The 72,089-nt window shown below is 31.9% G+C and overlaps 4 protein-coding genes and 1 long non-coding RNA gene across 6 annotated transcripts in view; 2 read left to right on the top strand and 3 right to left on the bottom strand.

The window, feature by feature from the left end:
* LOC134275616 (uncharacterized) overlaps positions 1 to 22,642 on the top strand; it is a 33,193-nt gene extending 10,551 nt beyond the window's left edge. The window contains exons 4-13 of the mRNA XM_062757885.1: positions 437 to 523; positions 863 to 1,074; positions 1,487 to 1,736; positions 2,573 to 2,731; positions 6,950 to 7,111; positions 7,391 to 7,549; positions 10,692 to 10,853; positions 12,193 to 12,351; positions 20,734 to 20,895; positions 22,243 to 22,642. Of these exons, the coding sequence (XP_062613869.1) occupies positions 437 to 523; positions 863 to 1,074; positions 1,487 to 1,736; positions 2,573 to 2,731; positions 6,950 to 7,111; positions 7,391 to 7,549; positions 10,692 to 10,853; positions 12,193 to 12,351; positions 20,734 to 20,895; positions 22,243 to 22,538 (1,808 nt within the window). The 3' untranslated portion in view covers positions 22,539 to 22,642. The remainder of the gene's footprint in view (positions 1 to 436; positions 524 to 862; positions 1,075 to 1,486; positions 1,737 to 2,572; positions 2,732 to 6,949; positions 7,112 to 7,390; positions 7,550 to 10,691; positions 10,854 to 12,192; positions 12,352 to 20,733; positions 20,896 to 22,242) is intronic.
* Positions 22,643 to 25,543: 2,901 nt separating this feature from the next.
* Positions 25,544 to 52,299, top strand: LOC134275615 (uncharacterized). The gene is made up of 10 exons (XM_062757884.1): positions 25,544 to 25,550; positions 25,633 to 25,932; positions 37,333 to 37,431; positions 37,787 to 37,885; positions 38,825 to 39,030; positions 39,421 to 39,670; positions 40,033 to 40,098; positions 45,075 to 45,242; positions 50,306 to 50,601; positions 52,174 to 52,299. The coding sequence occupies exons 1-10, from the start codon at positions 25,544 to 25,546 to the stop codon at positions 52,297 to 52,299; spliced, it is 1,617 nt and encodes a 538-aa protein (XP_062613868.1).
* On the bottom strand, positions 47,454 to 48,713 carry LOC134275623 (uncharacterized). Its single transcript, XR_009993861.1, has 3 exons — positions 48,587 to 48,713; positions 47,941 to 48,064; positions 47,454 to 47,636 (listed from the first exon to the last, which is right to left on the bottom strand). It is a non-coding gene; the product is annotated as an uncharacterized LOC134275623 (long non-coding RNA).
* A 4,183-nt stretch (positions 52,300 to 56,482) lies between the features above and the next one.
* On the bottom strand, positions 56,483 to 60,836 carry LOC134275614 (uncharacterized). The gene is made up of 6 exons (XM_062757882.1): positions 60,632 to 60,836; positions 60,034 to 60,165; positions 59,490 to 59,549; positions 58,488 to 58,763; positions 57,583 to 57,759; positions 56,483 to 57,079 (listed from the first exon to the last, which is right to left on the bottom strand). Exons 1-6 carry the CDS (start codon positions 60,834 to 60,836, stop codon positions 56,502 to 56,504), a joined length of 1,428 nt encoding a protein of 475 aa, XP_062613866.1. The 3' UTR covers positions 56,483 to 56,501.
* Positions 60,837 to 63,408: 2,572 nt separating this feature from the next.
* On the bottom strand, positions 63,409 to 68,894 carry LOC134275608 (uncharacterized). Of its 2 annotated transcripts, XM_062757874.1 has the most exons (6): positions 68,789 to 68,894; positions 67,776 to 67,910; positions 67,342 to 67,401; positions 65,962 to 66,246; positions 65,524 to 65,694; positions 63,409 to 64,003 (listed from the first exon to the last, which is right to left on the bottom strand). In XM_062757874.1, exons 1-6 carry the CDS (start codon positions 68,853 to 68,855, stop codon positions 63,420 to 63,422), a joined length of 1,302 nt encoding a protein of 433 aa, XP_062613858.1. In that variant the 5' UTR covers positions 68,856 to 68,894; the 3' UTR covers positions 63,409 to 63,419. The 2 variants fall into 2 exon arrangements, with proteins under 2 accessions (XP_062613858.1, XP_062613860.1); XM_062757876.1 differs by lacking the exon at positions 67,342 to 67,401.
* Positions 68,895 to 72,089: the final 3,195 nt, after the last annotated feature.

The raw sequence follows: 72,089 nt of genomic DNA, 5'->3' as shown, positions 1-72,089 counted from the left end.
ATCTAAAATTGTTCAGGCAAGGTGCCACTCCCCTTCTCTAGAAGAAAAGAAAAATCTGTAATAGCTGAGAAAAAATGTTACACTTCACTGTTTTTTCTGTGACATTAATGAAGCCAAAGAGATGACATTTCAGGATTTCTGGAAAGCCATACTTCTTTATTTTTAAGAATGATATTTTTTGCGAATGCAATGCACGCTCAAATTTGCTAAAAAATTATCTACAGTAAAAATTCCCAGATTTACAGTAGTGCCAATGCAAATTTTCAGTACATGATTTTACATTAAATAATTAAATACTAGGCTACATGTAGATATTTTTTTTGTCATATAGTTATTTATTACATGTATTATTCTTTAAATAAACTAAACCACATTTGTGTAAATATTAAGTCACTGAAAATATTAATTTACCATAATAATCTCTTCTTATTAACAGATTGCTTTCTAGAGCAGTCCCATATAGATCCAAGAGCGATCCCGACTGCTTTCTGGGATTGCTTGGGTGTCAGGTTTGGTCTGGACGGTACTGTAGATTCTTCAGTTGTTCAAATCATAACCCTGGGGGTATATATAGGGCGGGGGTTACAATAAGGAATCCAAGTTTAACATTGAAATGTACAGGAAAAATCTTTGAAAGAGCTACTTGACCAGAAATGCTGAAACTTATGTTTCTAGGGTAGTCTAGATTCTACATACTGTAGTTCAAAGAATTACCTTCGGGATAGCAAGGGGTCACAATAGAGAATCAAAGTTAACATTTAAAAATATAAGAAAAATCTCATATCCTCAAGAACCACTGGCCTTGAAAAGCTGAAACTTATATGGAATTATTCTAGAGCTGTGTAGATTTTACAATTTCCAGATCATGTGGCTTGTGCACACGATGGATGGGGAGCTCAAGCAGAGAACTTTAGAGGTGAAATTGCTAGTCTGTACATCCAGGCCTGGATACTGGACTCCTGTAATAAACATTTCTCAACACAATTCATACTGGATAAGAGGGATACAAACACTGTCGAGCGAGTGAGCCTGGATTCGGTGTATAATCTAGATTCAGTATTAGTTTCTGTTCTGGTAAGTCTAAAGTTTCAGACATTTAAAAATAGTCCAACATTAAACAGGTCATATTAGATTCTATTGAGTACGCTAGTTTTAACATTTTACTTTGGTCATGAGTGGCGTTGTAAAATTCTTTCCTTAATATGTTGAGTTTTTTTTTCTATAGATATGGTACACTGTATTTGTTTATCAAAATGAAAGAAATTTTGGAGTTTTTAATAGAATGCTAGTAACTCATTAATTGTCAAGGAAATGATCAAATAATTTTGTTTCTAAAATCGCAACTGAGAATGTTTCTAATCTAAAAAAAAATTAATGAGTGAAAATATGGTCAGTGTACGTAAATATGAAAACAATCAAAATTACATCTCATATAGCTTGTTTCCATGTTTTCTATACACTTGTTTCATGCTTAATTTTTTATCAGATAAAAGTTTTTTGTCCAAACAACGAGGGATTCATGTTTCACGCTGGCGGTAGCGCCATGATTGATACCTCTAATGACCCATATGGAGCTATAATTTACGGATACAATGAGACAGAAGTTATGCTCTGGAGACCATCCCAGACCAATACAAATGGACATTTGGTTTACGTGGGTGGAGAATGGGGTGACGGGCAAAGTAATCAAGAAAGTGACGTTGTAGAAGTCATCGTTAAAGTTATTGACATCACAGGTAGGTATATGATAAGTTTCAGCACATACGGATGTCGAATAAGTGCCGTGACGTCAAAGCTCCCTTGCTACATGTAGCTGCTACTAATGTCCCCAAACTATGAATGAAACTCGTAAAAATTGCCAAGTGAACCCGATACATTTTCGGCCACACTAGAAAACAAATATTCATTTCACTTTGATAAATAGCTTTAACCTTTATTGGTTAAATCCCACTAAACATGCATTAAACATAAAATTTATTTTCCTGATCAGTGAAAAATCTCTGATAATGGATAATGAGACTACAAAAAGATGTAAAAGAACATTATAAGAAGAAGAATTACCTCTGTATGTCAAATAATACAGGTTCTTTCTATGTAGGCACGCCTTGCAACGGTACAGAATTATGCTCGCCTGATTGGTCAAAGACTAGATGCATTTCTACTGGTATATATTCATCTACATGATATTGTAAGGTTTCTTTGCAAAATTTGTTAAAAGTGTAACAACTTTTTTTTTTTTTCATTTTATAAACTTCATTCGAAACTTAACTTAGGATATGAATTAATAACACAGAAAATGTTAGCATTATTCATATTCAAGATTTTTATACATGTTCTACAAGTAATAAGTGTCTTGAATTGCAGTTCATAAATATAAATATTTCATGCTCTCCTTTCTTTAGTCTTTAAAAAGTCATAAATATATCAATATCAAAAGGTTGTGTTAATGGCATGTACCAAATCATATTCTTATAATATTAAATCATAATGATACACATAATCTGTAAATCATGTTTTTCAATTAATATATTGTAGTGATTTTAAAAATATCAATGTATGTTTGTCTTTACAGAATCTTGTCCTAGTCCACCAACCATTGCTAACGCTGACGTCATGGTCTCCAATAATGTTGCTCTATACTCCTGTCGTCAGGGATTTCTTCCGAAATCTGGAACCAACACAATAAACTGTTTTCAATCTGAATGGCAGAAAACAAACCTCACCTGCTTTGGTACGAGAATGTCACTATTTTTTTTTGTGGGGGGGGGGGGGGGGGATTCAGAACCATGTTTTTTGAAATCAATATAATTTTGCTTAAACAGATTATATATTTTGTCCCTTATTAATTACACACTTGTAGTTTCATTGACATGAAAAAAAAACAGAAAGGTCATAGTGGTTTGATGGAGTGAAAAGGAAAACTTATTTGCATTAGGAACTAACTTGAACATACATAATTAAATACTTCATTAAGACGTCAATAAGTAATATCGTATAACGGGTATTTATACTTGCTGCTAATTTTTACTAATTTTTACAAGTTTTATAAATCCGTAAAATTTAAACTCGTAAAATTTCATATGATTTATAATTTGGCTCGTGTAAAATTCCAACATCTTATGTGTAAAAGTAATGCTAATTTTCATTATGCTCACTCCCTGGAGGCTATATAATGAGTTAACTGTCGTATTTTGAACACTTTAAAGTCACTCATCAATGGGGATCATATAGGTAAATCTAAATTAACTTGTATGAGTTATACAAAAATCGTCAATTAATTAATCAGTTAGACCTTCGCTATTTTTAGTCTTCTCACGAAACGCATAACTTATGATAATGACTTAATAATTACCGGACTTTGAATTATACCCATGTTTTCAATCTTGGACACTTTCTTCTTTTTCATGTGCTTTGAATTAAAACTTCGACTTCTTAATAACAATGTACATGTATAACTTTCCCGAACGTTTACTACCTGTGCAAACAGTATCATTATCACACTCAATTAAGAGGCCCTCTGAGGGGCACAGATAGCGTTTACCTGTGTTATCTTTATTTGACAGTCTAAATCAGAAAAATTTTTCTGATAAAGAATATGTACCAAACCACAATTTTTTTAAATTAAATAATTATATTTCAAGATACTAAAAAAGCAGTTTTTTTCATATAAATATTTTTATTTTTATTTCATTACAAGCACTATGGCACAATATATGTAAAGTGAAGACAAGTTTAATATTTACAAAAAATAAATTTTAAATACATGAAACACTTTTAACACTCAATTATCATCACATTGTAAGACCTAATAGTATATACATGTAATATGTTTTTCATATTTTACATTAAAATGGAAAACAGAGCTTATATCTCTTCGGTTCTTTACTTTAATTAGCACTTATTTTTTTCACATTTATTGAGTGTAATCTTTCATCTCTTAAGCACAGTTTTTTCTTCATAATCACTATCCCAGCTCTGATGAGGAGTCTGCGTAGATCATGAGATCAATTGTTCCGTCTTTGAGGCGGTCTCGCAGCAGTTGAAGTCTTCTCCTGATAATTGCATATTTATTGGCTTGTGGTCTGATGGTTCCGCCGACTTGTCTCTGTATCTGTAAGATTTCGTTGGCATTCTGAATGTCTTTGAACAGCTTGATCACTGTAAATATGTTGGGATTAGCATGTTGAACCATTCTCTTTATCTTGCTGTGCCATCCTCCCAGACTGTTGTTTGTTCTTGGTCCGTCCGTGCCGAAGTGGTTCCACAAAAATCGGTCACCATTTACCCACTGCTCTATTACATGTACATAGTTTGTAAAGGTCTGTGTTAGCTCTGTAAGGTCAGCTTCATCTTGGTCTTCCAGGGCTGTAAATCATACATCCTCTATGCAGTCGAGCTTTGATGAATTCAGAGCATCCTTGAAAAAATTTTCCTTTCATCTTACCTTCAAGGTCAACTGATCTAACCAGCCTCATTACCAATTATTCACAGTTTATGTTGTTAGCTCAAATTATATTCAAAATTCACAGTAAAGTAATTTGTTTTCACATTATTAATTGATTAACTTCTTTGTACATTTTCAAAAATGCATAAAATCAATTATCGTAAGATTAAGGTTTTATCATGGAGACTTAAATTGATTTTGCAAGTGATAAATAATAATTTTATTGCATTAAATACATTCAGAGTAGATACTTAAAACTTTAGGTAAAAACGAACATAAAAATTATTAAGCACCATAAAATACAATAACTGGATTCAACGGAGATATTGATAATCAAATAATCTAGAAGAAAAATAAACTGTAAACCAACTTTTATTCGCGACGACTTTATTTCGCGATTTACCGGGGATAAACTAGTTCGCGACGCTTAATTTTCGCGATTAAGGCTATTTTAGATCTGTAGTTAATAGGTATAAAGACTATAAGGACCGGTGCGCGGCGAAAAGTATTCGCGATGACGGGGATCTCGGGAACATCGCGAAATTTTCTTGCACGCGAATAAAAGTTGATTTACAGTATAAGAAAAATCAAAGACTTTTTTGTCTGTTTAAATATGTAAAATGCATTTAAATTGGTATTTTTTTACTACAAAATTAAAATAAATGCTTTATAAAATTTGAATTAAAAAATATTTAAAAATGTGAATACTTTTAATTCATTTTATACGAATAATTGGTTGAATTTTTGAAACATAGGTTAATATAAATTGACTACATAGCATATGCTTAAAATTTTTGAGTAAATAACATTTAATTCATTTTATTAGACTTATTGCTAAGATTTCTTCTAACTAAGTCTTTGACACAGTCTTAAAAATGCAATAGTTTATTCATACAGTTATAACACAGGTAAACTCTACCTGTGTCCCTTAGAGGGCCTCTTAATTGAGTGTGATAATTATACTGTTGATTATAGGGAGTAGATGTTCAGAGAACACACCTTTTCAGGCCATACTTTCACTTCAATTGTGATAGTTTGAGTTGTCTCTAAGAGTTTTCGGTAAATACCAGTTGGACGAGCATGTGGTTTACCTAATTATGTGGTTTATAAAACATTAATAAATGAAGGGCACTTGGCTCGTGTGTATAAAGGTAAATGATATAAAAAAATATATTATGTAATTTGTTGTATTGTTTTTTATAGGATTAAACGTTCCTTTTTCAGAATTTATCTATGTGTAAACTCTGCCTTTTTACTCACAAACTGAATAAAGGTGCGAAGTTTCTTGTAATCATAATTTAGCTAAAACGGACTAGAAGTATCTGTTTTTATTGTTTTTACAATAGTCAAGAAAGTAGTTCTGGTTGAAAAATTCATCGATGTGTAAACTTTTTCTTGAATTTGTTCTCGTCCAATCAAAACACAAGGAATCAATAAATAAAATTAAGATTGGAATTACATGTGTATAATGTTATAGTTTTAATAATCTCTCTCTCTCTCTATTGCATCGGGTTTTCGGGCACATAATTTGTACGTAAACGCATTCAAAATGCTACATGTAACAATCAGTGATCTGGAATTTTACATATTAATTTACATATATGATTAATTAATTTCATTATCAAAATTAAAAGGTCTTGTTGCAATGAATTATTTTGTGAAATATCAAAGGCCTAACATCGATTGTTCAAAATTTATGGCTCCGGTTAAAGTTTGGCTTTTTTGTCAAAGTTGACCAAACTCCAAGGTTAAGGATAAGTAGTTAAATTTGGTGGAACATTCACCGTATTGCAGCTCTTGACGAAGTTTAAAGTTACTCAAAAGAAATACAATCTCTAGCGCAAAAGGTAAAAAATATCTAAGCCGATTGAAAGCTATTGTCATTATAAAAATACATGCCAGGTTTCTCCTTGCACTATTTCTCTGTACCGGTTCCACGACAGTAAACGACTCAAATTTAACCCATGCGAGAAATTAAACATTTTGCGACAAAGTGAAACTTGTGATATTCAAATTTTAAAAAAAATTAAACTGTCTCTGATATGGAATCCGAATAAGGTTGTGTAATTTATATCGTATCATCGCACAATCGAGGTTTAGGTCGATAGTGCGGTGACCAATTGGTGCAATAACGATGACAGGATGGTGTTATTGCAATGAAGCAATGGTGCAGTGGCGCAATGTCGATAATTTGAAGGAGCGACAATGTGATGCCGATAGCGCAACAACGCAATAGAAGGAAAGAATGTTGGCACGATTTCATGATAGCGATGATACAATAGAACGAGTACGATGACGCAATATTTACTATTGTATCATTGTGCTACTGCACCATCGTTATTGCATTAGAGCGCTATCGCTTTTCCGCTATCGCATATTCTGTAAAGGTATATCATTGATTTATTATACAAAAAATGTATTGATGCAAACACATTTCATTTGATGATAAATATTTTTCAAGGAAAAAAAATATTCTGATTTTTTTGTGTTTTTTTTTAAATGAAGTTGTTTGCTCAGCACCTCCCGCTGTTGAAAATGCAGCAGTTTTTGTCCAGGACAACAGAGCAAAATATTTCTGCTTAACGGGATACTTCACAACGAAAAATACAGTTGATGTCATCGAATGCAGAAACAGTACCTGGCCATCTATTGACTTAAAATGTATAAGTAAGTATCAAGATCTTCATACATGTTGTTCAAGGAATAAATGTCTTAAATTGTATTTCATGAATATTATAATTGTATGCTCCTATTTGTTTAATCATAAAGATATCTCTTACAAAAGCTGTATTAATAATATGCACCAAATTATATTCTTGAAGTAATGTAAGCCAGAGAGATATACATATTCTGTAAATTATGTTAATAAATTTAGTACATTGTATTAATTTTTAAGATTATCAACTAATTATAGTAATTTTATTACAAGTATTTATATCTTTACAGAATCTTGTCCTGATCCACCCACCATTGCTAACGCTGACGTCATGGTCTCCAATAATGTTGCTCTATACTCCTGTCGCCAGGGATTTCTTCCGAAATCTGGAAGCAACACAATAAATTGTTTACAATCTGAGTGGCAGAAAACAAACCTCACTTGCTATGGTAGGAGATTTTCACTGTTTTTCATTGTTTTGGAAATTCAGACCTAATTAATTAATTAAACATAATTTGTATACAATCTGAGTGGCAAAAAACAAACCTCACTTGCTATGGTAGGAGATTTTCACTATTTTTCATTGTTTTGGAAATTCAGACCTAATTAATTAATTAAACATATTTTTTTTTTACTTTTATTGACCTAAAGTAACCAGATAGGTTATAGTGGTTTGATGGAGTGATAAGGAAAACGTATTTCCAAGAAGAACCAACTTAAACATACATAATTATTTGCTTCATTATAACGCCAATAAGTGACATATCTACACAGAAAGTAGGGATGCTCATGTTCTTATAATTAACAATTCTTGTAGTTTTATTTCTTTCTTGATAATTTTAAATACAATATACAAACAACAAAACCACAATGTGAAACACCGATGCGAAGGTTAAAGTTTCTCAAATGTAAGTCAAACTACAAGGTTAAAAGGTCAAAATATTTGGTATCAAGAAAAGGTCTATTCAAAACAAATATTCCTGCGAAATCTGAAATCCCTTGTTACAGTGCAATTTGCTTAAATGTGATTGCCAATGTTAAAACTCTTTGAAAAAGTTTTAAAGTTAAGCTAAAAGTCAAAGGGTCTTACGGAATGATGACTTTAAACGAGACTGTAGATATTCTTGTTTCATCAACATGCCTATCAATAATTTACCTCGTTTTAGAAAAAGGTTCATACGTAGAGCATGCTCTTACGTATCGAATCAACTGAGATATATATATATATATATATATATATATATATATATATATATATATATATATATATATATATATATATATATATATATATATACTCCATATGCAGGTGATAAAGGTACACTGCTGCATAAGTTTGGGAAGCTGAGGATTGAAAAGTTTAATTCATCACGTTTATCATAAAGCTATTTTGTTAGATTACCATTTACGTCTTTTTCAAGTAAAATATCCAAGTTTGAAACAGAAGTGTCGGACTCTGCGATTTTCTTTAATCTCAAGCTCACCAGGATATATCGTATCGACGTAGGAATGGAAATTACCATTATATATTGACAATATGTCGTCGATATAATTAAATGTCGAGTTGAAGGCCACAGGAAGTGTTTCGTCTTTTCACGCATAAGATTTTGCATAAATTCTTCTTCATATGAATATAAAAATAAGTCTGCTAATAATGGAGCGCAAGTTGTACCCATGGAAATTCCAATAGATTGTTGGAATATCTGGTCTCCAAAAACCACATAGATATTGTCAATCAGAAACTCAAGCATCTTCTTGATGTCAACTTCAGAGTACTTATGTATGCCATCATAATCTGTTTTAGCAAAATAATGTTGCAAATGAGCAATGACAAGGTAGGTAAATTTAGGAGTTCCATTTTTTTTGAAAAAGCAGCTGTCAATGATATGAAGTGAAATGTAAAAGCTATAGCCCAACCCTGTTAAAATTTAATGAGAAAAGGTTAAAGCTTTTGTTTGAAAACAAATAAACAGACAGACGGAACAGTTGGATACGGCAAAAACTATACATCCTCGAATATCACATTAAAGGGACATAATGAGATTTGTGCATGAAAGAGCGATGCCCCGTATTGCAGATCATGGCGAAGTTAAAAGTTTTTCAAATGCAAGTAAAACTCCAATGTCCAGATCAACAGGTCAAACATAATTTAAACCGATTGAGAGATATTGTCATGAAAATAAACATGCCAGGTGCGAAAAATTAAGCATTTTGCGACAAAGTACTAGTAAAACTTGTGATAATCAAATTAAAAAAAAATTAAATTGTCTTTGATATGGAATCCGGATAGGGTCATGTAATTTATATCGTATCATGGCACCATCAAGGTTTAGGTTGATAGTGCGGTGCAGTAACACGATGGTGTTATTGCGATAAAACGATGGTGCGATGGCATGATGTCGATTATGACATGGAGCGAGAATGCGATGACGATGGCGCAACAACGCAATAGAAGGAAAGAATAATGGCGCGATTTCGTGATAGCGATGACACAATAGTACGAAAACGATGAAGAGATGTTCACTATCGTATAATTGTGTTATTGCACCATCGTTATCGCATTATAGCGCTACCGCTTTTTCGCTATCGCATGTTCTGCAAAGGTATATCACTGATTTATTATACAAAAAAATTAGGGATGTCAAAATTGTCAATAATTGATATTCGAATATTCGATAGGAGTATTCGAATATATTCGAATATTCGATAAAATAAATATATCTTGCATTATAAAATGAATATTATTACTCTCCTGTCAAGCAGTATAGGTTTTATGCCATTATTTTGGAAGGAAAACTCATGCAGAGTTTGGTAAATTTACCACCGCAAATATGTTTTTAAATTATCTAATATATGCAGCGTATACATCCAAAATGTAATGATTTTTTTTATTTTTTTTTTAAAAATTCAAAAGATTTATTTTAGTATGTTTCAGATTAATTGATCCTATTACTAAAGTCAACGCTGATAACTCCTATACAATGTGACATTGTCATTTTTTCCCCAATGTTTTTCCCCTTTTTCTTTGTCTCACGCATGCTTAATTAATTAATTGTAAATATTTTATGTAATATCCTCTCTATACTGTTTTGTAAAGTTTATGAGAATAAAGTCTTGTCTTGTCTTATTAATTTATACAAAGCAGAACAATTATCTAATGCAGAAAAATTAAGAGCAATTACCTTTTGCTAATTAATTCCCTGATAATTTATTTTAATGATATTTATATAAACAAGTGATCCATGTGCTTACTGTAAAAATGTATCCTTACAACAACACAAACTGATTGTAAGTACTGGACACTATTATACCACTAATTAATGATCAAATGAATAAATTACTTTGATAGATACACTCTTCACACCTTTAAGGTAATCCAAGAGGAGTGTATTTTAATTTTGTGCAAACTTGATTCAATTTGTAATAAAATTTGCCCAGGTTTTCTCTCTTTTTAATGCTTAATATATTCGAATATTCGTTGACATCCCTAAAAAACATGTAATGATTCAAACACATTTCGTTTGATAAAAAATATTTTTCAGGGATAAAATAATTCTAATATGTTTGTGTTTTTTTTTTCTCAAAATGAAGTTGTTTGCTCATCACCTCCCGCTGTTGAAAATGCAGCAGTTCTTGTCCAGGACAACAGAGCAAAATATTTCTGCATAACGGGATATTTTGCTATGAAAAATACAAGTGACGTCATCGAATGCAGAAACAGTACCTGGCCATCTATTGATTTAAAATGTATAAGTAAGGATCAAGATCTTTATACATGTTGTTCAAGTATTAAATGTCTTAAATTGTATTTTTTGAATATGTTATGTTCCTATTTGTTTAATCGTAATTATATCTTTTACAAAAGGTTGTATTAATAGTATGCACCAAATCATATTCTTAAAGTAATGTAAGAGGGTTGTCCGTAAAGTTCGTGGACAACATTGATAATTACTGACAAACATTGAACAAATTTATGAAACTATTATTTTCATTAAAATAATGTATGTTTCATTTTATTACCATGCAAGTTTTCAAGAAAAACAAAGCACAAATGATTATATTTTTGTCAGATTAAAAAAAGACACTCACTCATACCCAGAGCACTAAAATGAAAATTCTGGACCTTACCCGACGTCAAAAGCATTTGATTACATGTAACTTTTCTTAAAATAATAGCTGTTTAACTCAATTCATTTCTTATGTTGCTTTAACCAGTCATAAATATGTGCACAAAATCTTCAGATTTCATACGTGAAATAATATCTAACAATGTCTGTCTCATATCCTGCAATCAACCAACATCTGTCCACGTTAAGACGATTTCGTTTACGGAAATTAGTAAAGTCGCGTTAAGAAATTATGTTTTACAGCATCGCAATCTAGGAATGATAGGTTTCCTTCACGCATGTCATCCTGTAAACCTTTCCTTCCCTCCAAAAATATTATATGTCACTTAAATACTAATGGACGGCTTCTTTTACTATGTTTTCCCAATTGTTTACAGAATGTATTGGTCTCTGTAGGTGTTTATCCAATGTCTTCTCAGAATTTTATCACTGCTAACTGTTCCACTTATTCCGAAAACGTTCCTTATTTTTCCGATCCGTCTTGATATTTTCTAACTGTGATTGCTCAGCCATTTTCCAACTTTGAACATTCAAATTTTGCAGGTGTGACATGTTAACTTCTGTCAACCTCATGATGTAAAAAGGTTTCCGCAGATTTTCATAAAATACGAATGAAATTTATAAAGTGATAAATAATTTTTTAATTAAAATTTTGCGGTGCTTCAGGTCTCCATTCCAAGTCTAATTATGAAGCCATAATTGTAATTAAACATTTGTAATGGAATAAGAATTTACATTTTTCAATTCACATTAAGTGAAGGATTGAAAATATGCTTATAATAAATATCAATGACGCAACTTTTATTTAATTCTTAGCTTGTCCAGGAACTTTACAGACTACCCTCTTAAGTCAGAAATCTAAACATATCATGTAAATCATATTAATAAATTTAGTATATGGTATAAATTTTAAAGAATATCAACTAATTATAGTAATTTCACTACATTTATGTATATTTTTACAGAATCCTGTCCTCATCCACCAACCATCGCTAACGCTGACGTCATGGTCTCCAATAATGTTGCTCTGTACTCCTGTCGTCAGGGGTTTCTTCCGAAATCTGGAACCAACTCAATAAACTGTTTACAATCTGAATGGCAGAAAACAAACCTCACGTGCTATGGTATGAGATTTTTACTACTTTAAGCTCACCTGAGCCAAAGGCCGAAAGCTCAAGTGAGCTTTTCTGATCAAAATTTGTCCGTTGTGTCTGTCGTCGTTGTAGTCGTTGTCGTCGTCGTAAATTTTTCACATTTTCATTTTCTTCTCAAGAACCAGTGGGCCAATCTCAACCAAACTTGCTTCAAAGAATTCTTAGGTAAAGGGGATTTAAGGGGTTTTTTTTTAAATGAAGGGCCACACCCTTTTCCAAGGGGAATTAATTATGAAATAGATAAAAATTAATGCCGGTTTTTTTTAATCTTCTTCTCAAGAACCAATGGGCCAGGAAAGATGAAACTAATGTGGAATCATCCTCAGGTACTGTAAATTTAAGTTTGTTCAAATCATGACCCCCGGGGGGAGGGTGGGGCCAAATTGGCCGATCAAAGTTTTACATAGGAATATATGAATATCTAGAAAAAATCTGTAAAAATGTTCTTCTCAAGAACCACTTGACCAGGAAAGATGAAAGTCATGTGGAATCATCTTCAGGTAGTGTATATTCAAGCTTGTTCAAATAATGACCCCCAGGGGTAGGGAGGGTCCAAAATGGCTAATTAAAGTTTTACAAAGTATTATATAGAAAAAATCTTTTTAAAAAATTCTTCTCAAGGGCCACACGGCCAGGAAAGATGAAACTCAAGTGGAATCATTCTCAGGTAGTGTAAATTCAAGTTTGTTCCAATCATGACCCCCGAGGGTAGGGTGGGGCCAAGATGGCCGATCAAAGTTTTACATACAGTACTGTAGGAATATATAGGGAAACCTTTTAAAATGTTCTTTTCAAGTACTTCAAAGCCATGATTAGTAATATTTATGTAGAATCATCCTCAGAAAATGTAGATTCTATAGTTCGTTTAAATCTTGATCCCCTGGGGGGTTAAAATTTAACACCCCCCAACCATAGTTAACTTTTAGGTCCGATCTGATATGTGCATTTTCCTAGCCGATGTGCTCGGTGAGCTCTGTGGTCCCCGGGCCTCTTGTTTTTTTTCACTTTGTGGAAATTCAGACCAAAGTTATTTGAATATAACTCTGTTTTAACAGTATATTTATTATTTTCATGCTTTTAAATTAAACATAAATTATGTAGTTTCACTGACATAAAATAACCAAATAGGTTATAGTGGTTTGATGGAGTAAAAAAAAATACTTATTTGCAATAAGATCCAACTTGAACATACTTAACCATATACTTCATATACATATGCTTATGACGTCAATTAGTAAAAAATCTGCCCAGAAAATCAGGATGCCCATGTTCTTATAATTAACAATGCTTGTAGTTTTTCTTAAATGTGAAACGCCGATGCGAAAGTTGACGTTTCTCAAAAGTAAGTCAAACTACAAGGTAAAAAGGTTAAAATATTTGGTATCAAGAGGAAGGTCTATTCAAAACAAATATTCCTGTGAATCCGAGAGCCCTTGTTACAAATTGCTCAAATTTTATGGGCAATGTTAAAATTCTTAGAAAATGTTTTAAAGTCTAAGCTAAAAGTCAAAGGGTCATTATTAACATCAAAAGCTTTTGTCGCAATGAAATACCATGTGAAGATAAAAGCCCTTGTACCAATTGTTCAAAAGTTATAGCAAAGGTTGAAGTTTGTTTTTTTTCCAACGTTGACCAAACTCCAAGGTCAAGGCCAAGTAGTTAAATTTGGTGGTACATGTATCCAAATAAAGATTTTGCAACAAAGCTAAAGAAGTGAAATATAAAAGCTATAGCCCCACCCTGTTTTATTTTATGAGAAAAGTTTAATGCTTTTGTTTGACAATTAAACAGACAGAAGGACAGGTGGAAAAGGCAAAAACTGCATATCCTCGAATATTACAAGTACATTAAAGGGGAATAACGATATTTGTGCATGAAACAGCGATGCGCAGTACAGTTATGGCAACACATGAAAAAAATATGGTAATGAGGTCATAATTAGGTCTGACGTCATGACAGTCGCTCCGCCCTGATTGATCCATATAAGGAAAAATCTCAAAATAACTATTTACCGATATTTGCAAGACTTTGAAATAAACAGCAATATTTTCATGTCTAAATGGAAAATAGTCAGTGATTTTCTCGTATATAAAATAGCATGTCTTTGAAAAAATTCTCTTTTTAATGTGTCGTTTGTCTTTTACCATACAGTAAATGTGTACAATGTATCGAGAACGAATACACAAAATAGAAAGAAATGTCAAGGATTTTATATGCATACCGTTTTGATTTCGTTAAAAAAAAGTCCAGCCCTGTCCGTATGTATAATTATTAAAATTTACGAGGCAAACAAACTATATCAAGTACTCAAGAGTTATCTCCCATGCTGGGTCAATGATGCGTTTGAAAACTGTAATTAGATTGACTCTTCCAAGATTTCAATTTTTAATCAAAAAGTGCAAGGGCAAGGCGACAATTTAAAAAGTAGGTTTTTATTTTAAATTCTTTATTTTATTGTATAGTTTTCTAAAAGTGATGCTCATTTCTTTGTAATCATTTAGTAAATTTATAATTTACAGTGAAACTAGGAAAACATCCTATTTTTCAGATAATACTGTCTGTTTTAGCTGAATAACTTAATTATATCGGAAAATTAACTGAATGAGCATCACTTTTAAGAAAGTATAGATACATAGGGACAACATAAAACATTTTGCAGTTAATTTTTTGTTTGCATTGCCCTTGCACTTTTTGGTTAAATTTGACATCTCATTTTTTGACCTAAAGTCGGAACCCACGTGACTTCAGGGGGTCACATGATGTCAAAAAATACCGAAGTGAAAAGCGATGGACATACTCTTCAAGATAACAAATAGCTATTTTTTCTAGAGTGTCTTGCTAAAAAATAAAACTGTTAAGCATAAAATGAGTTTTTATAGAAAATGTTGCCTTAACTGTACTGCGTGCCTCGTATTGCAGCTCTTGGCGTAGTTTAAAGTTTCTCAAATGCAAGTCAAACTCCAATGTCCAGGTCAAAATACTTAAAAATATTTAAACTGTTTGAAAAATATTGTCATGATGAGAATGCATGCATGTCGTATATCATCGCACCATCGAGGTTTAGGTCGATATAGCGGTGACCCAGTGGTGCAATAACGATGACATGATGGTGTTATTGCGATGAAACGATGGTGCGATAGCGCAATGTCGATGATGACATGGAGCGACAATGAGATGACGATGGCGCATCAAACCAATAGAAGGAAAGAATGATGGCGCGATTTCGTGATAGCGATGACACAATGGTACGAAGACGATGAGGCGATATTTACTATCGTATCATTGTGCTATTGCACCATCGTTATTGCATTATAGCGCTATCGCATTTTTGCTGTTGCACCATGTTTTAATAGTCATTGCAACATTGCTTCTTCGTTATCGCGTCATCGCGTTATCTCGCCATAGATCTTTGATTCGATTCATGATGGTGCGATATTGAATAGCATGGCCCTATCCAGATTACATATTCTAAGTAAGGCGGAACATTTAATTAACTCTTAAGTAGGATTTCTCCTTGCATAATCAATAATCTCGTAGACAAAATCAGACTTGTGATAATCAGAAAAAAGAAACATTTAAAATTTCTCTTACTTCGGCAGAACACTTATGACACATGTATTTTACATCATTTCTTAAGGAGTACCGACAAAAGAGATAACATCACTATATTGATAATGAATGGTTTTTGTGAAGAAAAAAAGGTTTTGGCATTTTATCTTCATTTCCAAAAAGGATCAGGGAATCCTATATATTGTTCAATTGGGACCTAACATTTTAGAATGTGTTTATGCTGTCTAAATCAACTATGTAGAGTTCGTTATTAATTAAATGCAGTATAACTTATATTCCATTAATTGTAGTTGGCTGTGTTAAAGATTGAAGGGTTATATGTTAACAATCTATCTTCTTGTGTTTGATAATCCAGAAGTGAAAAAAGAATTAGATAGATTATTTCATGAGTACGTATTATTATACTTCTGTTTCCTATAAAAAGTTCAGAAGATAAAAAAAACTTTGTTTAATAGTCAACACATAAGACAGCTATACCCCGGGATATAGTTTTTACTATCCACCCTCGGAAAATTTTCATGCAATTTTTGCCGCCAAGTTTGATTTCCAGCGATAAATTTATTGACTGATGATGTCATAATGACTTCAGAAGCATTGGACGTCATCCGGATTTCTGATTTTTTTTTTTTTTTGCAGTATAATCTTACTGCAAAAAAATTCAAACCTCAAAAATTATATTATACATCAGAATAATAAAACGTTTATCCACTGTTTGTTAGTGGGAAGGCTCTTTCATCAAACCCTTGACAGGGACTATTCCCCTCTCGGGCAAGCCCTCGGGGAATAGTTCCATGTGTTTGATAAAAGAGCTATCCCACTCACAACCAGTAGATAAGTGTATAGTGGTCACTTCCGACAAAGCAGGTAAAATCATCGTCTTCGTTGTAATGCTCATTTATTTTAGAAGAACTTGGATCTAATTCTACAAGTGGTAATCCTACTTATACTCATACTTCCATTTCTAAGGAAGAAATTGTTCAAAATCATATGTCTGTTCTAAATATTTTTAATGTTCCACAGAGCTAAAATAAATTTGAAATATCCTATATATATTGCATTCTAAAACTCCATAAAAATCGTAAAAAACAGAGATACATTGTAGGTTCCAGTAAATGTTCAACTACATGTAAGCTTCTTTCGTTATTCCTCACTAAGATATAGACATTAGTGAAGGAAAAACTTCAGGAGTATTTATGTTACAGTAAATATGTGAAATCAGGAATTTCATGTATTACCTAAACCATTCAGTTAATACATGTATTTACTGGCCATTTTAGGAAATACCTGTAATTACTGAATTACTAGGAAATTCATGTATTTACTGAAAATTTTAGCAAAATTTACACTTTTTTACTGAACTAAGCTGGTTGAATATACATGTCCTTTAAAACATTTGGTAAGTATACAAATACTAATTGTTTTTATCAAAACAGCATTTAATTGATAAGAACTGTTTCTACAAATCTGACGTTATGCATTAAGTTCGAATACCTTTTTGTACTGCTAATGTTAAATGGATTCCCTGATATTCACATATATTTGTAAAGAAGTAATTAATTTGGAGCTTTTACATTAAAATGATGTATTTGTACTAGTTTTTAAATAATTTTTATTTTGTACTAGTTTTTACATAATTTCTATTTTAAAATTTATCAAAAATATACGATTTTTAAATGTTGACATACTCGGTACATCTGTTTATTTGAGTCTTACATCTTTAAAATATGGTAAAATAGATATGTTTTGAAAATACAAGTTAATTCAAACTTATTATGCAAAAATAAATGGTTTTTTTCTATTTTGAACTATTAAAATATGAGGGTGGAAAATCCCTTTTAGAGTTTTAAAGTTTCATCTTGAATTCCCTTTTAAAGTTTCATCTTGAATACTGACTTCAATATTGTCAAATAATGTGAATTTTACAAGATTTTTTTGGGTATTTTTTAAAGCGACCACGTAAGTATTGTTTTACATGTACGCAGCACAGTTAAGGTTACAAAAAGGAGGCGGAGCCTAATTTGTACGGGAAAACTTGTCTATGACATCATACACAATATACGTCATACAACATTTCTTTAAAATACGACAAAATGAGTTTATCTGCTAATTTAACCAGTATAAAATCATCAAACTACATAAAAACTTACTACAGCATGTTGTTTTGTCGTTAGTTAAATCCCACATAACAAGTTATAAACAAGTCACTGATCGCAATACACTTGTCAATATGACGTCATTTCTTACAACGTGACGTAGGTTGTATGCAGTGAGAGACAGATCAAGTAATATTTTCTCAACAAAATATGTATTCTCTAATTAAATAAAATACTATTTACAGATATTCTATGGGACAATATCTTGAATTTAATGTCTTCTTCGCTATTTTAATAATATATTTTCTGTACATTACGTATTTAATTGACACTGCCGTATATTTGTATGCAAGTACATCGGAGGGTAATGTTGGGGGTCTTAATAAATCGATCTAGTGCAAGGGCATACACTCTATGGATCAAAGTAAGCTTTTACATTTCAACTATAGAACTAATAAGGTATCTGAAAAGTGCTGCGATCCTGATGAAATCTTAAAAACAATTTAACTATATCAATATTTCATGCCGCTGACCAGCAAAAAATATAGCATTCGGTCATACAAGTATAATTTTAACAATGAAATTGTAGAATTTAGACAGGATCACAGCACTATTTAGAAACGACAATGCTTTTTGAAAATATTTATATACTAAACTTGGAAATTTAACTTGGTTATGCCCTTGCACTAGTGATATCTATATGTAACATCAATACTTCAAGTCAATGTGCTAAAATTGCGTGACTGCCGCATCACGTGACTAGTCTAAATATAAAATATAATCGTCCTCGATATGTAGTTATTAATCAAAATTACAATTATCCAATGTAAATAATGTACTAAAAAAAATCGCCATCCCGATTACGAATACATTTTTAAACACAAAATTTAGCCGGTATTTCCATTGCGCACCTTAACTGTACTGCGTATTTGCAAATAAGATGCTTTAGGGTTTTTAATTTACTGTCAGTACATGTAACATTGTATGAATATCTAATTTAAAAAAAAGAAATGCCAGTAAGCGATTTTAGTTTTTTAGATAAAATAACTGAAAGTTAGTGAAAGTATGTTGTGATATAGAAAACCCATCCAGAAACTGAAAGCAGAATATCATTAAGTTTTTGGCTAATATTTACAAATAATGCAATTCTTAAAATTCATAAGTAATTAAAAGTTTATTTCAAATATTATTTATTCACGTACGATAATTATGCTAACTGATATCAACATTGAATGCACTGTGTATCTGTTTATATTTTATGATTCATATTTTAAATTATCCAACCAAAATGCAGTCAGTAAATATGTGTAAAAAGTACTGAAAAGTTCAGTAAATACGTCTATTTCCTAACTGAAATTAGAAAATACGTGTATTCCCTAAGCAGAATAGGAATTTCATGTATTTCCTAAAATTCGGGAAATACATGAAATTCCTGATTACACATATTTACTGTAACATATATATTTCCAGAAGAGGTGTGAATCAGATGTTGATACTCAAAAATTCCAAAGAACATTTGAACAACTTGAAATGACAAGATTTTACCAAAATCAAAAGCTTAAGAACTTGGGATTTTTCAACCTTATACACAACCATTTCCCACGAAAAATTAAAGTCCAAGCTTTTTGATAATATTGATAGCAGCTTTTCCAATAAAATGGAACTTGTAAATTTTACCACTATTGAAATACGACTACCTTTGAAATAATTTTTTAGTGGTTGAGAGTACATTTCAAACTGCGAAATGGTCGTATTTCAATAGTGGTTGCAAACTATGTTTATTATTGAAATACTCTCTCAACTACTATTGAAATCATTATTACAATAGCGGTCGTTATTTAAATAGTGGTGCAACAAGGCCGATATTTGGAAAAGAAATAAAATCATAGAAATATATATTTCCCATAAAAAAAATTAAGTGAATTGTTGAGGCATGCCATATGGTTGGATTAATTTTGATGTGAATGTGATGTCAACTTCCTGTTTGTCTGTGCATCTGTCTGTAATGGAACTTGTGTATATTAACATGATAGTGTTTATTATACCCCCGTTCCGAAGGAGAGGGGGGTATACTGTTTTACCCTTGTGTTTCTGTCTGTCTGTCTGTCCGTCTGTCTGTTGTTAAAAAAATTTTCGTCTTTAAGTAAGAAAACAGTATCACACTACCTTACAATACGTCCATTGATTATTCCCATGTCGAGTGTCTGATTTCAATTTGTAAGCCATATTTCAGACTATATGGACAAAAATGTGCAGTAAATTTTCTTTCATTTAACATATAAGGGGAGATTGTGTATCATAGAACAAAATATCAAAGCTTCAGAAAAATGGAATTTGAGGAAAATTTGGAAATTTATGTTCTGCCTAAATTATTTCTTAATGAGAATTTCACTTGCAAACTTAATCATCAATCTAGAACCTCACCAGACTTATACATGCAGTAACAAAGACAAATAAAATATTTTGATTTCACATTTCCATCTAATGGTATAAATGCCAGTTGCATTTTAAAATATATTTTATTATTTTATGTTCAATATACATCTTGTCTTTGAAACAACGAATTGTTGTTGGCACTTCAATTCAGTCAACTCACAAAAATATGCAAATTTACTCTTCATAACAACGACTGATAACTCTTGATAAGGAGTAGCATTATTTTTTTCTCTACCACATTGTATGATTTCAGCGTCATCTTGTGGCCCAGTTCCTAACATAACAAACGCTGATTTTCTTGTTGACAATGACGTGGCAATGTATGCATGTCTCTATGGATACAGACCAACAAATGCCAACAATAAAATAACATGTATTTCTGGAAAGTGGACTCATACCAGTTTGCAGTGCCAAGGTACTATTATCACTTACATCAAGAAGATGCTTGAGTTTCTGATTGACAATATCTATGTGGTTTTAGGAGACCAGGTATTCCAACAAATGATTGGAATACCCATGGGTACAAACTGCGCTCTGTTATTAGCAGACTTATTTTCATATTCATATGAAGCAGAATTTATGCAAAATCTTATGCGTAAAAAAAGAAAAACACTTGCTGTGGCCTTCAACTCGACATTTCGATATATTGACGACGTATTGTCAATTAATAATGGTAATTTCCATTCCTAAATCGATTCGATATATCCTGGTGAGCTTGAGAAAAAAGATACAACAGAGTCCGACACTTCTGTTTCATACTTGGATATTTTACTTGGAAAAGACATTAATGGTAATCTATCAACTATGCTATATGATAAACGTGATGGCTTTAACTTTTCTATCGTCAACTTCCCTTACTTATGCAGCAATATACCTTCATCACCTGCATACGGAGTATATATACCTAAGTTGATTCGATACGCAAGAGCATGCTGTACGTATGAACACTTTCTAAAACGAGGTAAATTATTGACAAGCAAGTTGATGAAACAAGAATGTCAACAGTCTCCTTTAAATTCATCATTTCGTAAGTTCTATGGTCGATACAATGACCTAGTCAGCAGATACAATTTGTCATTGAGTCAAATGCTGACTGACGTTTTTCATACCAATTGTTAGTCCATTATTTATACCCTAAATTGAATTGACGACGGATTTTTTTTCCCGTTATCATTTTTTTCCTGATCATGACTAGGAGCACACGGCAGGTGTGACCGGTGGGAAGGGATAATCACTCCTCCATGGCACCTGATCCAACCTCTGATATTTCGGGGGTTCGTGTTTGCTCTGCTCTTATTTTGTATTGTTTTATGGACTTTGAGATTGAATACTGTTCGTTATCTCCATATCCTTCTTACAAGTAAATAAAAATATGTTTCCTGGATTTATATTTCTTTGTTTTTTCTGGTTTTGTTAGCAACATACTTAAATATACGCGTACGTACTAAAGAGTAACACTGAACACTGAAGAAATCATCAATCTTTCTTGGAGACGAATGTAAATTTTATATATGGGTTATCATTCTTCATAAAGTTTCTCACCCATGCACGATTTCTGTTAATGTACAGGTAAATGAAATTTTCGATATTTCCAAACCGACAGAATTTTGTTTACAATAATTGAATCGATCTCATATAGATAATTGTTTGCTTTTCATAAGTTTTCAAAATGTAAAAAACATAATTTTTTTTATTCTCTAATCATTTGAATTACAATCTTTTTAAAAGCCACTTAAATAAAGGCCGTTCTCGTTTTTTTAAGATACAACTAAGGGACTCAGAGGCTATATCACCAATGAAACGCTTGCAGAATGGATAAAGGAGATGAAGAAGAATCTATCCGTACATAAATCAAACACCAGCGCCTATAACAGAAGTTTGATCAGTGTTTACGAATCCCGTCCCAGTGCCGTACAGATAGGAAGTGTTGGGGTCTTTCTGATAAGTTTTACTATAATAGTTTTAATTTTTCCGGATATAGTTGCTGTTGTCAAGAACTTGTGTAAAAAAATAAATAAGAAATTTTGTCAACGTCGGAGGGGAAGAGATGCAAAATGATGAATACTGTGAAATTATGTATTTGTAGGGGTTTAATTTTCATGATTTTCAATATATGAATTCATTTTATCCACAAAATTTCATTATTCACATGCATTACCATTGAGCAGTTCTTCAAACTCGAAATTAAATCCCCATAATGCATGCACCAATTTGTTTTCGTCAACCCACGACAATTTGACCCCTCGAAAATATGTGTTTTAACAGTATACATGTATTATGTGTTTTGTTATAAATGTCTCTAGACAACACATGATGCACTTTGCTAATCAGATGGCAATCCAGAACATTTCAAAATGAGAAAATTACCTGAAAAATATTGATTGTTATGAAACATGTACTGTTTTTCCATGTACAATGTTGAAAGTATTTCATGTTAATGACCTCTTTATTGTAATTGAGAGCGATGATTAACTTCTTGGTCATAACTTTCCAAATAAATATTTTCATATGAATTTCAAAAATAGGCCATAAGAACAACAGAAATTTATGTCTGAGTAGACAGTTTTGAAGATTTATGAAATACTTAAATGTGTTATGTCGTACTTAGTTTTAGAATTTCGGATTGGCCGATGCTTTTTGAAGCATATATTGTATGATAAGAAGTTGACGTCCGAAAGATATAATATAGATCTGCTGTGCTTTTCTTGTTTGATTGTTTGTGTGTTGCTTTATGTTCCTCTTGAAAATTTTTGCGACACCGGAGAGCTGAAAATGGTGTCATTTGCTAGGCACTTTGAGCTTTTGAGCAGCGAGGGATCGTTTTCATGCCAACATCTACTGGGACTTCAGTTTATACGGTGTTATATACATGCGTAAAAATGTATATTTTTGATAAAGACAATTTGTTAGTTTCTTATATGTTCTTATGATTTAGGCATTGTTACAATATTTTAATTGATATGCTGGGGATTTATCATTGAAAATTAAATGTTTTATTTGATCTTCGGAAAGAGCACTGTAGCAAGTGTTTGTAATTTCTCAAACTTGACATTCCTCTCTCTCACTCCCACGGTATCGATGCTTTTAGCTCATAATTGTTATCAGGTTCATGGTCAGATCTTGGACTGGTGTTTCTTTGAATTTGTTATGCTTACTCAAATTGTTTCCTGTGTTCTAAATTAAATGTCACTGAGCTTTCCCCTAATTTTACTACTGAGTGGAGTTGTAAAAGATGAGACGTGCGTGAGTTTGTTTGTACTTCACTCTCACTTTAGGAATTTTTGTGTAAAAATGTAATTTTTGATTTTGTACTTTTGGACTTGAATAAAATCTTAATTTTAACCAGGAATTATTATTTCACCAACGGAATCATCATTTAAAAACAATATTATTATTACAACAGTATCATCCAAAGGACTGGTCTCCGCGTCGCACAAAGAATTTTAAGCCGGTGACCATCGGCTTTCATAGCATATCGATTTATTTGTCCTGAATACTGTATACAGGTTATTTTTTGCCCCGTGTTATTTTCGCATTTTCACATTCGGAGAAAAGTTTGGTCCGTTTTAAATTCGCCCATAAAGATATTTGTTTAAGATTTTATACTGTTAATATTGAATTCGCCCCGTTTTAAATTCGCCTACTTCCGACGAGGGCGAAAGGGGCTAAAATTAAACGGGGGCGAAAATTTCTATGTATACAGTAATCTAATGTCGGGGCAGACCGTGATGATCTCTCGATGACCTTAGAAAATAAATACAAGCTCCCTTTTTCCATAGCTTTAAAAACTGAAATATTTACTTATTTATATTAATAGATGAATTCATTCTCTAAATAGGGATATGGTTCTATATACCAAAACTTTTGAGAAAGTCTCAATGAAATATTACTCATTGATATAATAGGAGATGCGGATAACAGACGGACAGTAAACCTAATAAATGGATGCTAAATTTAACTACCGTTTTGCATCGACAAACCAAAAAAAAATTATAGTTTCTTAGAAATATAGAATATCTTTTCCATCCTTCGGTTGTCATGATCATATTCTACATATGTAGATTATCAGACATCAATGGATTATTTTGGGAAGAAAAAAATGAACGTAATAATAGGATTATTCTTTTTGCTAACCAGTAAGTTATATTTTTATTGCTATCATGTTCATATGATTAAAATTTTCAAACCATTAAATGCATAAAAAATTCCAAAGCTTTTACTATAACTGGTATCAGCTATTCATACCGATTTTTAGTAGAAGAGTGTAAAGTTGTATCTGTGTTGATAAACGGTCAATGCATGTAACTTTAATTTACAAGTAACTTTAAGTAATGAAAATGTACGATGTACGACATGAAACCTGAATGTTATTTTCATTTTTGTATAAGAATATGTAGAATTAAATAAAAAATCTATAAACGAGTTTTACCAAACATCTATATTTTTTTTCAAATAAAAGAAAACAAATTCTCATTAGTAATTATTGGGAGAGAGAGGAAAATGTGATAAGAACAATTGACGTACTATTGATAATGAAAAATCTGGTGATTTTATTTTTGCATTTCCGCGAGACAGCTATTTTGTATTGGCAAAAAATGACAGAAATTGTTTTAATATTCAATATATATTTCTGATATCAAGTTCTTATGTTAAGAAATCAAATGTCAAGTACATGTATAATATCTATTCATAAAAGATGGTCAACACTCTTGAATTTATTTTACTTTTTTTTTTACTGAATACAGTATAAGAATACCCACTGTACTTTAAATTTGGGGAAAATATGCAAAAATATACAAAATCTTAAGGGCTCAAGTTTGCCAGTTAGCTGACTTTGAATGTTTAATCATTAAGGTCAGACGACACTTTCCTCAAAATATGTTCTGAACCTCTTAATATTATAGTAAAATTTATTCATAATTGCCATTCTCTTGTGATTTCTACACTGGTTTTAATATGTTTTTAGATGAAAGTATACCAAAATTTAAGATTTAGGCCATTCAGAAGATTACCGATAAGGATTATATATAAGAAATTATTTCACCCTTTAGTATCTTGTCCAAATGCCCGGTACCTTAAATTTTTGTAATGAAAAAAGATTAAGTACCAGTTTTTGTTTGATTTGTTGAGTATTTTGATGTTTTTTATTCAGCATTCGAGCGTCGCATATGTTCTGTGTACATCAGCGACTGGGTTCAAGTTGAATCACAAAAATCTAGTCCAGTTCTCATTCAACATCCCCTTGAACAGATGCCTGCAAAAGTTGAGGTGCAGGTAAAAATTCAAGAAAACGGATATGACGTCATTTTCCCTGCATTCGGATCAGCACAAAGAGACGATGACAGTGACAACATCTACGGTGGTGTTGTTTATATTTACAATGAAAATCATGTAAAAATATTTGTCCCTGTTAGGAATAATGAATCAAATAAAGGAGTACTTATATTCACAGGTAAACGTTTATTGAAGGATATTTTGCTGCGTTGTTTTAAAAACAATAACTTTTTAAAATTATCAATTCAAATGCAAGATATAACGGGACAATCATAATGCTTATTTTTAAACTTAATGGAAGTGTGAGCTGAGATATTTTTAGCTAGGTCTTTGTGAAAAAAAGTATTGATCCCCAATTATATTTTAGCAAGAAAAATAACATGTTTTGTGAGTTCAAAGTTATTATAGTTCATGTAAATTGTGTTTTATTAAGGATATTGACAGTGAGATCTCTGTAAAATTATAATTCTCAATGAAGGCAGTTCATGAAAGCTAGACATTTGAAGAAAACAAAATACATCCTAATTTAAAGTATCTTTAAAAGATGTTTTATTCAAAGACAGTTAGTCAAGCTTAAGGGGGATGTACGGCCACCTTTAGTGCAGTGAGAACAAAATGTAAACATTTCTTAAAATGGCTAAAATACATTATATTTTGATCAAATTTTAAGTTTTTATGATAAAATACAATAAATATGCACAACTGAATGCATGTTGTGCATATATAATCTATACTTTTGCAGAAAAATGCTTTTGATATGCTCCTTAGAACTGCAGAGCTACAGAATTCAGCAAAGCCTTAAAAAATCCAAAAAAAAATACACAAACTGTGCATTAATGTCTAAATTTTGCACTTTTAAATGATAATCTCAATTTCAAAACAAAGTAACGTTGTCTTCAAAAAGAGGGTAAAGAACCATGAAAGTAGTTCATGGATAGCAGCACGTGGTCTATTTTTAGCACAGAATTTTGTTTTCCAGACCTCTTATTAATATGGAGGGACATAACAATCTTTAAATGTAGAAGAGAATTACAGTTGCGAAATATTTCAAATAATATGAACACTTTTAAAAGAGGAAATGTGTTATAGTGTTTCTTGAAGTTATTTATTCTAAATAGTGTACGTATTGATATAAAAAAAAATCTTAAACTCTTTGATTCAAGTAAAGGAAAAATGAGCACCAACAAAGTTAAAAATCAAGAGTTTGTAAGTTTGCCAAAGATAACTTATAATATCTATCAAAAGTTAAATTATCACCATTGAAACACAAAGAAATTAAACACATAAAATCGATATGAATGACCTTGTTTTAGTACCTAATAGTACGAGGGGTGATCAAAAAGTTCGCAAACTATCTCTATACATGTGTATCTACAAAACCACAATTCAGATTAGAAACAAATTTGGTGCACACGTAGCCAAACACAAGTTCTATAAATAGCATATGCTGAATAAAGTTTTGCTCACAATGTAAAAATGACGTCATTATGCAGGTACTTGTGACGAAGAATGGTTGTCTCAGTGGAACTCGTTCAACAAACGACTAAAATATTTATGGTATATCTTAAAAATGCCTTTGAAGTAGCGTATAAGAATTTGTTCACAGTGTATTAAGACAAATGACTTCCTATAAATTCAATCAATGATTGGATAGATCGTTTTAGTGAAGGAAGGCAGATAGTTAATTAAATATGATACTTGTTATGTTGCCCCGTGAAAGCAAGTTTGAAAAGGGATGTGTTTTTAATTAAGCAATATGCTATCAAAGACCTCCAATTTACACTTTGAAAAATACTCGAATATTTCAACAATTATATAACTATCAAATACCTAAGATATCGTTTACTTTTTGATCTCCCCTTGTATACTCTGTCAAATAAACATTTACAGTTTTCATTACAGCGAAGCAACATTTGAAAAGGAATGAAATCAAGCAGAGTAGGTTAGAAGATTTAATGAATAAAAAACTTGTTTTTCTATTTGCCCATTTTGTCAAAATTACAATTTTACAGAGTAAAGAAAAAAATCAACATTATTAAATATTTTATACCATCTTTAAAATGACGTTTGGTGATCCTCCCAACTCAGGATAAATTATTGGGTCGGTATTTAAATAGGTGAAAAAAAGATATCACTTTTTTTGCGATGATAGACATAGCATGTGCAATGGACCTTTCTTTGCAAACATTGTGCTTGCTTCTAAATTTCAAAGAAACAAATCAATAATTTTATCAAGCTTCCTATGTTCAATGAGCGAGAGCTTACAACGTTGTCAACATAATGAGACATGATGCGGTTTTATGTCCAAACATTACTCCATACAATGTGTGGGTCATTGCAAACAATCTAGCTATTTATGTGAGGTGCCTTAAGGAAACCTTATAACTGCCTATTGTTTCTATCTAACTGCTAAACAAAATAGACATATGTACCAACTTTTCGAATGTAAGACACGTAATTAATATTTGTTTTTCATGCACCGCATATTGTTTAACATTTTCTAATTAAATGCTAGGCATCCTCCTTGCAGTGCCCCATTTGAAAATAACTTCTATCGCCACAGAAAAAGGACCCGACGTAAACACATATGTTTAGGACATTTTTTATCTTTTTTATCGAGTTTTAAAGAAACCAACAATTTATCAAGACTTGTTCCATGAAAAATTAAAATAATCATGATAATTAACGCGTCTATCCACAGCAGATATATGCACATGCCAACCACGTGCTCAGTGGAATGATATTAACAAGGAAATTCGAGCTGTAAACAGAACAGTTTTTCCCGATTTGCTGGAGTGGGGTTAAAATTGCGTTTTTTCAATAATCAGACGATGCGATGTAACAAATAAAAGTAGCAAGTTATATAATCTAATGATTATTACTTAGTAAATTTTTGTCTTGATGTTATCATGGTTATTATGGTCGCATTTATTCTAAAATCGATTTTATTCGAACTCTGTGAGACAGGGGAATGGCGGACGAAATAAACACATGGCCTCAGGAAGACACCCATATGAAAAATCAAATTTTCAAGAATTATATATAATGACAAGAAAAAAGTGAAACAAATGGTTGTAGCCATATTAACAATGAATCAAACTAACACCATTTTCAATGTATTTTTCATCTCGTGAATGCTGTAGCTGCGCAGTTCTTACATGATTAATTTCCTCCTAATTAAAACAAAATAAACTTAATAATTTATTAATTTTGGTCTCGAACAGTAGGTAATCAGTGCATTAGCACTTTGAGTAACTTTGGGCTTGTTAGTAGAGTATAAAGCGCATTCTTGATATTTGTTATTTCACACCAGACTAGATCCAATATGGCTTGTATATCCCCCTTAAAAGTACTTGGACACAGATTTGAAGTTATTATTTTCTCTATAATATTACAACTTATATATTTTGATATAAAAGATATTAAAATTTCTAATTTTTCTGCGGGTTTGATTGACAAATCCTTGCACTTTTACAAATTTATTTTATTCTTAATACTTAGGAAAAAGTGGCAATATCGTTGTGTATAAATGAAAAATATTAATACTTTAATCCAGAAAATTCAGAATAGACATGTTCAAAAGCAAAACAAACATGCAATATTTTGTCAGTCCGTGCAGTTTTGGTAAGCAGATTGTGACGTTTGAACGCACCCGGTGAATTATAAACATAAACAATAACAGAAGTCGTGCCTGTTTACAAAAACTGTGTACATAACACGAGTGTGCTCGATTTGCTAAACTCTGTACGCAACTCTTAGTTCGGAATGACGATGCTTGTGAAGGAGTTTTGCTTTCTAACATTTCTACTCTGAATAAAATTATTTTTCTGGATAAACGTTTTAATATTTCTCATTAATATACAACAAGATTGCAACTTTTCCTAAGGATTATGAATAAGGTTAAAATTTGTGAAAGTGCAAGGATGTGTCAATCAAAACTCGCCAAAAAATTTAAAGTTTTAATAATTTTTAAATGAAATAAGATTTTTATTTAATTTTTGTTTGAAATGCTATTAAAATATATAAGTCGTAATATTATAGAGAAAATATTGACTTCAAATCTGTGTCCAAGTACCTTTAAAATACTGTTGTAGGTAGTAGAAGTAAATTAGCTGCCAATTCTTATGCTCAAGTTAAACAATCGAAAATTGGGGTATATAAATTAAAACAAAAGGGAAAAAAAGACAAACTAAACGAGCCTTTAAAATAAATAATCTTTTTTATCTACTAGTATATTGAATACATGTATGTAGAAAAAATCTAGCATTTATTACATTTTAGGTGGATCTGCATTCGCTGGCCCATTTGAAGGAATTTATTTGGTAGGTTTTATTAGGATTAAGGTATGGGGATTGTGTGATCTACCACCGGCAAAGTTCACAAGCTATGGTAGGGAAAGCATTTCAACAGGTAAGCTTTTCTTTCTTCCTTTAATTATATATAACTTTGGTGATAAGTTATTAAAAAATGTCCCGTATATTTATTATTATTGTCGTTATGGGTATTTCCTGTGTGGACAGAGTGGTGGATCTGTGTGGTTTTTTATGTCACGTGACATGGTCATATAAATAGCAGGTGCGTGCTTTAAAAGTTATTCTACCGCTCGTACAGAACGTTGTAAGGAAAAATACATGGACGTTGGAAATCTGACTATTCCAGAGACAATTATATTAAGGATTGTATAGATAACAAATTGAAAGTGTCTAATAGTCTTTTCGTGTAAATATAAATGAATATATATTAATAAATATATATGCATATATAGTGTGTGTGTGTAGACAGGTATTATTATTATTTACACTTTTCTCTTTGATTGTTCTACGTTATGACGAGCAGCATTCCATACATATGAGTTGATTATTCTTTCAATACAGAATAAAGAGTATAATTAATTTATATTCGGACGAACGAAGTGAAGGAGAATATAATTATCATTATTGTCGTTACGGGTATTTCCTGTGTGAACAGAGTGGTGGATCTGTGTGGTTTTTATGTCACGTGACATGGTCATATAAATAGCAGGTGCATGCTTTAAAAGTTATTCTACCGCTTGTACAGAATGTTGCAAGGAATGGAAACCAGTAAATTAGGCACACACACACATATACATGTATGTATCTATATATATATATAAGTATTATTTAATGATTAAAAATAATGGGTGTTGAAATAAATACAAATGTGTTAAATTTGTAATAAACGTTCTGACGAGCAGCATTCCATACATATGAGTTGATTATTCTTTCAATACAGAATAAAGAGTATAATTAATTTATATTCGGACGAACGAAGTGAGGGAGAATATAAATTCAAGAATGTTTACCAATATAATTTAATTTTAAGATTTATTAACGTGTTGATGAAAAAAATCAATTTTCATGGAGGAGGTTTAATCATGATATGCCCCTTGGATAAAAATTGTAGAATGGTTATTTTCATCTTTTTGCTTGATTAACAATTGCAGTCTTTAAAATATGGTTTGGGTAAAAATAATAATATTGAGAGGTGATACCTTAAAAACTTCAAACAAATCTGTAAACAAGAGTGAAACATGGACATTCGGAATTAGACGCCTACTAGAAGTAAGCATCCCCTTTTTACAGGCCACACCTGCTGTGAAACCTATTCATTGATCACGTGTGTGGAACATTTAATTAATAATAAAGTTAAACACAGTGATTCAGAATTTCCCTGAGGCAAAGTCGTACCCATCGTCTCAAGCCACGGTCCGGAGTCCGCATATAAGCTCTCTCCTACATGTACCCGTGGCTGCTTGATCACAGAAAGTGCGTTATCTTGAATATTTATGCCTCTCTATTGTGACGTCATGTTCAGTCAGTGGCAAGTTTTGTTTCTATCGCAATTTAGATCAACAACTGACGTCAACAGTATACAAGAAATATTTCCTTTACTGCGATTGAATATTGAAAGGTCGCGATTAAGTTCATCATCCGACTATGCTTTACTCGCATTGGTCAATTTTTTAATGAGCTCCAAAAAATTCTCTCCTCGTTCAACCACGGCCAGATGGAAGAGGAGCGTACATTTTGGCCGTGGTTTGCGACGATGAGTCGTACCACGCCTCATCAGGTTGTGATGTTACTTTTATATTATTTTGGTCATATGCATGCATCAAGGCCAATTAAGATTAAAAGAAATATACATCTGTTAAATCCATGATCAAAACAATTTTTTTTGTGATCATTTTCATATAATATTATCGCACCCTTCTCAAAGATGTATAACAATATGAATTTCATATACCAACTGTCCTACCTTATAATAATTTTAAGAATTATATATAATCATTTTCAACTTTACTGTGCTGATTTCAAAGGATTTTAATGAATGACATAATTTTATTATTAAATCTGCATGTTCTTCAATAATTAACGACACTCAATAGAATCGTCAAAGGTGTATTCAAATTTTTCAAAATTCATTTTCCGATCATGACAAGGAGCTTACATCGGATGTGACAGGTCGGCAGAGGATGCTCACTCCTTCATGGTACCTGATCCAACCTCTGATGTTTTGGAGTAACGAGTTTGCTCTGCACCTGTTTTGTATTGTTCTATGGACTTTTGATCGTGAAGACTGTTGATTACATGTTCCTCCTTTTGTTTCATTCCAGAAAAAAAATTTACATCATACATGTAAATAGAGTATATTTAAATTGAAATTTTCAATTGCTACTAATGTAAACAGCATTTATGACCTATACCTATGAAAAAGTATTCAAAATATTTATTCTGTTAATTAATGAAATTAATGTGCCAGTACAATTTCATTTATCTTTGAATTTTAGATTGTTTGATTATACTCCCCGTCCAACTAAGAACAGTTAAAAAAAACACTCGCACGGTTTTTAACTTTTTTCTTTAGAGAGAATATTTATTTAAAATTGTAGAGAGATGGAATTTCAACATGATCGTGTCAGTGTCGTATAATTCCAAACAGTCAATACTTTGAAAATGTATGCCCTCTATACTGAACACTTAAGTATGTTAAATAAATACAAGTACCATTATAATAATGATATTCAATATCTAAATCACATAGCAAACCTTTCAGTTTGTGAAATAACATCCAATCAATGTCTATATCTTCACAACAACTAAAAATAATACTTATTTTATGCTAAATGTCATGTCTGATAAAATCTTTTAAAAATGGGCAATTATGAATATAGTAAGATTTACCGGTAATTAAATCACTCTTCTAATATGAGAGATATCTATATATCAAAATATTTTCAAATTTTTTGAGGAAGTTTTATCTCCAACTGCCGAAGAAGTACGCAAACACACTGTATGTAACTTTGCAAATTTACAAAGCTTTAGCAATGAATGAAATAAGGTTAAAAATAAGTATGAAATATTTCCATATGGGAGATTACATGATTACGTTGATATTGACAAATAAATATTTTAATCTGCAAAGCCTCAAAGAAAACATATCTTTATATAGCTAAATAAGGGTTAAAAAATAAAGAGATCCAAATAAACATGTACATGTCAATGTATGATAAAGCATATTTTTAAAAGAATAAACATATATCTTAAGAATCTTTACAATGAGTACTATTGATAATAATTCCGAAAATCGAATCTATCCAAACATGAACAGAACCAAAAACATCGATTTCATAAATTTTCCACGTAAAGCATTAACGATGAATTTATTGAATAACTATTAAATGCTGCATTAACTTCGGTAAGATGCAGAATAATTATACTTTTCATATGAATAATATATAAACACATGTATTTGAAGAAATCGTGATCATAAGTCCATTCAACATAATTCACAAAAAGTGTAATTTTCATCAATATACTTCCTTTCAACATTTTGAATGTGTTTATATCATTTGAAAGGGTGCATTTGCAAAGGTTTATTGATCACTGTATTTCGAAAGCTAGATAGGATGAAATTACGAAACTGAACACAGTTTGAAAATCGTGGAAACTATCAATTGTAGCAATGGCAACTCAAAGCAATGCATTCCATAACAGAGAGCATATTTAACATTAGTTTTTGTTGTATCAGAAAAGCCAAAGTAATAGCATATTTTTCTTTACATTTTATTCATTAAAACAAAACATTAACTCTGCCATCATTACTATTAAGGTAGATGAAAAATAAAAATAAGAAGTACATAATTTTTTTTCATGAATTACCTTTTGTATCTCTGTATTTTTATATGCTGCCCATAGATAGATAAATCCGCTTTAAGTTTATGGCATATAAAATTTTCAAAAAAAAAATGAAACATTTTGATATTATATCTCAATTAATTAAGTAATTTTTGTATTTAATTTATTCGTTTTTTACAATCTTTTATATATTCAGTAGACATTCGTCTTTGATTGAAAAACTTGAGCGGATATTTTTCAATTCTTATCTCCATTAGAATTCGACAAAGCATAATTTAATTTTATGTTTATGCACAAAATATGTTTATGAATTTTTATGAATTAAATATAGGCATTTATACCAATTAAAGTAAACTTTGGAAGTATAGTTAAAAAATATTTATATATGGTGTAAGCGTCAAGCATATATTACATGTAGGTATATTACAAAAAAAATTATTAATTTCGCTCGCTGTTTGGTGTTTCTCAGATCAAAGAATATCTACCCCAAGATTCTGAAGGATTCTCCCGTTTTTCTATAATTTATAATCTGAATTTGAAATATTTTTTAAAGAAGACGTTTTGTATGATTTAATACGCAGATTTTAGGTTAGAGGATAAATGCACTTAACACTGTGTTTTGGGTCTTTTTGGATTGCTTCTATTGCTTTTACATCAGAATCTGAACCTAATTTCATTTTTATGTATTCACTATGGAGAACGGTCAATTAGGCGCCAAATTTAAATGTCAAAAATAATTTTAGACTGTAATTCAAAAATTTTTTTTATGTTTTTGTCCTTACTGATTTCCAAGTTCAGAAGATTTACACTTACTTAAAAATTGTATATGCATGAGAGTTGGAGGTACATGTAATATCGTAAGAATGGGTGTAAAATTAGACTTGATGAATAACAATAACGTATTAAAAAACAAGATTTTCATTTCCCACGTTTTAATTTATTCTGTTAGGTACAAGAAAAATTCTTGACACTGTTAGGCATAAGAAAATTATTTACAAAGGTTAGAATCGTATGAGTTTCTACAGCTTTACAGTAACTTGTTCGACCACAGTGTCCTGTTTAGCAGAAAGCATGCTACCCGTAAATCAAGTGACGGAATTTAGTTTTCATAAAACTACCAAAGGAAAGATATCACGTGGTGAATTATAATATTCAACATGTCACTGTCCTAGGTAACAACAGAGAGAGCAAATGTACGATAAGCAGTTTTTCTCATTTAAATCATAAGCGCATGTTTCTCTATTAAGGTCTTTCCACTCTCGAAATTTTAATGGTTCAAAGTACAAAAACTGCATTTATTTTCATTAAATATAGTATAAATTTACCAATTATCGCAAAAGGGTATAGGTCGCCATATTATCAACGATGAGAGATATATCGTACATTTTTTGATAGCAATAAAATAAAAAATCATGAAAAAAAAAACAGTTCAAAATGCATAAATCTGATAGTCAAGGTTCCGAATTACTTGCTACTTATAAAATACTTTTGAATTTTGAATAGCAGGGAAACTATATTACATTAGAAGTGCAATAAAAAATGATTGATTATATATTGTTTAACGTCCCTCTCGAGAATTTTTCACTCATATAGAGACGTCACTGTATGCCGGTGAAGAGCTTAAAATTTTGACCTTTACTCGGCACTCAGGGCCTTTGAGCAGTGAGGGATCTTTATCGTGCAAACGCCTACCGCTGACACGGGGTCTCGGTTTTTATGGTCTCATCCGAAAGACCAGCAGCTTTCACTTCAAAGTGCCGAGCGCATGGCGAAGGAACAGTTGCTACCCATTTTTATCGACTTAGGACAGTCGCGGCCGAGATGCGAACTCACGACCTCCCGATCACGGAGCGAGCACTCTACCGACTGAGCTGAGTCTAATAAAATAATGAAGATACCTGAGGAGGAGTTATTACCCTAGTCAACATTTTATATATACTTGTCAAAATTTCTAAGTCCCCACTTTTATTTTTTAAAAAGTTAAAAAACCTTAACTTAAATTTACTAGTTGCTCAAAAATTTGCCTTTAATTTGCAATACTTACCTGTCAAGGCCAAAAAATTTGTAATCGAATGTGTAATTACTCAACCGTGACTGTTTTTGTTAAAAAAGCATGAAGTTCGAGTTTCATATGTTTTCGGGTGTATTCTTCATATTTTTTACTTCCATGTGTTCTCCATCTTTAATTGATAACGAAAAAAAGATGAAAGCTTGAATAAAATGCGGCGTATATCCACACAACAATGTGCAAGTGAAGTTGAAAAGGCCCAAGCTGGTCGTAGTTAACAAAAGTTCTGTTTCCTTTCACTGTATGACTTTATTTACTTAAAACCTTTATAATTACATGTACCGCCCGAAAAACCTACAAAGCGTACCTGAATTCCTTTTAATCGTTAGAAATCGCTAGATTTTCAAGAAACACCACAAAATCATCATAGAGTGTATGCGGAAACATTATGGAACCGGAACCGGAAGTGCTTTCCCCTCAATGTCAAACTGGAGGAGTGGGGAATACATGTAAAAAGACGCTATGTAACTATTGTTGACAAGGCACAGACAATTTCGATAAGCCCCCTTGTCATCCTAATTTCAACCCTAATTTGCATGTCTGGAAGAAGATAGACCGGAGTGTAAGGCAGCTTTTCCAGCAGCAGAATCTATCGAAACTAGAGGACGACCTAGTCTCCATATGGAAAAACATTCAATAAAAGAATTTTTCTTAAATAGTGTGAATTCTTTGAGGAACGGTTGTCTTGCTGTGAATTCGTTTGAATGGAGAATAATGCAGTATTTAACATTGTGAATTTTTAATTCAAGGGTGCCTTAACGTTTCTGCATATTGTGTTAAAGCGCTTCAATTAAATGAATTAAGTGAGAAAAATTGTTCAGCTACTTTATTATCCTGTATACTTATCAAATTATACTGTTAAAATAATTCAATATAAGAGCGGTGTAAAGCAAAACTTGCCTAGAGACTTAGAAATTTTGACTAGTATAAGATTGAATAATTGATCAAATAAAGAAAAATATACATTTTAAAGATAATTTTTATTACTTAAAATTATCTATCATCACACCTATTGAAAAGCATTCTTCCAAATAAAATGTTCTATTGGATAAAAAATTAAATTACGAACTCTTTTTGCAAAAACCTCTGCAGTATGCGAGGATGAAAATACCTTAATCTCCTTTTAACACAACATTACCAGTGCAATTATACAACTACTGTTAAATGGAGAACAGAAGACAGATATGCACTGACTATGTTTTAAGTCGGAAAAAAGTAGATGTCCTCATTATCGGAAGGAAATCGAAGACATTATGGGGCCCTCGCTTTAGAAAACAGATTTGTACATCGTAAATACATACTTTTATTTATTGTAATTCAGTGAAGTTGTAGATAACAACGTTGATTATTCCAGGAGACAGTTATAAGACTATTGAACATGGACTTGGGGAAAAGCCAGATTTTGTTGTTGTACAGTTGAAGATGACCAATGGCTATGTTTCCGAGGCAGCAGGCGAGTCTGGACAAATTGTAACTTCATACTTTCTGTAGAATCATCAATTTTCGTCGAGGCCAAATGATCCTCGATTTCGTTGTCCACTTTAATATACAACTTAACATCCTCCACGAACAACTGTCTACATATTTATTAACTTAAAAAAAATTCTATATATACATGTAAACGTTACCCACGAACATTTTTTAAAGTTTCAAAGAACAAAAGCAAGTTTTGTTGAACCACTATCAATGGACTCACACAAATGAAGTAATTCCACGCTTTATTTTTCTCAGTTTGTAAACTTTTTGTATTTCACAATATAGACCCAAGACAATTTATTTAAGGAGTTGTTTATGGCATTTCATTGTAGGTGTGACATTCAATTCAGAAGTCTTCAAAACTTATGAAAAAATCTGCGGGACTGTTTTTGCATTTAATGACCAAGAAATCCGTCTTTGGTCTATGTCCAGTAAGGTTTTTATGTTAGTTATCGCTGTATCATATCAATAATGTTAGATTTAAGAGAAATCAAAAACTTGTTCATCATAAATCTTTTTTTTTTTTTTTTTGGAAGTTTTTTTTTACTTGTTTCGAGTTTTTTTTTTATAGCTCACCTGAGCTGAAAGCTCAAGCGAGCATTTCTGATCACCTGTTGTCCGTCCGTTTCTCTAGCTGTCCGTCCGTCTGTTTTCACATTTTTAATTTCTTTTTGAGAACAACTGAGAGAATTTTTTTCAAACTTAGTACGAAGCATCGTGAGGTAGTGTAAATTCTAAATTATTAAAATTATAAACCCCGGGAGAAGGGCGGACCAAAAAAGGGAATCCAATTTCTATATTGCAATATTTAGAAAAAAAAATCAAAAATCAACTTCTCAGTAACAACTTGGCCAGAAAAGCTGAAACGTATGTGGAAGCATTCTTGGGTATTGTAAATTCTAAATTGTTTAAATCATGACCCCCAGGGTAGGCAGGGCCACAATAAGGAATCCAAGTTTTACATTGAAATGTATATGAACCATCTTTAAAATCTTCCTCTCAAGAACCACTGGACCAGAGATGCACAAACTATTGTTGATGCATCGCTTGGTACTGCATGTACCTATAATTCTAAATTGTTCAAATCATGATCCCCCGGAGGAGGACGGGACAACAATAAGAAAATCAAAGTTAAACATTGAAATATATACAAATGTAGGAAAAATCCAGAAATGCTTAAACTTATGTTTTTGGTGTAGATTCTAAATTCTTCAAATCATGACCCCCGGATAGGAAGGGGTCACAATAAGGAATACAAATTTTACATTGAAACATGTAGGAAAAATCTCATCTTCTCAAGAACCACTGGCCTAGAAAAGCTGAAACTTAGCAGAAGCATTCTGTAGTTGTGTAGATTTTACATTCTTCAGATAATGTGGCCTGTGCAGTAGATGGTTGGGGAACAGAGGGCTTTAGGTGCAACACTGCTAGTCTGTATATCCAGGCCTGGATACTGTATTCCTGTGATAAGCTTTTCTCAAAACAATTCACACTGGATAAGAGCGACACAAACACTGTGGAGCGAGTAAGCCTGGATTCGGTCTATAGTTTAGATTCAGCATTCGTTTCTGTTCTGGTAAGTCTAAAGTTTAAGTTTAGTGTGAAAATAATCCAATATTGAACAGGTCATATTCATTCTTTACGCTGCTTTTGAGTGGTGTTGCAAAGCTATTTCCTAAATATTTTGGGGTTTTTCTATGATTAAAAAAAATCTATATTGTATTTTTTCATCAAAATGAAATAATTTTCGAAGTTTCTAATGGAATACTGTCTAGAAATTTATTTATTGTCAAGCAAATGATCAATTATGCTTTATTCTTTAATTGCAACTGGGAATGTATCATATCTTAATAAACTACATGAGTTAAACTGGTCAGTTTATGTAAAAGGGAAAACAATCGAAATTACACCTCATATATCTTGTTCCATGTTTTCTATACACTTGTTTCTTGCTCAATTCCATCAGCTGAAAGTATTATCTCCAAACAACGAGGGATTCATGTTTCACGCTGGTGGTAGCGCCATGATTGATACCTCTAATGACTCATATGGGGCTATAATTTACGGATACAATGAGACAGAAGTTATGCTCTGGAGACCATCCCCGACAAATACAAATGGACATTTGGTTTACGTGGGTGGACAGTGGGGTGACGGGCAAAGTAATCAAGAAAGTGACGTTGTAGAAGTTGTCGTTAAAGTTATTGACATCACAGGTAAGTATTTGATAATTTTCAGCACATACTGATGACGAATAAGTGCCGTGACGTCAAAGCTCCCTTGCTAAATGTAGCTGCTACTAATATCCCAAAACTATGAATGAAACTGATAAATACCGTAAAAATTGCCAAGTGAACCCGATACATTTTTAGCCACACATGACAACAAATACTCATTTCACTTTGATAAATACATGTAGCTTTAACCTTTAGTGGTTAAATCCCACTAAACATGCATTAAACATAAACTTTCTTTTCCTGTCCAGTAAAACTTTCTGATAATGGATGTTGAGACTACATATAGATATAAAAGAAGAATTGGCTTTGGTTTTCAAATAATATTAGTTCTTTCTATGTAGGCACGCCTTGCAATGGTACAGAATCATGTTCACCTGATTTGTCAAAGACTAGATGCATTTCTACAGGTATTTTTTATTCATCTAAACGATATTGCTAGGTTTTTTTTTGCAAAATCTGTTAAAAATTGTGATATTTTCATTTTAAAAAACTAGCTCATCACTGTAAATTGCACGACCATTCGAAAACATAAATGATGATACAGAAAATGTTAACGTAATTGACTGCCGTCACGAGAAAAGGGCCCTTAAGGTCAAATTTTCACAAATTGACTTTTTGGTAAATTTTGATAGCCGGACTCTTTCTGAATGCAAATATACATAAATTTTGAAAATATCTCGCTTTTTCGGTATTTTATGAAAATTTTAGTGAGGCGCTCCAAAAATAACTTTGACGTTACTCAGTGAAAACGTCATGACGTCACCTGCGTCTAATTCAATTTTCGAAAAATCTTAAAATTACGTTATTTAAATAAGCTCAATCGTTTTGAGAATTAAAAAATTGAGAAAGTATTTAATTTTTTCTTCCATGCGACTAGTATGTAAATATTCCTAAGGGATTTCGAGCAGATCTAGTAATTTTGTAAAAAAAAAACGGGGGGGGGGGGGGGGGGGGGGGTTTAGACAGAATCTAGAACACTTTATATTATAATCAGTAGGGAAATAATATTTGTTTATATCCATACAAATTATTCTTTTTATTTAAAATAATCCAATTCAATTTATGAAATATATAAAGCACTTGTAACACTTAAAGATTAAAAGAAATATATATATAGAGAGAGAATTCAATGCAGAAGACACCGCGCGCAAAAAGGGGCACCCTCGCAAAAAGCACATTGATCCCGATATTTAAAAAATTCTTATGAGACAGAATTCACTCACCAACACACACGCACGTAACTTTATTCCCTATAACTGTTAATACGATTTAAAAAAAAAAAAAAACACCATGTATTTTCTGTATCACCGAAAAATTCAATTGAAAAATAAATTCAGATACGCCAAGATATATGTAAACTTGTTTTTAAAAACGTTTATTCCTTTTATAAACATTCATGAAAAAAATATACGTTATTCCCTTCTTCCATGCAAGCGGATTTTAAAAATTTTACTTTTTTTTGAAAATTTTATTAGATATGTTTAAAGCTCCAAGTTTCCATTGTTTATACAATTCATTTTCTTCGCCTGTCTTAGTTATGGAGTAGAAAATAGGCAAATAAAGGACAAATGAATGATTTATATACCGTACCTTAAATTGAAACTTTCTTTGAATTTATACCTCAAATTGAAACCGTCTTTTAACTTCTTATTTTTTTAAAAATTAAATCACGATTAAAATCGGTTACAAATATTTCTGCACATTAACCCCCCCTTTCTTTTTTTTTAATTTTGTGGCACCTGTACCCTGTTTCACTTAAACACAACATTTGTATATTTCTTACAAGGACATCTACTATGATCTAAAAAAAATGATTTATGTATAATATTGTATAATTTAATCAAAGAGATGGGAATTGCGCTGTTCTTGTCTCTTTTTATTATATGTACAGTAAAATGTGCTTGACTCTTCTGTCCGTAATTACAGCTCCATTAAAATTTTGACGAAATCTTTTTGAAACTGAATGAATGCTAATATATATTTTTACGCAAGAACGGTAGGCCCTTAGGAAGCCATTTCAGTTGGTGGTGGTGGGGGGTAGCTATATTTTTTTTTCAGTTGTGGGCACTTTCAACCACCAAATTTTCCTTTACAAGCAAAACAAATTTTTTTACGGCCACGAATGGTCATCTATTCATTTTCCTCTGTGACAATGGCTATTTAACTTGATACCTTATAAGTTTTTTCACAGTTCGATGCGATTGTCTTATCCAATAATGCACTATTACGTCCAACATTCGTTAATGCTTTTTGTATGAGGCGATGCTGTTAATTAAGTAATAATATACCGCTCTAATTAGACTCTCTTTCGCTGAAAATATTTAGACAAACCATTTTTCCCTAGTTATTACTTCAGAACATACTCGTTTGAAAAAGAGGGGGGAGGGTTTAGTCAGGAAAAAAAATGAATTTACCTTAAAAAAACCCTACTCAACCAAACCAAAAAAAAGGGGGGGTTTCGAAACTCGAACCCGATTTCGCCGTTAGGGAAGGGGGCGGGGGTAGGTTCAGTCTTCTTTCAGTAACAAATTTTCATAATCAAACATAATACAGTGCCTTATTCTTTTGCCCGGACGGACTTTCAATGTATACCCCCCCCCCCAACCCCCAACCCCCGTTGCTACTTGCGTGCGACTGTAAAGGCCTATATTTTCTTTAAAAGAGGAAAAATTTGTGTTTGTTTATTAATTACTTTCCGCAGAGTCATGTTAGGATTATGATATATAAAGTCTTATCTCGGAACTTCAAGAAATTAATGTCGAGATATGCGGGGTATTTTGATACATGTATCAGAGTTGAAGATTTCAACGCAAAATGTGACTTATTTATTTCATATCATGGTATCAATAGTCAGTGATATAGATTTCACGCTCATTAAAATTTTTAAAGATTTTAAACATTTTCATAACTTTTGGAAATTACATCCATAAAAATTTGTCACATACTTTTTGCTCTTTCAGTGATGTATTCTCAAGAGATTAGCCATATATCTGATATTATCCAGAAATTCGTACGTCTTTTTGCTTATTATTAATCTATAGTTTTTTTTTCCAATTGGTTTATAAATATCCTCATTCATAATATCACTGTTGATGTAATATTGTTAATTTCTTCAACATTGGGTATAATACTTTAGGGAAAAGTCTACAATAGCTGTATTTAATTTCTTAACATATTGTAAAATAGGTTCCAGTGGGATTTCATTCATTTATTTCATCGGAACAATTTAAGAAATTTGAAACAATAGTAACTTCTACCATACAATTCCTTTGAATGTATTTATTTATCATTTTAAATTAGTTTTTGAAACAATCTTTATTTTAGCAATTTTTTCGTGGCACCGCCATCATCCGTATTTTTTACCTTAGCATATTCTATTACTGTTAATTCAGTAAAAAAAATATTTATTGTTGATGTACGAGGGTTGTCCCGTAAAATCGTGGACAAGTTGTCTAGTGTGAAAAATAAACATCACTGCGTTCTGAAATTTTTACTATTATTTAGTACATATTTTAGTAATATACACAGCAAATTTCAGATAAATATATGCATAAATAAGCAAATTATGAGATTTTATGCCATGTATTGTATCACCTTACGGCGCATGGATTATAACGTCAAAGTGTTTAAAACAGCGTCACGTTTTATCTTTGCTGAAAATGAAGTTGGATGAGTCCGACTTCAATTTCGGAATTTCATTGATACACATTCTTTAGTCTCCATAAACAGTCGAAGAACCAACTGGCACCCTATTGCGATCTTCTGAAGATTTATTAGTAAGTTACGGACAATATTCTCGCCATCATTCAACTGATAGAAAATCTCATATCGGCGGTCTACTGTGACAGCGTCTTTTGCTATTACATTAGGAGTCTGTCCGTATGTTTTGTACTTCCCAGGGACTCGATCAAAAAAAACTTCGCTAAGAAAACTCCTATTTCATTTGTATACTTAAGATATGGTGCTATTTTTATAATCTTTTTTCTTCTATGGTCATTTCAAGTCTCTAAAGGTGTCATTACAACATCGAAATAAAACTGAACTGTTCTCCGGTGCGCCGTAACGTCATAAAACGTCGCCATTTTTCGTTTGTTGTGTTTACCACTTTCCCATTTCGAATGCTCGAGAAACTGCCAAAAATTAAGCAAATGCCTTAAAATTTTTACAAAGACTGCAAAATTGATTGTGGAATTGAAGTAGGATAATTTTAATCCAAATCTTATGTATTTAAAACTTTAATTTTGAATTCAAACTTGTGTATTCTTCAATAAAACTTTGGTTTTTTGACCGTGCGCCGTAGGACAATACCCCGTGCACATTCAAGCATAATAAAATCTTTATTTTTGCCTATATTTTATCAAAAAAATTATCATGCACTTAAATATGATAAATATACATTTACTGAAATTTTCAGCTAAGTGCGCCCATTACTTTTCGAGAAAAACGCTTTGTCCACGATTTTACGGGACAACCCTCGTAGAAGGTTTGGATCTCCCATGTTACCAGTATCTTTATTCAATGAAAGAGGGATTATGTTTCTCAGCTTTAACTTTTACCGGTCTTTTTATTCGGAAATTTTTTTGGCTTGTCTTCTTACCCCCCTCCCTCCTTTTTTTACAACAGTTTTTTACGACAGTTCACCGAAGGCTGGCTATCGGGGTACATCAGTATGATTAACTATGGATTAAAACTAAAATGGCTAAATATGTTTTAAATTATGGAATATATTTTTCAGGAAAAAATTAGCACTTATAAGAACGGTAATTACTATATGTGCATAGATCTCTCGCTCGATCTTCTCTCTCTCTATCTCTTTCTCTCGGCTCTCTCTGAAAAAAAAATATACATGTATATGGAATATACCTTTTAATATTAAGACTTCTTAACATGAATTCAAATTTAAGTATTTGTAAATTGCTCAGAAAACAAATATGCAGCATCTTTAATTTATGGTCATGCATCGACATCGTTTTAATCGCTGTTCCATAGGTAGCAATGTGCATGTCCAATGCTCCGTATATCAACATCAAATTAAATACTTCAACAAAATTATGAATAAATTTATGTACTAAATTGTAATAATAGCATATACCTATTAAAAAATGTCCGCATCAAGTTTCAAATTTTTGTTACACTTTGAAATTCAATTTTATTTTTTTTTTTTTACAAAATGCAGTCAACAAAATTTACTTCCGTGTTTACAATACCGCGACTTTGACGTCGTTTTCTGAGCATTGTGACGTCAAAAGATAAGGGCCCTTTTCTCATGACGGCAGTCAATTAATATCTTTGTTTCAATTTCGAATTCGTTGACATTTATTCCAACTAGTGTTTTTATCGAAGGACTGTATTTGAAATAAGGATAACGTATATTTCAATGCAGATTGTCCAATCCCTCCTGATATTGACAATGCTTATAAATTATATGAAGGAGTGACTAATGGTAGCAAGACGTTGTACTCTTGTAAACCTGGATACACTGAAAGTTCAGATGACGTCATAATTAACTGTGTAGAGGGTACATGGTCTTTCACTTCAATGTTCTGTAGAGGTACTTTACACCTTCGTGGATATATGAGAAAAATGTGAAAAATACATCACTATTTAAAAAATGTCTTTAACAGGATTTGTAATATAATAAAATTCTGAAACTTTTTTATGTGAAGTTATTTGCTCCACACCTCCTGCAGTTGAAAATACAACAGTTTTTGTCCAAGACAATAGAGCAAAATATTTCTGCTTCACGGGATATTTCCCTATGAATAATACAATTGACGTCATCGAGTGCAGAAACAGCACTTGGCCATCTACTGACTTTAAATGTATAAGTAAGGATCAAGATCTTTATACATTTTTTTTTAGATGTAATACATGTCTAAAGTTGCATTTCACGAATATAAATATTTTATGTTTGTTTAGTCTTTAATAAAATATAAATACATACTTTACAAAATGTTGTATTAATGGTTTGCACCAAATCATATTCTTAAAGTATTGTAAGTCAGAAAAGCATAGTCTGTAAATTACCTTAATAAATTGATATATAAAATTATTATTTATATATATCAACTAATCATAGTAATTTCACTACAGTATGTATTCTACACAGAATCTTGCCCTGATCCACCAACCATTGCTAACGCTGACGTCATGGTCTCTAACAATGTTGCTCTATACTCCTGTCGTCAGGGGTTTCTTCCAAAATCTGGAACCAACTCAGTAAACTGCTTACTATCTGAGTGGCAGAAAACAAACTTCACCTGCTATGGTAAAAACAATGCACTTTTTCCTTTTTGTTATTCAGAACCATTCTTAAATATAACTTTATTTTGTCAGTTTATATGTTTGGTTTTTTTTATATTTACCTTAATAATTATTTTACATATGGAGTATCATTGACATGAAGTAACTAAACATGGTTTAGTGGTTTGATAGCATGAAAAAGAAATGTTATTTTGCCTATAAAAACAAGAAATTGAAAATACGAGAATATAATGTTATACTTTATTATTATGACGGCTATTGCTAAATATTTTTTGTACAGAACGTCAGGATGATAATGTTCGTATTATTGACAGCTCTTGCTTAATTAAGGAATAATTAAGGAACATAGCATACACTTATCAACTGGTTGAAAGTGAGATTGCTCTTTTATCGAACCGCGATAGGGCATAGTCCCTGTAAAGGGTTTGGTGAAAAAGCTATCCCACACACAAACAGTGGATAAGCGTTTTTGCGTTTTATTATACTGGTGTTATATATAACTTCTGAGATTTGAATTTTTTTGGAGTAAGATAAAACTGCAAGCATAATCTGATATCCTGAAGACGTCACAATGCTTTTGAAGTCATTTTAACATCATTAGTCAATAGATTACAATTATAGTAAAAGAAGGGCGATAACAAATCGATTTATTGCAAGGGCATATCCTCAATGTTTCTTGCCAAGTTTTTACACATAAACTAATGAAGCATTAAGATATTTGAAGAGTGCGGCGAACCTCGTGAAATCTTGCAAATAAATTAATCATAGCTATATTTTATGTAGTTGACCGGTAAAATATTCATTCTGCCGTCCAACAAATTTAATTGTAGCAATTATATAAGGAAATCTATATAAGTTCGCAGCACTTGTCAAAAACTACATATAGTGTTTAAAAGAATTATGAATTAAACTTTTTAACTTGGTTTTGCCCTTGCAATATTGGAATTTACAGATGGCCTCTAAACTCCAAGTATACATGCTAAAATCATGTGGCTCCGACATCACTTGATAAATCTAAATAAAAAAATCTAAATGTCCTCAACATGTAGATTTGAACCACACTACATTTATTTATATCACCGAAATCCTAAAAAGAATTGCCCATCCTTATTAAGTATGTTTTTTTTATCATAAAAAATCGCCCATATTTCCATTTATAACCTTAACTGTTCCGCGTTGACTCAATGAAAACAAATTTCAGGGGTCTTCCTACCCAGGTAACACAAAAACGTTATTAAAACGTTATAAAAACGTTTTCAAAATGTTATCAAAACATTTTCTAAAACGTTATTACAACGTTATTTTGTATGGTTTTTTTAACGTTATCATAACGTTTTTCAAAAACATTGTCCTGCAATGTTTTGAAAACATTTTTGAAAACGTTTTCAAAACGTTTTTAAAAACTTTTTCAGAACATTTCTTATATGTTTTAAATCGTTTAAAAATATTTTACAACATAAAAATCATTGTACTTCCTACAGTTTTAATTAGGTTAAATTTTTTACACAAATATAATCCATGAACTGTTGTAAACATCCGCACAGTCAATAAGAGTCTTCTTAACAGAAAAGATTTGTCACAATTGAAATAAAAAAAAAAATCACAATATCCTTCTTCCTTTGAAAATCATGTTTGGCACTTTTGGCATTTGGATCACTTGGACTTCTTTGTTTTAATTCTTCTGAAAAACAAAGATTTAGAGAAAAACTTTAATTAACAAAATGAATGATCATTCTCGCAAATCATTTTCGTAAAATACATGTATACATGTAAATCCATGCATTAGAAGAATTAAAACTATATATAGTCATACATCCGATAAATACAAGGAAAGTCTTTCTAAAATTATTTATAAAAAAAATAAACTTTGTTGTTGTTTTTTTTTGACAAAAGTGTGTTTTGGGCAAAAGTTCTATAAAACATATATTGTATACTAAATAAATCTATCTCCGTAATACATTCTTGTCAGGAAACTTCAAACATACCTTAAAGAATAAATACCCTGGTAAATCCCTCCAGCATGGTGTGCCTAAGCAAACCTTATTATGTCAAATTCCTCTCACTACATGTGATCTTTAAAAAGGTATATTTAGTCTTCGCAAACAGCCGCTGTAAATGAAATATGATATTTATTTCCAAGAATTGTAAATCGTGAATATATACATGATACTGAATATAAATACAAATCATTTAACATTTTCAAAGAAGTATTTAACTTGTTAAGCCCCCCCCCCCCCCCCACACACACACACACTTACACACACTCCCCCTTGCAAACATACTCGATCTATTCAAATCATGTTTTGAAGCTCTCAATTTTAAAATTTATCTCTTAGCCTGGGGTTATTATACTACACATGAAGTACACATTAATTAAGAAAACTCACACTAGACACAAGTCATAAAACATTTATGTAAATGCACAATCATGATAAACTTAGATGATCAGTTTACTTCAAAAACAACAAATTACCCGCCCAGTTCAAATATCAGTGAAATGTTCAACCATTTACAAGGAATGATTTAGGCTTATACAATACACTTACTACTATAATACAATTTCTTAATATATGTATACATATTGAATACTACTTTAAATTCAACATACCATACGATGATGTAAAATATTACCTTAATCCTGTTCTTTGTCTTTTAAAATGCTGCCCGGTTTTTCAAAATCTTGATAAGTTGACCTATATAGATCACGTGGAAATAGTTTGCAGCAAGGAGCGAGCGCTAACCACGGCATCCCGCTGTGCGACTCAATTAACTTTTGATAAACACATTATCAAGGAGGAAACAACACAAGTGAATAATTTAATTCTGGTTGTAATGCTGTATTTGATTGGATAAAAAATTTACTTTATATCGTATAAAATGGGTTGCCTACGTCACAATATGACTTTCGTCAAAAACGTATCAATCCGCCTGACGTTACATTCAAATGTTGTATAAATTGAAGTCATTTTGTTAGAACAATCATCTTTTTTTCTTACATCAAATGAATGAAATTTAAATTATAAGCAATGAATTTAATAGCTACCCATTTTATACGGTATAAACTGGGTTAGAACAGTTTGCGCTTTTTTATAAACCGCTTCGCGGTTTATAAAGCGTAAACTGCCCCAACCCAGTTTATACCGTATAAAATGGGTAGCTATTAAATTCATTCCTTAAATAAAATGCGCTGCCTTACTTTGTTGAACTACATCACATCTTAGAAAAATACATTAAAAACGGCTTTTAATACATTTTTTTCACAATGTTTTTAGGAATGTGGCATAAAACAATTAAAGAAGAACTGAATTTAAAGAAAAAAATTTTTTTTGTCCAACCCCTCCCCCCTCAATATGCTTTAAAAGACATCCCCTAGTAATCAATAACAAACAAACAAAAAAGTAAATGCTAAATCAGTAAATGTATTTTTTTAAGAATTGAATTATATAGATGTTTGTTGTTTCTATAACGTTTTAACAATGTTTTCCAAACATTCTAAAACAATGTTATATTCATTTTTTCTGGTAACATTTGTACCTAGAATTAATTACAATTTTAATTCAATTTAATTTTTTTTTTAAATTTGAGTAAACGTGACACAATACACCACATACTGTGCAATATATTCTTAATATCATACTGTAGTTTTTAAGAGTATTTTTCCCCCAAACAATGGAATGTGAAAACACTTTTCACTATGCTTTTTAAGTAATAAAAATTATTCATAATATCATTACATGCAAAAATGTTTTTAAAAAACTTCCGTCCAACCAGTATCAAACGTTATGAAAAACATTTTAAAAATGTTTTTGAGAAACGTTTTCTAAAATCGTCATTATAACCTAGATAAAACGTTATAAAAACATTTTTCAAACGTTATGTCAAAAACGTTTTGGAATAACATCCTTACAACCCGAATATAATGTTATGAAAACGTTTTGTGCTACCTGGGTATGATTCTTTTCTGAGCCGTCCCGGACACTGTAACGAATCAAATATTACTCGTGCGACCTAGTAAATATTTTGCAACACAGTAAGAAATGTGGTAATCAGAAAATCAATTAAATTTCTCTAACTAAGGCAGGGCAATTAATCTTCTCTTATCATCACCGAACAGATTCATGGAATTTTCATTATTTCCGAATCAACAGAACTTTTTTAAAGAATAAACACATATAATTATCCCCCAAAATTAAAATAATTCCTAAATAATCGAATCGATCTTTTAGGGATAATTGTTTGCTTTTCATGAATTATTTAAATGTAATAAGCATACAATTCCTTTCAATTTTCTTAGCAGTTACTTTATAATTTAAACAAGCCACCTAAATAAGAATTGTTTTCGTTTTTTAGATACAGCAAAGAGAATCAGAAGCAATATCACCAATGAGACGCTTGCAGAATGGATAAAAGAGATGAAGAAGAATCTATCCGTACATAAATCAAAAACCAGTGCCTATAACAGAAGCTTGATCAGTGTCTACGAATCTCGTCCTAGTGCTGTACAGATCGGAAGTGTGGGGGTCTTTCTGATGAGTTTTACGATCATAGTTTTAATTTTTCCGGATATAGTTGCTGTTGTCAAAAACTTGCATAATAAAATAAATAAGAACTTTGGTCATCGTCGGATGAAGAGAAATAAAATACTGGTACATGTATATACAGTAAAATTTGTCTAATCCGGACTCTGAGTACTCCGGACTTTTGTCCATTCCGTCTATAAATTTTAGTCCCATGCACTTCTTTAACAAATTCATTATAAAAAATTCTGTGTAGTCCGGATACTGTCTATTCTGTATTCCGAACGGCCGTTCTAGTCCCAACTGCTCATAATTAACGGTAATTATTCACTCTAATCCGGCCATACCTGAGTCACTTCAAAGCAATTAACACCTTTCGTGGTGGATATGATAATCCGTGTTTACATTAGCATCATTAATTAGTGCCATGAGACGAACTCAGTAAAATGCGGCGGTGACAAAGCCCACTTAAAAAATAAATTATATGATTAAATTACAATCAAAATAACTTTGTTTCCCTCCTTTTACCACATTATAACATAAACACAAAAATATAGTTATGCGATTTACAAATCAAAATATAAATCGGGATCGAAAATCGAACGCATTTCAAAATGGCGCCATAACACTGTGGGGGAAGACGTAAATTTTTACATAAAAATTAAAAGTTCAATCTAATAATAAGCACATCGTAAATAATTGTGCATTACTGGTAATACCACTGTTCCTTGACAAGCGAAACCTGGTCCACTTAATACATAGTAGGCTTATCTTATGCGTGCCTGTATATTTTGATTGAGGTAACATTTCACCCGACTTTCAAACTTCGCGTAAAAATAAGGAAATACAGTAAGTTAAGTGAGACTTTTTTATAATTCCTAGACTCTAAAATATTAATTGATTTCATCATTTAATTTTATTTATAATATGTATATAATGTACTTGTAAATAAACAACGAAAATTTTAGAAATTGTTATTTTCCTGCATTTTTCCTGCACTCCGGATTCTGTCTAATCCGGCCAAATTTTTTGGAACCGGCGGTAGCCGGATTGGACAAATTATACTGTAGATAAATTTAATATTTTGTATTGTTTTATGGACTTAGATCTTGAACACAGTTGGTTATCTCCACATGTTTCATTAGACTACACCTGATGCATTTGTTGTTCAGATGGCATTCCAGAACATGTTAATCATAATTATGAAAAAGTTAAATATAAAATATCGTTTGTTATGATACTGTTTTTCGATGTACAATTGTGAATTAATTTAATTTTCATGATTTTTTTTTATTGCTAATAAAAGCAATGTTTATCTTCTTGACTATAACTTTCCTAATAGATATTTACAAATGAAGTACAAAAGGATGTGATACATGATATATCAACAGGCTCTCTTTGTGTAGACAATTTTGAGGATTTGTGAAATATACTCCTGCGTTCTGTCATTCCTTGTATGGGGATTTGATTTACATCTTTGGGATGAGTCTAGACATTTTGAGACAAATATTGCATCATAAGAAGGTGATAAACAAGACCTCTGAATGCAACTGAAAAATCCAGTGTAGATACGATAGACTATTCGCGTACAAAAAATAAACAGACCTGCTATGATTTGTTTGCTTGTTATAAGAACGAATGGATCACCCATTGTAATATCAGTTTTGATTGATTGATTGATAAAAAGTATATTGTTTATAGTCCCTCTTGAGAATTTATAACGCCACGACTTGCCGGTATAGAGTTGCAAATGGTGTCCTATACTCGGCACTTAGAGCCATTGAGCAGCAAGGGGTCGTTTTCATGCCAACATCTACTGGGGTTTAGGTTTATGGTCTCATTCAAAGGAATGGTCTCCACGTCTTACATTGGGGTTCTAACCTGCAACTATAAGCTTTGATAGGCTACCGATTTTTTTCCTGATAATCCTGATGGTGGGGCAGTCAGAATAGTCTTTTAGTGCCCTTAGAAGATGAGCTTTCTCGACCTGGCCCACTCGATAACCTGATCTGACCTCAGTTGCGTAAGCTAGAGTATTCGTGAAACGTAAAATGCCGATATTTTGAATAAATTGGAGGGATTTATGGCTGTTTATAACCATTTTTAAATAATTAACACGTAAAAACAGAGTCAAAAATGGGAACGTCAATAAACGTGACTTGTACGAGGGTTGATCTAAAAGTTTATGGAATTTCTTTCTAAAATTGTATCGTGATTTGATGAAAGAAATCAATAGACATATTCATAATAAAGAGTCATTGTGTAGCAATACTGGAAGATTTCACCTAATTCCAATCACTAATAAGGTCAAACGACCTTTCTGGAAATGGTTGGTTGTAACATCTGGGATAGACTTAAACGTTACGTAAAGTTAAGTATGTTACCTCACGTTTTTAGAGCACATCAGACTCCTGTCCGATTTGACTAAGTAATTGTACAGAATTCTTCCTTTCTCTCCATTTTTTTCAAGAAAAACCTTTAAGTTCGTATCCTCTCACACCGACTTATCTTCATATTACAAAAGGTACAATCATATTTCATCTTTCCATATGATATGATATGATATTAAAATTTCAGTAGCATTGTCAAGTACAAAACTTCAGCAGTCAAAGTTCATTCACGCTGAATTTGTGTATAAAAAAACAGGCCATCCGAAAGGCTGGCACACCTTTAATCAACCTCCATGGAAGTTCTTTTTTTCTTAAATTTCTCACGCCACTAGAAAACCAGTTGCTTAATGCATTTTTCTCCAGTCTGTATCAGTAGTATACGCGTTTAAGTCAGAGTGCTCCCAAGATTTTCAGAAAACTTATAAATTGGTTTGACGTTAGTATAACAATTTAGAGCTTAACAATAAAACATCAACTAAAAAGCTTAATTTCTACATAAAGCAGTAAAGCTCACACACGAAGATTGAATCATGCAACTGTAATAATGATACAATTCTCATTTTTTGTGCCACTTATAGTGGGATATTTTTTCTAATTCCACGTATCAAGAATAAAAATGATAACGAAAGAGTAAATGTCTCTCCCACATTTTCAAACATCCGTTTCTATGGCAACTGCCATTAATTTTCTGTCATAGCTATTTAAAATATTTTTTTATTTAAAAAAGCAACAAGTGTCTATATTCTCATTTATAATTTTCCACCATTTTCACAAATGAATAAATAAAACATGAAGAAATTTCACTAATTTTTGGATCAACCGTCGTATATTGCATTTACAGCCAGTCGTGAGTTTCTTATTGATTAAAGCATTAGATCTGATTAAACATTAGCATATCTCATCAAGCTCAAGTAAACAAGTGTGGAGTCACAATATGTGTATAATTGTTATATAAATATTAGTACTATTAATTGTAGTCATTATCAATGCTATTGATTTATCTAAGTTTGTGATCAGCTGATTTCGTAGTATTTTGTGTTGTAATACGACCCCTCTGTTAGCATGTCCTTGGTGTTTTGCTATAACAAGGCGTAAATTAATGTTCATGACTTGATGCATTGTTGTTTATAGCTTATTTACTCTGTACAAGTTATTGATATGCCAGTGCTGCAAGGATATTGTTTTATGCTATCGATATGTCATGTAAATAACAAAGTTTGTATCTTCTATTTACCTTCGTCACATGTATACTGCCATTTTACCGGAACTGATGTATGGCGCTAATGTAGTAATTCATGCATTTGACCCCAGGTCACTAGCTGTTGTATTTTCGTCTGGCGGTCTTTTTGAATGTAGATTGTGATTTCTTCCGGGTTTTGGCATTTATTTGAGTGACGAAGATTCTTTGTAGTTAAATGATTATACTTATGTTATTTTATTTGTAATTAAAGTTGTATTTATCATTTTGATTGGAAGCACCGGTAGTGTCTCCGGTGGTTTCCATTCTTGCGCGTGGGTTTCTCCGGTTGAGGAATTGGTGTATAAATACAGCCGGTATACTTTCTCCGGTACTTTCGACATTTTATTTTGAGCTAGCAAGACGTCTAAATTTTACTGAAGTAAGTTTAAGGAAATAGAAGGTTATTCTTTCTATCTTTAGGTATACGGTAATTTAATTAATGGGTTAAACCCTTAATTAATTACCTAATTAGCGTAAATTAACGAAATTATCAGTTTTTACAGAAGTAGGACTAGGAATTTGTGTATTTAATTAATGGGTCAATCCCTTAATTAATTACCAACTTAAATCAAGTTGAAATAGAACTAGGAACTATTTATTTTTATAAAAGTCAATTTACTAACAATAATTTTCTAGATATTTTAGAGATTATATCTCTAATTTCTGGACTTCGTGGATAATTATTGAGATCTCTTGATTATTTTAAGAGACCCTTAATAATTCATGAGGCATAAGAGTATAATTTCGTTTATTCTTACATATATATCAAGGGTTATTCCCAGGATATATACTAAATAAAACCCCTATTTCCATATTTATAAGAATTATATTGAACAAAGCCAATGTTATATTTATATAATAGTGTTGCATTATGCATGTACTATGCCTAAATAGTAGGCAGGGTTTGACACTGGTGGCCGAGCCGGGGGCGGGTGTATGTGTCAAACCCTGCCTACTATTTAGGCATAGTACATGCATAATGCAACACTATTGTTATTATTATGCTGACTGTTGTTATTATTTATGCGGCAATCCATTTGATTTTTTCCTGAAAATAATGGTGGTAACACAGCGCACTTGCAAAAACTCATTCAAAATCTCCATGTTAAAATCAGTTGCATGCTTAGTTATTTTGGTTACTAGTATTTTCTCTAAATAAGTCAGGATTTTCTGTCCCAAAGATACTCATCTTTATTTTCTGTTTTGTTAGTAAGACTGATTTGTTTACAGATGTGGATTCATATTGATAATTTTCTTTTACATCCTTCAATCAAGCGCTATATAAAAAGCGTTTTAATGACCCCATGATATCAATTCATCAAACGATCTGTATGTAATTAGTTTGAAACTTTGTTGTACACATTTATCTAAGATTCCTTAGAATAAATATAACTGTTTTCAAATAATATTTGTCTATTTTCTCCTTCTTGTGTCAATTGTATAAATTAAGTTTATATATTTAATAAAATTCTCCCAAGCAGTGATCGTCTCTGTGGCGTAATCGATAAGGCATCGGACTGGCAACTTCATGGTTGTGAGTTCGATTCCCGGTGTGTGCATTGAAAAATTTTATTCAGAAAACAAGGCCGTGCACTATTTCGGCATAGTATGCTTACGCTATATAAATCCTTAGACCACTATGCGAGAATAGTAGGGTATGGGTTATATAGAGACAAACTGACAGGAAGCATAATAATGTTGTATAGCAAAGTTAATCTTTGTTTGTTATGTTGGCATGTTTTGAGTATCTTATGAACAATAAACCTGTAAACTGGAAGTATGTTTATTTATTAGCTGGAAAGTCAGTCTGGTTATTTATTCTGGACTTAAAACAAATCCTGACAAAAAAAAATAAAACATCCTGACAAAACTTTAGAAAATTAGATCCTTTAATAAAATATGCCCTATTCCTAGAGAGCGTCACACAAGGGTTGACTGTACATGGACCGTTAGGGGTATAAATGCCAATTAATGATATTAACGTGTTAAAATTTCGGGGAGGAATGGGAGGTGGGTACCAATAGAGATTCGGATCATGATTGCACGATATATACATGTACAGCGCTTGGACCAGGAAATCTTGAAAACACTCAAATTTTTATTATGAATTTATTTTACAGTAGACAAACAGTCATCTATGTAATAAACCTATAAAATCTTCATCACTTTTATTCCTCAGACTGACAAAAAAAAATCATATGATAAGATTTAAATTAAAAACAAGTATTAGTAAAATTCATCAATGATACATATACATGTACACAAAATCCAAACAAATATATAATGCATTAGAAATGGACAGTGTTTTATTTAGCTTGTTATAATTAATTAATTAATGATAGCTCAAGTGTAATTAAATATATAGAAAAACACAGTTACGGTAGAGGATTCAAGCGTTTTCAGACTTTGCAGCATCTACGGCCTTGGTATCTTACAATATTAAAAATCCTATTGGCAAATTCGTCAAAGAAGGTATCATTTGCAAGAAAGCTTTCAAAATCGTTTAAGAAATATTGCATTGTAAAGGGTGTTGGAAAATGCTTTGTGTACATTTTTCTACAATGAATTTCATCAACATTTGCAAGGATCGTCCAGAATTTCAAAAACTCTCCTCGGTTCATTATAAGATTTTTCTTCCTATAATATTCTGTAGAGAAAAAGCTGAAAAAGCTGGTAATCATTGGCTTCACTTTTCCATTTCTTTCATGTGGAGGTGCCATTCCTACCGTTCCTTCAAGGTAACTGACGTAATCATCAACTGATATGTCTTTTCCGGGACCGCCTTTAAAAATGTTTTCGTTCCACCACTTCTTTTGGTTACCGGCAGACAATGCTGTATCCTTGGCACCAAAAAGTTTTCTTATCTCTTCCAATTTAGCATTTGTTTTCTCCATGTCGTCAGCGCTGATGACGCCGTCTTGGTCCGCATCAAGAAGTCTGACCCACTGACGCCATTTACGTCTCAAAAACCATTTTTCTGTTTTATATAAAAAAAATAATCTTGACTAAATAGTTCAACAGTTTATATAATGTTTTGAAATATAATAATAACGCGTTGAATAGAAAAAAAATTGCAATGAAGTTACAGTGTACATCTATTAGATATTTCATGATTTTTCCATTGCTGGCTTTATTTCTAATCAAAATCAAATAAAAGGTTTAATAAATTTCAAGATGACTTTGTTGTGCTACCGTTTACTTAACCTGAGAAACAAAGTTGTTTATATTGAAATTTTATTGATTAGTTAACTTTCCATTCAATATTTCTTTTAATTATTTATCCGGGTATTCATTATATTTCATCACTGTTTGTCAAAAATAGTCACATTCAATTCCACTTGACAAATCACATCTTTGTGTTGAAACTTACATCACAATCTCTGATATTACTTCATATATTTTAACTTACAGACTATAATAATATACGGCGAAAAACTCAGAAAAATTCTTATGAAACACGCTTATGATCGGAAATCTTACTTTGTATACCAGGCATTATTATCAAGGAGATCAAAACGTAAAACGCGTACGGCATCAGCACACTCAGTTCTCCCACTTTGGCATTGAAATAATAGCTCTGAAACTCTGGATCACAAGTTACTCTGTACGTTTTGTTATCTGCAATTTTCTCATCTAAAGGAATAATCTTTGTGGCTCCTGAAAAAAAAATATAATAAGAATTTTAATATTTGAATACATGATTTCTATCTCTGTAATCTTCTTGAAAAAGTTTTAAAAGATCTCGATCAACTTTTGTACAATTTGCTTTTTGAAAACATTTAGTTACCACGTAGACAAATGGAAAAAGGTACATGTACATAATAAATGGTTGGAAAACATCACACAGTGTTTCCCTGGTCATGATGTTATGAGATGGGAAAATCTCGGTGCATGTATTTCGCAAAGCCATAGAAAAATGAAAAAATAATGACAGTATTCCAGTGTACCCAGTAGTTGAAATCAGGTTTTTAATTCATTGATCAGTAAGTACTGTAGATTGGCAAATAATCACGATGGTTTTTATTTTGCTATGTTAGCGATTTATCATTTCTTCGCGAAATTAACCCACCGTGAATGTTATTTTTAGTTCTTAAAAACGTTTAAATGCTTATACGAAATTTGAATTTATTTCCTGCATCGTGAAATAAAAACCACTGCAATTGGTACTTTTTGAGATATGGTGAAATGTTGACATTTTGGAATTATAACGACTTACAGAATTTGTTTATTGTTCTTACAGTTTTCAACAAAGAATAAGTTTTGTTTCAAACATTTGTATTTGCTAAATTAACTTTGTGTTTGCTTTTGATTTCATAATCTAAAAACCAAACCAAGCATAGACAAAATACTTGGAATGGTTTTAAATTGTTCATTTTTTCACATACCTACGATACACACTGCGAAATTAGCTATATACAAGGCCAATCCAATGAAAAACAAATATCCACCACATTTCTTCTTTCCCTCAAGTTCACTTCGAGAATGATGATGTTTTCGACACATATCCAACAGGGCAAGTAATCGAATCAGTAAAGCAAAAAGAACTGTGGCGCATATGAGCCCACCTTCTGACTGGATAAATCCTGAGAGGTTTTCCTCTTCTTGAACTTTTCCTTTGTCGTTGAACCTCTGCCAGTAACATTTTCCAGCGAATTTCAAACCTTTTTTTAAAAAAGAGGAATGCTTTAACTTGTTTTAATTTTTATAATATCTGTTACTCTTTATTTTTTAACTAAAAAACAAATCATCTAATTGAAAACAAATTAACTTTGAATATAAACATCCTGCAGTATATGCCGGAAATTTATTTTGTTTTTATTGTAACTTCAAATTAATTTAACTTGATGAACCTTTATCATTCCATACACTGAATAGTGACTGTGAGCTGTGCAAATCAGCCAACTTTAAGTAAGATTCCGGTCACCTTTGAGTAAACATAATAATACTAATGTTTCATCCGGTTAAACTCCTGAACATGATCTAATGTTGCCTGTATTAAATGTCATGTAAAACTTAATACTGTAAACCAACTTTAATTTGAGTGCGAGAAATTTTTGCGAATTTCGCGAGAGCCTTGTCATCGCGAATATTTTTCGCCGTGAATCGGTCTTTAAAGTCTCTGTGTACATTAATAACAAAACCAAATTTGGCTTGATCGCGAAAATTAATCGTTGTGAACTAGTTTTCCTCTAGTAAATCGCGAAATAAAGTCGTTGCGAATAAAGATTGGTTTACAGTATATTGTAAACTCTCATATAATGAATGTTTGGGTGTTTAATATATTTAGTTCTAAAAATTAAAGGCATTTTAATTTACCAGAGTACACAATAAAAAATTGATAAAAGCTATACCTTATTAGCGTTTCTTCAATATCTGTTAAAACTAACCGTAATAGATGTAAGAAATAGAAAAGGCAAGAGCTCCCAGCCATATAATCTGCTGCAAACCTGAAAAAAAAAACAAAATTTAAAATAAATTTAAATCAATGGACAATGTTCGGTTAACAAAACTTAATATCCAGTCTAAAGTTATCATGAAGTTTAAATTGCAGAATTAGTGACTATTATAAAAAAGGCTTACTATAAAAAAAATTCTGCTATAATATTATTTATACATGTACATGTATATTGAAATACCTTTGAGATTTAAAAATCTTGAATCTTCAATTTTTTTGCTTACGGAAATAATTGTGTGTAAAAATTTTATTTGGCTGATTTAGGGTTATAAATATGGATCATGTCAAATAAGAAAAAAATTTTTAGAGAACGTAAGGTCATGTATATGTGAATGTGAATTAGGTATGATCAAGCCCAAAAATCATTATTTCGATATGCAAATTTTGATATATTGCACATGTTGTAAGAGCAAAATCGTCTGAAAATAAGAATGGGATCAGGTGTCATGATGTGGATAATACAACTGAAAACTTACAGGACATTTCAAAGCATTCGTGGAATTGTTCCCAAACAGTTCTGTCGTCTTTGAGGTATGGACTTGATGTGCATTGCTTAGAAGTCGCTGAAACTTTTTTGGCAAAAATGTCATCATAAGAGGGAGGGGCGTCTAAAATGGAGTAAATATGACTTAATACAGTGAAACGTGTCTAATCCGACACACATTGGGAGACATATTTTATGTCGGAATAGACAGGGTGTCGGATTATTCAGGTGTCGGATAAGACAGTTTTCACGGTACATGTACATGTATGTTATATTGAAAATATTCTTGGAGGGTTCGTTTTCTTTGTATTACATGTAATAGATATAAAATCATTATATCCACGGAATGTAAAATTGCAAATTAATTATTCATTTTTTTCTTTTAGACGATGCAATTAAATCTTCTACAACCAGTTATTTTACTACAGTTTGCGAAAATTTAACTAGATTACTAGAGATTTTGCAGAATAATGATTTCATACGTTGTACAGTTGTTCATACAATTTAACTTCAATAACTTTGTCTTCCTAAAAATTAAAATAATACTATGGATACAAAGCATGAAAGATAATTAACCTAAATACACCTACTGATTTCAATGGCTTGCTCGTTTACAACAGTAACAGTGGGTTCAGCAGATGCCATGTTGCTTTGATACTGATGAAGTTGGTCAGAATTTCCACGTTGTGGTGTTGATTGGGAGGGACCATGTTCCGTCGGTATTGTTGGGGGAGCAGAGGGGTAGGAACCACCAGTACTCAGTGACAAACCCAGGATTTCCTTTTCTTTGTCCATTGCAACTAATTAACTTCAAAAAAGGGAAAAAATGATCTTGTAAGAAAGTTGATGAACCACGTATAGTCGCCTATAGGTCGGTTGTTAACTTTTTAAAGCTTATTTTGATGAAATTTGTCATTGACCCGCTTATAAATCGGCACAACCTTTTACAGAATCATTTGGCAATTTCAATTCACTTCTATGACGTTTTTACCCGGTTTTAAGGTATTTACATCCTCATAGTTTTAAGGGTTCAAACTAGTAAAGCTGCATTTATTTTCACTGTCTATTGTTAAAAATTAACTAATGAAAAAAAAAATGTAAAGGTTACCATATTCTTGCAGAATCTAAACAATATGAAACAGACATGTATCTCAGGATTAAAATTCGTTCATTTTTAGTGAACAATATAATAAACGTTAAGTAAAAACTGGTTAAAAACGTTATGTTATAATGCTACAGGTAAAAGTTCCAAAGTAATTGCGACTTTATAAAATAATAGAATTGAAAATATCAGGAAAGGATTTTACACAATATGTAGTACTATACTAATGAAAATGCCTGAATACAGGAGGAGTTATTGTCCTTGAAAAGATTTTAAAGGTTGAATAATTAATTAAATATAGAAAATAAACGTTTTCATAGTTCTCTTTCTTAACAAGTATTTGCATTACACCTATTGAAAAACATCCTTTTAAAAGATACATTTTCGATAGGTGTGAATTTAGATTAATAATTTTTGCAAAAACCTTTGACATCACAGGAGGATGGAAATGCCTTTATTGAAATTGTAGAAATTATGCCGATATTAAATATTAAATTATTATCAAACCAAAAAGTAATGTACAGATAATGTAAAAATAAAAATAATAAAATTATGTAATTTATTAAAGCTGAACAAGATTCATAAAAAAAATTTGTCAGCTGTATTTCATCGGTCTCTCGCTTTGTCTGACGGTCCCTATATATATAGGGCTACTCACTTAGTCACAAGTTATGCAGTGCAGTATACAATCTTATACAATAATGCGTGACTGCAATGAAATGCAATCAAAAGTATTTAAAGGCATTTAGTTACTTCGTTCCTTGTACAACTATATTAATCTTAATCTATATTGGATTTCTTTAATATGAAGTAATTTCAGATAATTATTGCAGAATGATTTATGTTTAATGACATGTAATTTGAAAATCATTAATGTTGAAAATAGATCGTATGAACAACTACTCCCTCATTTTTATTCATAAATTAAAAGTAATGCATGTCACTATGCATGAGATAAGAAAAAAACTATTCGTCCATGTTCAAGCTTACATTTCATCTATAAGATTTGGTTTTTGTAAGAGATACATTGATAAGAAAAATGAGAAAAGATACCTCTATTGGCTTTATAATTCCAAGATCGTTTTGCTTCATAATCTGTGCTAAAACATATCTCTGATTATCAACATTGTATGGAAAATGGCCGAGATTTTATAACAATTATCTCTCCGGATACTTTTTTAACATGGATGTTGCAATTGATTATTACAAGCCGGATATGACATCACAGATTATGACCATTACATACACGTACATGTACAATGTCCCTTGGTATTGTGTACACATGTAACCATCTTTTCGATTATTGCTGACATGGTTGTTGAAATAAGGAAAATTATGGGGATTTTTGTTAAAGAATTTGCACAATTTCATTAAATATTTGTGAATACCTTTCGCATTCGAAAATTTTAGCAAAGATGTTATCAAAACAGATGTATGTAACAGAAATATTTTGGTTGTTTTTATGTATATATAATTAGCTGCAGGTACAAGAATCAGAGTCCGTAATTATAACGTTTAAGCAAAATCTCATCAAAATTTAATTCATGTACTGTAAAAATTAACAGGACTGCTTTATTTTTATTTGTATCTATACCTAAAATTGTAACTTTTTTTACCAATAAAATATATATAATAGAATAATATTGATATTCTCTTGATAAATCAAATCAAAAGTGAACAGTTTACACATACCTTAAAAAAATCACAAAGTCGTTCAACGAAATTGTTTACCTCCTCAAATAAAAGAGTTCCTATAGTCTGTTTTTACCCTATGTGATTCTGAACCAAGTCTACTGTGGCTATTGAACATCACATAGGGTAAAAACAGACTATAGGAACTCTTTTATTTGAGGAGGTAAACGATTTCGTCACGGGAGCCATATTTCGAACTGGAGATTTCAGTGAATATTTTTATGTTGGGATTTACCTGGCTTATATTGCCTAAATGGTAAGCTATGAAGAAATAATGGTGACAGAGAGTCAAATAAACAACTAAATGACTTAATTAAGGCGAACGGCAGTGTGGTCTAGGTGAATAATTCTTGCTATAGTCGGCCGAAGTTGGGGTCTAATTTCCAGACGTGAATTATTAATAGTCGTCCAGAGATTCTGCGACGGCGTCAGTCCAAATATCTAGCCCAGCAGAATCTCAACAGAGATTAGTAGGATCTGTGCAACAGACATTATCTCTCTCGCAAAAAAATGGAAATGCAGTTCACTAGAATATATTTATAAAGGTATGTTGCTATAACATATAAGATTAAATGATAATAATATCAAACATCACAGCATCGGGATTGTGATTCTCGATGACGAAGAACATTAAACACCCGATAGCTAACCTCATCAAGGAATTCGTCATTTGATAAAAAGTTCACAAAATCCTCCATGAAATGTGTCATTGTAAAAGGAGCGGGGAAATTCTTTAAAAACAGTTTTTTGCCTTGAACTTCATCCAGACCAACAAGAATAGTCCAGAACTTAACGAAGTCGTTTTGTCCAATAATGAGTGACTTCTTTCTATATTCTCCCGTTGAAAAGAAATCGAAAAATCCTGTGACGACTGGCTTTACTTTCTTCGGTCTCGCACTGGGAACCACTCCCCCAACTGTTCCCTCCAAGTAATAAATGTAATCATTTACTGATATGTCATTTCCAGGTCCTAGTTTAAATATATGGTCATTCCACCATTTTTTCTGTTTTGCAGCCGACAATGCTGAATTTCTGACACCGAAAAGTTTCCTTAGCTCTTCAAATTTGGCGTTTGTTTTCTCCATATCGTCTGCACTGATGACGCCATCTTGGTCTGCATCAATAAGTCTGACCCACTGACGCCATTTCCGTCTGAACAGCCATCTTTCTGTTTGAAGAAACGCAATTTTTAGAATAGAGTAATTTTTGAAAAAAAACAAGTAGCTGTCCTGTAAAAAAGGACTGCAATACGTGGACCATATGCATGTTTTTTCTAACTGAAATCCAATAAAGAAAATTTCTATAGGTGTAGGGAATATTCATGTAGGTATGTTCATTTTTTCTACAATAATCTGCCTTCTTATAACTGATTGTAGTCTCAAAGCAAAATTGTGAAATTTTATCTCCGATTAGCGACCTTTAGTTTTATCAGTTTAAAAAATATTTGCTACGTGTAATTCATACTGACTTGGACTTGACATCTGTTCTGGATTTATACGGAAGAAATTTATCATGAAAAATAGAGATCTGATGGTTTACGAGAAGCACAGCTCTGTAGTACGCAGATTTTTTTGTCGGAGCTTCCACCCACACATATTAAAAGCCGTTGCTACAGACCTTTATCAAACGATATTTTGTTCGCTGAAACACTAAATGATTTTGCGAGCCTTTATGCGCAAAACTAATGCCGCCGAAAACTTGCTTTATCTTTTAAAAGCCATCTCTATTCGTTGAATGACGTTTTTCATTCAGATTGTTAAGTTAAATGTATCTATATAATGTATCTTAAAATGCTTGTACCATAGAATCAATGTTTAGTTTGCAAGGCCGTAACTAGGCTCAAATTTTTAGTGACGCAAGGGTGGTGGACATTCCTAGTCCCAGATGTGGCAAGGATAATACCTGATGGCCAGTGATGGGGGTTTCCGGGGTTAGGGGTTTCCTGAAACCTGGGTATTAGAAAATAAAAGATTTAATCTTAGAGAGTTTTTTTACGTTTTGAATCGTTGCCCGAATGGCACAGTGGTTAGAGCGTATGCTCTAGATTCGCAGACTAAGGATATGATCCTTACATCGCGGGTTCGAATCCCACTGCGGAATGTAGAGACATGTCCTTCGGATGAGACCGTAAAACTGAGGTCCTATGTCACAGTAAGTGATGACACAAAAAAGATTTCTCAGTTGTTTCCAATTATATTTTACATGCGTTCTAAATGAAAATGAGGCACTTGGTGAGATGAACGATTTACAGAAATTGAAACAAAAGTTGAAAATATTAATTTAACGAGAAGACACACATAATTCATAAGTTCAATTTAAAACTTTTTCACTTTTAAGAAAACTCTAAAAAAAATTTAGACCCTTGAAAATCGGATCTGCCAATGAATATGTAAATGCGATATGCAGAATTAAAAGCGCGATTTGCCAATGAATGGTATATTTTAATTTGAATAGGTCGAATTATTCTACGGGCAAGTTACCTAAGGTGCGAATTTTCTAGCATTCTCGCGCATGCGTAGCCTGTGGTTTGCCCAGGGCATCCGGTTTAACCTCGCTTATATATTTACTGCGTGGACCTCAGGGTCCACGCAAAAACTGCAAGAGAAATATACATCTTTGTAAGATCATGAAATTTATATGCAGATATTTGAGGAAAAAAGCCAAATAAAGAAGAATTTGCACACTTACTTTGATGTACAGGCATAACAAACACGGATAGCAGGATATAGGCAGCATACGGCATCAACACAGACAAATGCACTATCTTCGCGTAAAAATAGAAACTGAAGAAAACATTATCGCACTCAACTTTATACGAGGCATTCCTGCTGGTATATGCAGGGATAACTCTGGCAGCCCCTGAAATAAATTGATAAAAATCGAGCTCTGTTTTAAAGATGTATTTTTTCTAACGGGAAAACATGTTCCTTGTTTATGTTTATTTTAAGAGGAATATCCCAATTTTTCAGAATAACAGAAGTAAAATGTACATGTATATATAAATATAGATTATGTGCAACTTTAAATTTTACTATATTACAATTACAAGAAAAAACTCATAGAAATTGGCACATGAAAACTCATATATTTAAAATTAAGGTATACATATATGAATTCATCAAATACCTGCTATACATAAGGCAAAATTAACAACATACAATGCAGCTCTGATAAAAAGCACGCGTCCCATACATATTTGAGTTTCCTGGATATTACTTTGAGACTTGTGCTTGGGATTTCGATTTTCCAAAAAGGCTAGAACTCTGAAGAAGAGAACAAAGATGACAGTGGCACACAGTACCCCGCCCTCTGCCTGTATAAAAGTTGTCATATCGTGTTCCTCCTCGGTTTTTCCGCTGGAGTTCCTGGAGTTCACTGTCTTCAATGTACAATTTCCTCTGAATATGGATCCTTTAATTAAAATGACAGTGGTTAAAGCTATACATGTTATGTATGTGGCGTATCTAAGCTAAAACATATAAATAATATATTAAGTGTAGATTTCTATGATATTTGTTGTTTACGTTCAAATTTTCACCAATTTTGAACTTACATGTAAATATGCCAACGTTTCTATGGTTAAATTGACTTGAAACTGAACTTATATCTCGTACATGTTTAACTTAAAGGAGGTTCTACACATTGAACACTGAAGAATTCTATATCAGTTAAGCGATATTGATCTGTCGTACATGTAAAGACTCCTTTCTTGTCAAATATATGTATCCTTAGCATCTTCCGTAATTAAAAAAAATAGGAACCGATTACAATATTCTCTTTTTGACATAAATCCCGAACAAAGTAAACAAATACATTTGGATGGATTTTTCCAGCATCAATACACAACTGTATATGAAGACATAGCTTTTTTATTGAATGTATGAAACGTTAAAAAAAGAAATAGGACGATTTTCACCTTAGTTTGGACTCTTCGTAGGACGTGGCATTTTCGGCGCTATGTAATGGCGAATACTAGTAGATTCTCATTGGTTAAGAAATTAATAACATCAGGAACTTTAAATTGTTGTTGACAACGATGAGAAAACTTATGCTCCACCTTTGTGCCATGAGAAAACTTTTAATTGGCTATTTACTAAACCAGTTGACCTTTGGCCGGATTTCTATCCCATGTATATTTTAACAGTGAAGGAAAGCTGTATAAATTTCAGTAGCTAATTACATGTAGGTAGAATCGAATATGCTACGCCTTAGTGAAAGTCAAAACTAAGTTGGTAATGGTCCTAGATGAAGTATTAATATTAGTACATGACGTCTGTGATCATTCAATTTCTATTTACGAGATTGAACAGCTTGTAAAATTCAGGAAGAAAATTACTAGTTGTATAACTACATGTACAAGGCTAAAATGTAAAATTGTTCTTTTATTGTGGCAGTCATATTGAAAACTGCATGTTCAGCCAGATGTTAGAAAAAATTGTGTTCACAATTTTTGTTTAACGATGTAAAATTATAATGAATTACATAAACTTTTTTTAATTAACTTACCAAACGTGATATAGGTTATTGAAAATGCCAAAACTGTCAGCCAAACAATCTGTTGTAATACTGAAAAAAATAATGCGTCAAAACTTGATTTTATCCTCGTTGTCGAAAAAAAATACTCTTCTAGAATTCTCCATTCATGTTGGGAAACAGCTTACCAAAGAAATGCTGTAATATTTAGACCTACACTCGGCCAAAATGACCCTAATCACTATTAAATTGTCAATATCTTGTGCCAACAACCGTTGCGACACGGGAGTCGAATATTTCAACTACTGCAGTAATGAAGAAAATTATGATTTCAAGAAAATTTCGTAAGTTAATTTTTGAATTATAAAATGACAAGAAAATCATATCGTTTTTAAAGGATCACTCATATTTAATTACATACATTTATATATCTGTATATTTCTTTTTCTTATCTAACATAAACTTACCCGAATCTTCAAAACATTCGTGAAACTTCTCCCATATATTTCTGTCATCCTTGATATAAGCATTTGATTCCTTCTTCCGTTTTGGAGCTTGTGAAACTTTTTGCCTAAAGATATCATCGTATGATGGCGGGGAGTCTTGGAAAAAAAGAAAATTATTAATTTATTGCTTCACTTTCCATTTTTTGCGTAGGAGAAATGAACTGACGAAAAATATTGTTGAATATATACATTCTCTAAACAGATACAATACTATATATGATTGTATGATATGTTTCTACCGATAGTTTGTGAAATAATTGTGAAATATACAATACATATTCATATATATAAATCATGCCACTATTTCTTGGCAGATAGTTTCAAATTTGAGAACGGTGCATCACCAGATTGCAAAACAGGTTTTACGATAACCAAACTCTGGAACCCCCTCAAGATACATTAATTACAACATTTTTTTTTTCTTTTCAGTTATTCTTTATTTTACATTTTTCACTGATATCCAATAGTTTTGAATTTTTATGTCCAATAAATGGCGAATAATGGGTCATGACGCCTTAGATGCCCCTCTCCTCCCCTTTGAATCAACGCAATTTATTGAACAGCTTGCTCTGACATCAATATAATTTTGAATATTCATATTCCCAGAACATTATATTGCTATAGCAATAGATATAGACTGACTTATTATCTCGTCCTCCTATGCTACTACATGTATACACTTGCCCCGTGGGGATCCGGGTTAGAATCGGTCCTCAGTACCCCTTTGCTTGTCGTAAAAGGCGACTAAAAGGGGCGGTCCTTCGGATGAGACCGAATAAACCGAGGCCCCGTGTCACAGCAGGTGTGGCACGATAAAGATCCCTCTCTGCTCAAAGGCTGTAAGTGCCGAGCATAGGCCTAAATTTGCAGCCCTTCACCGGCAATGGTGACGTCTCCATATCAGTGAAATATTCTGGAGAGGGACGTTAAACATTATACAATCAATCAATAAATCCTATGCTACTAGGCTTTACCTTGGCCCCCTTCACCTGGTCCTGAATACTCGGGGGGCGAGGACGGAGAGGAACCGTTCTCCTTCATTTTTTCTTTTAATAAACTGCTTTGCTTCTCCTTTCTTTTATACCTACATCATGTACATGTACATCAGAGACAGAAATATTCAGAATATAATTTATCAAGAACAGATCTGATCTCGGAAGTTCCATAGTTCAGACAAAATGCAATCGTTATAATATTTTACTTGAAGCAACCATTCACTATAACTATTAAACTTATATTTTGTCAAAAAAGGAGGGACATGTAATCAGTTCTTCTCTATTTTATAATTCGTCGTTTGTATTTGTGACCTATAAATGTATATGACCATACATAATTTAAAAATCTTCTTTTATCATATTATAGAGCAACAATTAAGATGTATTTATTTACAAAATATAGTCCCTCCAAAACAGATGCACATGGAATAGTGCACATTTGAAAAAAAGAATGATCTAACCTGTTTTGGTGACGAAATCTGAGGAATCGGCAGTGACCAGCTTAGTTAAAGTACTCCATCAGAATTTATTTCAACAGAAACAAATAAAATGAGGTTTTATGGCTGCCTGTAGTTAAGATGTATTGTGTTGACATCAGAGATTTTGTAAATCACCATTACAAACCGGACATTCTTGAGCAAATCCTATGTACATGTATTTGAGTATTTATAATCATACGTATCAATACTATACTATCACGCAGCTTATGTTTATTTCATAACTCGTTATCCTGTTAGAGAGAGAGAGAGAGAGAGAGAGAGAGAGAGAGAGAGAGAGAGAGAGAGAGAGAGAGAGAGAGAGAGAGAGATCGAAACATTAAAGTTACCCCGATGTCTAGACAAAAAACAGTAGATCTCTTTAAAAAGAAATGAATTCAAATAGTTAGAGGGGGGATTATACGAAAGCCCAGAAGGCCCATTGTAAATACGAGATGAAATTCGAGCTCGAAATTCGAGATTCAAAATTCGAGTTTCTTAAAGATCCAAGAACCAATCAAAAGCGGGTTCAACATTTGATTATTTCCCTTTATTATGTTTTTACTATCAAGAAATAATTCAAAATAATTATATCAAATGGGTCATTTCATTAAATTACAATGCAAGAAAAAGTGTTATAAAATATATATTAGAGGGAAATTTAAATAATTAATGGATTTTTGATAATGAATATTTCAATTTATATTATAGAAACATTAAATAGATTACATATATCAGGAGTATATAATTATATTTTTGTATTAATGACAAATTACCGGCCGCCAGGAGATTTTATATGATTAAAGTTCATCGCTGTGCGTTTCTGCGGAGTTAAAACAATTTAAATAAAAAATATTTAACATTAAGATATGAAGAATGAGGTAAATAATTGTAGAAATTTATATGTTAAATGCAAAATTTCTGTGTTCAAGTGAAATAAAAGCGTTATGTATATTACACAATTTTAATTCAAACGGGATTTGTTGTACGTATATAAAATGCACATATGTACACATATAAACATTTTGAAAAATATGGTTAAATGTAAATTCATTAAAAGACTTAGCAGGCTACAAAATATTCAAGATTTGGCCCTTAGCAGTAATGCGCGTTTTACAATGTGCCAAATTTTCACAATTCAAGAAATGAAGTGGCGGATCGAAGTTCCTCTAAGAGAGAGCAAGGATAATATATTTTTATTAAATTAAACTACACTGCATATCTAGTTGTAGATTACATTTAATTTTAGTTTTAAACTTTTAATGTAAATGCCATACAGGCCCACGGTTCAAAAGTTGTTGACGCAGAGTAATTGACCCTGACACATGCATTATATAATTAAGAAAATCATGCAATGTACAGCTTTTAATATCACGAGGATATATATTAAAAGATAAATATAAGATATTTTAAAAACAGACCACCATTCTTTAGTTGCTTCATAAAAGGAACATTAATTGGTTTGCGATTTTTGACGCTTACGTCAATACATGTTTCTTGTCTTAATTTTTACCAGGTACTTGGAACTTTGATATTGAACCCCGGGGCTTATTTCTCTGATGTGTAGCCTTACAATAGGTTCGCTTCCCCCAGAATAATCGCTGAATTTCACTTACAAGAAAGAAAGCTGTTTACGGAAAAAATGTGGCGTGATGCAGAGTCAGTCCGATAGCATGGATTTCAGTGGCAGATTTAGGGGGGGGGCACCCGGCGCGCGCCCCCTTAAAATTGTCCAAGTTAGCATAAAACATAGTTTGTCGAGAAAATGTTTTAAATGTCTACTCGGTACCTCCCCTACAAAACTTCAGAATCAAGAGCTTCGGCCCCCCTGGGCCCCCACCAAAGGCTTTGCCCTGGACCCACTGGGGGCCTCAAGGCGGCCCCCAGACCCCCTGCCTGAATCTGGCACCCCCCTAACTTCAATTCCTGGATCCGCCCCTGGAAATACATTGTATATGTAGAGACAGTGTGAATCGACATATAAAGTTAAAACAAAATAAATGCATTTAACACCAATGGGGGTAACAGTTGACAGTGGAAATCCTTCTCTTATAATGTATAGTGGGTATTTGGGGGGGGGGGGGGTATGCTGCATTATTCTGGGGATTTTACAATTTTTTGTTATTGTATACACACGTTTAATAAATAAAACTGTGAAAAAAATGTAAAAAGCCCTATGGTGACAGGGGGAGGAGGGATTACCTTTCACAAGTACCTGTGGTTTTCCTAACACAGGAAATGCATAAAACAAAAACAATAAAAATATATATACTCTGATATATGTCTATTTAATATTTAAAAATAATATAAATAAAAATATTTTTTGTGACAAAATTCCATTAATTATTTAAATTTCCCTCTAATATATATAACACTTTTTCTTGCATTGTAATTTAATCAAATGACCCATTTGATATAATTATATTGAACTATTTCTTGATAGTAAAAACATAATAAAGGGAAATAATCAAATGTTGAACCCGCTTTTGATTGGTTCGTTTGGATCTTGAATCTCGAATTTCGAATTTTGAATCTCGAATTTCGAATTTTGAATCTCGAATTTCGAATCTCGTATTTGGAAACTCGAATGAGCCTTCTGGGCTTTCATAGGATTAAAATGTCTTGATTTCTGTTGTTGTATGACATCCATGGTACCTAGTACATAAAAATTCATTATGTACATTATCAATTTAATTAACATATTGGATTTTAAGATTATAAACACATGTATACTTTTTTAATATATAAATTTACAACTGAAATATTTTAATTACAGTGCTATAATAATAATATTTTTAAGAACT

This window comes from Saccostrea cucullata, unplaced genomic scaffold (assembly GCF_032062105.1).
Source record: "Saccostrea cucullata isolate Sc308-1 unplaced genomic scaffold, CSIRO_AGI_Scuc_v1 ctg1027, whole genome shotgun sequence".
Lineage (NCBI taxonomy): Eukaryota > Metazoa > Mollusca > Bivalvia > Ostreida > Ostreidae > Saccostrea > Saccostrea cuccullata.
The sequence above is the reverse complement of the archived record's forward strand: the minus strand, read 5'-3'. Positions and strand labels throughout refer to the sequence as shown.

Coding starts and splice junctions, on each gene's coding strand:
- LOC134275615 (XM_062757884.1), top strand. Junction 37,886..38,824: donor CCGTCTTTGGTCTATGTCCA/GTAAGGTTTTTA, acceptor TACATTCTTCAG/ATAATGTGGCCTGTGCAGTA. Junction 45,243..50,305: donor CACTTCAATGTTCTGTAGAG/GTACTTTACACC, acceptor TTCGTTTTTTAG/ATACAGCAAAGAGAATCAGA.
- LOC134275614 (XM_062757882.1), bottom strand. CDS start 60,836: ATGGACAAAGAAAAGGAAATCCTGGGTTTGTCACTGAGTACTGGTGGT. Junction 59,550..60,033: donor CGAATGCTTTGAAATGTCCT/GTAAGTTTTCAG, acceptor TTTTTTTTTCAG/GTTTGCAGCAGATTATATGG. Junction 58,764..59,489: donor TATTTCTTACATCTATTACG/GTTAGTTTTAAC, acceptor TTTTAAAAAAAG/GTTTGAAATTCGCTGGAAAA.
- LOC134275608 (XM_062757874.1), bottom strand. CDS start 68,855: ATGAAGGAGAACGGTTCCTCTCCGTCCTCGCCCCCCGAGTATTCAGGA. Junction 67,402..67,775: donor CGAATGTTTTGAAGATTCGG/GTAAGTTTATGT, acceptor TATTTTTTTCAG/TATTACAACAGATTGTTTGG. Junction 66,247..67,341: donor AATAACCTATATCACGTTTG/GTAAGTTAATTA, acceptor TTTTAATTAAAG/GATCCATATTCAGAGGAAAT.